Source organism: Protomyctophum bolini (assembly GCF_963924005.1).
Source record: "Protomyctophum bolini genome assembly, chromosome: 6".
NCBI lineage: Eukaryota > Metazoa > Chordata > Actinopteri > Myctophiformes > Myctophidae > Protomyctophum > Protomyctophum bolini.
This window is the reverse complement of record NC_137867.1, coordinates 48,968,605-49,040,693: the sequence shown is the minus strand read 5'-3', so window position 1 is coordinate 49,040,693 and position 72,089 is coordinate 48,968,605. Positions and strand designations below refer to the sequence as shown.

The 72,089-nt window shown below is 41.9% G+C and overlaps 2 protein-coding genes and 2 long non-coding RNA genes across 8 annotated transcripts in view; 2 read left to right on the top strand and 2 right to left on the bottom strand.

The window, feature by feature from the left end:
* LOC308317249 overlaps positions 1 to 2,915 on the top strand; it is a 3,508-nt gene extending 593 nt beyond the window's left edge. The window contains exons 2-5 of the long non-coding RNA XR_013964240.1: positions 1 to 142; positions 936 to 1,030; positions 1,470 to 1,556; positions 2,531 to 2,915. The exon at positions 1 to 142 is cut by the window's left edge and continues 14 nt beyond it. This is a non-coding gene — a long non-coding RNA (uncharacterized lncRNA). The remainder of the gene's footprint in view (positions 143 to 935; positions 1,031 to 1,469; positions 1,557 to 2,530) is intronic.
* A 2,396-nt stretch (positions 2,916 to 5,311) lies between these two features.
* On the bottom strand, positions 5,312 to 6,958 carry LOC308317552 (zinc finger protein RFP-like; the record flags this gene model as incomplete). The annotated part of the gene is made up of 1 exon (XM_080766645.1): positions 5,312 to 6,958. The coding sequence occupies one exon, from the start codon at positions 6,956 to 6,958 to the stop codon at positions 5,312 to 5,314; it is 1,647 nt and encodes a 548-aa protein (XP_080622771.1).
* Positions 6,959 to 12,059: 5,101 nt separating this feature from the next.
* srek1 (splicing regulatory glutamine/lysine-rich protein 1) lies at positions 12,060 to 62,025 on the top strand. 5 transcript variants are annotated; one of them, XM_080766255.1, is made up of 11 exons: positions 12,060 to 12,329; positions 14,795 to 14,928; positions 23,862 to 23,980; positions 26,148 to 26,345; positions 29,155 to 29,333; positions 31,545 to 31,781; positions 36,203 to 36,316; positions 37,066 to 37,140; positions 40,189 to 40,309; positions 61,016 to 61,104; positions 61,966 to 62,025. In XM_080766255.1, the coding sequence occupies exons 1-11, from the start codon at positions 12,199 to 12,201 to the stop codon at positions 62,021 to 62,023; spliced, it is 1,455 nt and encodes a 484-aa protein (XP_080622381.1). In that variant the 5' UTR covers positions 12,060 to 12,198; the 3' UTR covers positions 62,024 to 62,025. The 5 variants fall into 5 exon arrangements, with proteins under 5 accessions (XP_080622381.1, XP_080622384.1, XP_080622383.1 ...); XM_080766258.1 differs by lacking the exons at positions 12,060 to 12,329; positions 14,795 to 14,928 and adding exons at positions 20,787 to 22,027; positions 22,119 to 23,088; XM_080766257.1 differs by lacking the exons at positions 12,060 to 12,329; positions 14,795 to 14,928 and adding exons at positions 20,787 to 22,027; positions 22,074 to 23,088.
* Positions 62,026 to 63,802: 1,777 nt separating this feature from the next.
* LOC308316635 lies at positions 63,803 to 67,072 on the bottom strand. Its single transcript, XR_013964184.1, has 2 exons — positions 64,332 to 67,072; positions 63,803 to 64,289 (listed from the first exon to the last, which is right to left on the bottom strand). It is a non-coding gene; the product is annotated as an uncharacterized lncRNA (long non-coding RNA).
* Positions 67,073 to 72,089: the final 5,017 nt, after the last annotated feature.

The following is a 72,089-nucleotide window of genomic DNA, read 5'->3' as shown; positions in this document are numbered from 1 at the left end:
ACACAGCTGGAGGCTGGAGCCTCTAGAGATGGAGATCTGCAGGTCTGTCCATGGATGGGAGGACGGAGATCTGGGTAGACGCTGGAGGACTTCGGACCTGGGCCTTCTCAGTGAGGAACTCAACGGTACGAACCGCTTTAGGGTTAGTGCTTTTTTAGGCTTCGTAAAAAGCCAATAATCGTCCGTTGCCGATAATTGGTCGATCCCTATTCTTAAACGTTACTGTAAATGCATGTGTATGTTGTGAAATGTGGAACGCCCTACCAACAGTCATTAAGACATGTGAATCCCTTGGCTCCTTTAAAACTGCTCTCAAAGGGCACCTACGGATGGCTGCAATTCGAAACTGGCCTCTGTAAAAGCTGAATTTTTATCTGGATTGTACTATGTTTTTGTATGGACGTGGTGTTGGGTGCCTGCACATATGCACACATGGCATCAACGCATGGTGTTGTGTGCAGGCGCCCTACACTCTGTCTTTGTACTATGGATTGTACTATGTTTTTGTATGGACGTGGTGTTGGGTGCCTGCACATATGCACACATGGCATCAACGCATGGTGTTGTGTGCAGTCGCCCTACACTCTGTCTTTCGTTTTCTTTTATCCCCCTGTTCCCCTCACTGTATATATATTTTTTCCCTTTTCGCTTCCTATATGATGAATTCCTGTTCTGTTCTTTAACTACATAGAAGTGTCTATTTGTTTGTCTCTAAATGTTTTGATGAATTGAACAATGTGGACCCTGTTGTAAACAAGTGTAAGGCTTAATTGGGTCGTCCACTCACAGTTAACAGTCTTTGTATTGAGTTTGTGCTTGAAATGTACTGTAATTCTGCAAACTGTTAATAAAGATTTCAATCAATCAATCAATGACAGGACACGCACACACACAGCAAAGCTAATTTGGGCTGTGTGTCTTTCGTTCTTTGTTAGAATGGAGATCAGCCGATGCCCGAGATCCGAAGCTTTCCCCGGGTTTTTCCGCTGAGGACTTCTGGGTCGCTGGGAGGCTCGGACAGAGATAGAAGGTTCGGTAGACGCCACTGGAACCTGTTTAGGCCTGTCAGAATTTAAGGTTTTATAATGGCCGATTTTAATTGTCGCTCAAATAAATTACAAGTAACAATTTAATTGCGTCATACTAACATTCGAAATAAAACTTTGGCTTTTGTAGGCTTTGTAAACAAAAAGATGCACATTGCATAATTCAATAACTTTATACACTAAAAAAAGAGAAGTAAATTACAAAGTGACACATTTAGAGCTTGTAGATCGGTTGCTTGCAGTATTTCTTTAAAATGTTTGACAATATATGAACATTTTCAACATGGAGACGATTATGACTCTAAAAAAGTATCTCAAATACTTGGCGATTAGGTAATTGTGACAGGCCTAAATCCTTCTAGTTGTGTTTTTTTATATCATGTTCTGTAATCAGGGTTAGGGTTGACTATAGACTTTTTTTAGGAACAAGATCATCATGCCGGTGAAGAGCACGTTTCTAGCCGATGGAGCAACTATTTCTGATCACCTTTGGAGTTACATCACAGCAAGGTAACTATACAACACACACACACACACTATGATCATGACATGACATCAGCTTGTGACTGCAACTTGTTCCTGTTCGCAGATGACTCGGCACTGCTAGTCTCGGACAGGAACAAACTGCAGGTTGAAAAGGCCCTCAGCTCTGAACTCGGTAGAATCTGCACCTGGCTCGCTGATAACAAACTATCTTTACACCTGGGAAAAACTGAATCCATTCTCTTTGGATCTAATAGTAATCTCAGCAAGGCAAATGGCTTCTTGGTTAGAGTTGGTGACAATGTTATCACACGTAAAGATGAAATTACCTACCTAGGTTCCATCCTGGAGGCTAATCTTTCCGGTGATAAAATGGCCACCAACGTAATCAAAAAAGTCAACCAAAGAACAAGATTCCTTTACAGGATCTCCTCACTGGTCAACAAAAACACCTTGAAGACCTTAACAGGAGCCCTCGTACAAGGTTTCTTTGACTATGCATGCACCTCCTGGTACCACAGCACCTCAAAGGCCCTTAAAACTAGGCTCCAGACCTCCCAAAACAAACTGGTCAGGCTCCTACTTGGCCTCACCCCCGAACCTACCTCACTCCTGCCCACTTTGACAGGCTGGAATGGCTTAGGGTCGACGACAGAGTACAGCATCTTGCAATGGGTCTGGTCCACAAGATTCGATACACCACCAAGATACCCATGTGTACCTGTCTAGATACTTCCTTTATGTTAACGAAGTCCTGTTCTGTTCTTTGACTATATAGAAGTGTCTTATTTGTACGTCTATACATGTTTTGATGAATTGAACATGGTGGACCCTCTTGTAAACAAGTGTAATGCTTAATTGGGTCGTCCACTTACAGTTAACAGTCTTTGTATTGAGTTTGTGCTTGACATGTACTGTAATTCTGCAAACTGTTAATAAATATTTCAATCAATATTGTTTTATGAACAAAGTAGTAATGAGCATTTATTTCTTTTCTTTAGGACATTGCTGGTCTCCTGTGTGGCTCCATCTGGAGGTCACCAGGGTTCTGAGTCACTCAGATCCTGACTGGAAGTGGTGATATGTAGATGTGATCAATCAGGGCTCTAAACAATAAAATAATAAACTAATATAAATAACTAGATAATAATATAAATAAATGCATAAAACGAACGATAAAAAAATAGATTATAGTAAAATAAAAGTAAATTAAAATAGTAAAATAAAAGTAAATTAAAATGAGTAATACATAAAATAAAATTAGTAATAGCATAGTAATGGATAAAATAAATATAATTAGTAATATAGACAATAATACATAAAATAAATTAAATTATCAATATAGTAATGCATAAAATTAGTAATAACAGTAATACATAAAATAAATAAATGCATAAAAAATAAAATTAGTAATAACAGTAATACATAAAACAAATACAATTTGTAATGCATGAAGTAAAATTAGTAATATGTAATACATCAAATAAATACAATTAGTAATAGTTATACATAAAATTAGTAATAACATAATAATATATAAAATACATAAAATACATTCAATTACTTTGTGTTGTTGTTATAGAATGACTTAAAAAAAACAAACAAAAAATATCAATCACATCTACATATCACAACCAGGCTATATTGCCAGCAGGCAGGTGGACTGTAGACTCACTACAGCTGTCACAATGTGGTATACTTTGTTTTGACCCAACTGGCCTCCAAGAAGAGGCGAGCATGGAGCCGGACATCTGATGATACACGAGAGAAGACGCCATAGTCAAAAAAAATTGTAATAAAAGTAATATGTTTCATGTTGATTGTAATTTATGCATGATGCCATATATCTGTAAATATTCATTATTTTCTTGTTAATAAATTATTGCATTTATACCAGGGTGTCCGTTATGTGTCCATTACCCTTAGATCGTGCTGCCGCGGATTTATTTATTTCCCAAATGGTCTAAAAATGAGTTATTTAGCGTACTTTTACCAATGAATTAGCCTATACACAGACAACGACTGATTAGCCTATTTTGGACAATATGGGTCTTTTCTGGAGTCGGTGTGTTTAGTCTCACTATAGTCTGTGTAGATTACCCGGCGGTGTCGCTGCCCCTCCCGGGAGTCGCGGCTCATGGCTCTTCACAGAAGGCACAGAGACAGCAGTCACTCCGCTGAACGTGTCAGTGTTGCTGCAGTGGTGTGAACTGTGAACCGTGCGGGCACTGGTGGTGGTGCTGAGTTCTGACAGCCGAGTCACAGCTTCTTCTGAATTACTTTATCTTTGCCTTGGAAAATACATTTTGCGTTTTGCTGTTTCCCAAAACAAACCAGCGCGCGCTACTGTTTGCTATACAAAGCGACTGGAAGCGGACGAGGTTTACAGACATACCAATAGTAGCCAATCATATGCTGATTAGGCCAGTTGCTGTATAGCCTACCTACCCGATCACCAGGGAGCAACAACACACACACACACACACACACACACTACACACACAATAGCCTTCTATATAATGCTGCGCACAAAAAAATACCCAGCATAATTTTTGGGAAGGCTAAGCCTTCCCTAGCCTTACACACCCGCCGCCTATGGGCACTGTACTGTAGGCATATAATACCTGGCTAGGTGAAAACAAAAGAAACCTGATTAGCATTTGAGTACTTTTAACACCTCTGAACAGCCGGCGGAGAGGTTCACATTTTCGGAATTTTGCGACAGAGTCACAGAGGGTCAATAATTATATAATGTCCACGAAAATCTTCATGGGGGCTAAAAGGGGCTATTTAATTTTTCATGGGGGCTACAGCCCCATAGGCCCCACATACTCGACGTCGTTGGTCCAGTTATTACATTAAAACCTAACAGTGACAACTAACTGATTATTCATTCATTCTGACTGTCTGGACCTGGTTATTGATGTGTGCAATATGTATTTCTGATGATATTACTGTGATTTGGTAGGTCATTTAATGTATTTCTGGTGATATTACTGTGATTTGGTAGGTCATTTAATGTATTTCTGGTGTATTACTGTGATTTAAAGGTGATTTGTTAACTGCACAGAGCTGAGATGCCAACAAGACAGAAAGTCTGCCTCTGCAAAGTGAACTGTTCTCAAACATGACACTAAAGTTTACAATAGACCCTAATGGTAAAAGTGATTAAAACAAAAGCTAAGGCAACACAGGTGCGTTCCATGTCTTATGGGCTAATTGGTGTCTGGATGTGTCATTTATAGATAGATGTGTCAAGTGACATGATTTACAGTTTATTCAAGTCTATTAAAGCAGGATCACTATTGTTGAAATGAGCCACGGTCGTGGTTCGGGCATCTAGTTATATCTAGCATGTTATATCTAACATGAATAGAGTCTGCACACTGGATAATGCTCCACGAATATTTATTGTAAAACCACCAGATAATAGTTATTGTTTCAAACACAGAACTCTTCTGTAGCAAATCAAAGACATGCAAAAACAATGTGGCACAATTCCTCGTTGGATGAACTCAATAATATACATTGATCAATGTGACATATATTATAATAATATTATTACATACTATTTCATTACATATTCTATAGTAATATTATTACATCCTATTCAATTAAATATTCTATAGTAATATTATTTCAACACTGACGATATTAATCCTGCACATTAATGAACAAAAATGTAAAGTTAAGCATTACGACAATAAACATGTTAATGAACCCTTCTATATAAACATTTGTTTCTTAAATGAAATTGTTTTCATGTCAAACTGAGGATTGGTCTAATCTGTAGGATTGACAGGAGAGATGATCAGAGGAGCAGAGTTTCTACCGTCATTATTAAGAAATGAACTGAAGAATGGATATAGTCTCTCAGTGAAGGAGCAGCCAGTGAACGAGTAGAGGTGAACTCTGGTCTCCACATCATAAAAGGAGACCAGACCCTCCTCATAATCCACAAACACTCCCACTTTCTGGAGCTCCTCTCTCACAGGGAGGAGGACAGCAGGGCCAGCATTAGCCCAGTACTCGTTTCCATTCCTCTTCCTCTCCATTATAGACCAGTAACCATTGTTGGGGCTCAGTGTGGTCTGTCCCTTCCTGGTCCCTTCTATGACCACTCCTACCTCCCAGTAAGTCTTCCCTCCAACCTGAAACTCATAATAGAACCTTCCTGAGGAGAAGCTTTGTTTTCCTAAAACACAGGCACGTGTAGAGAATCTCTCTTTGTTGTCTGGCACATTCTTCTTTACTTTTCCACGACTCACTTGTTTTCCATCCTCAGACAGGGTGAGATAGGTAGACGCTGTATCAGGGTCCAGAGTTACATCCACTGCATATGTCTGGATCCTCCTCAGCTCAGCATCAGGCAGCTTCTCCATCTCCTGACTGAGTGTCTTCTCCAGCTGAGCCACAGCTGTCCTCACAGTCCCCACATATGAAGACTGAGGGACATTGACCTTTGTCCAGTCCTTGGTGGGTGGAGGGGTGGTGATGGATGAGAGGTTCTGGAGGAGGTGGAGGTGGTCTTCAGTGTGTGAGAGCTGCTTCAGCTCAGAGTTTCTCTTCTCTAACTCAGTGATTTCCTGTTGCAGATCTTTGATGAAGCCTTCAGCCTGTTTCTCTGTTGTTTTCTGCTTCTCTTCGATCCCATCAATGAGCTCAGCCTGGCTTCTCTCAATATAGCTGATCAGATCAGTGAAGACATGCACACTGTCTGCTATCTCTCTGTCTGCATCTTTCTTACTGAGCTCTACTGAGTGTTGGACCTCCTGAATCTTAACTCGTCTCTCCTGGATCATCTGCTGAACTTCAGTCTCTGTCTTTCCCAGCTCAGCCTTCTTTCCTTCATACGCCTCTTCCAGAGAGACAAACTGATGTGACTTGTGGTCTGACTCAGTGCAGAACTGACAAACACACATGAGGTCAGTCTTACAGAACAGCTCCAGAGGTCTGTCATGTTTCTTACACAGAATGTCTTCCAGGTTCTTCACAGGGTCGATTAGTTTGTGTCGTTTTAACCCTAAGACTCTGTGATGAGGCTCCAGGTGGGTCTGACAGTAGGAGGTCAGACACACCAGGCAGGACTTCAGGGCTTTGAGTTTGGTCTCGGTACAGACGTCACAGGAGACTTCATCTGGTTCAGCGGGTTCTGGGTTTGTGCTGGAAGTTTGTCTCCGCTGCTTTGCCTTCCTGAACTGATCGGCCATCTCAGATAAGACGTTGTTAACGGAGAACTGTGGTCTCTTATTGAAGGATTCGTCACACAGCGGGCACCGACACACATCCGTAGTGTCCCAGTAACGTGTGATGCAGGCGTTGCAGTAGTTGTGTCCACATGGAGTGGTGATCGGATCAGTGAACACGTCCAGACAGATAGAACACAGGAAGTGCTCTTCAGACAGGAGGCTGCTGCTGGCAGACGCCATTTCTTCACGCTGAAAATAAAATAAATTGATGTAATTATAATAATAATGTTTAGCCCTGTTCGTTTGTCTCTCTGTGTGTCTCTGAGAAGCTAAGCCCTCTGGCACCACTGGATCAATGAAACTGTGTATGCATAGTGGACATCAGGTCTCTCTAATCTCTCTCTCTCTCTCTCTCTCTCTCTCTCTCTCACACACACACACACACACACACACACACACACACACACAAACACACACACACACACACACACACGCACAGAGAGAGACTGGACTTTAATTCCCTGTTAATGAATAACTACCAGGGCAGTCAAAGTATGTGCACAGTAGAAAACAATATAACGTCATAAGATGATGAAAGTAGCCTTAAAAACTAAAGGTAGGCCAAGACTGCATGGGCTTTATGGCTCAGGATATAAAATGTACCGTCCTGACTGTCTGTCTCTCTCTTCACTTAGTCGCAATTTACAACACTAGATTATTTTAATAATGGGATGAAATCTTTTTTTTATAGGGATGAAACTAGAGCTGCTATACCCTCCATTGACAGCCCACATTTGATCAAATTGAAATGTCTGCAGCTGTAGCGCAGGCTTGATTCGGCAAAGCGTTTGTTTCATAAAAATTCACCATAAAAATGTTATTATGAACTTTTTGTCGAGGAATTCTGTGCAGGTGATTCTTGGATTAAGTGTTACGTAAATGTATGCAAATCCAACAATAAGCACATTACAAATGAAGCTGTGTATTCAGCATTTATTTCAGAGGTCTGTGGCCTTTGTGGATCCTTGACCTGAAAATGTTGAATTAAGATCAACCACCACTGACGTGAAGTGATGCTGGTCAACTGTTTTTAGACGGGGAATGGAAAATAAGTTCCACCAAAATGTCGCACAGAACTCCTTTTCACAGTAGACAATACAGACATGGCTGTGTATTTAATAACACTAATAAAAGTATAGAACGTATATGACCCCATGTGGATGAGTTACCTACATGTAACACCCTCATGGGTGATACATGTAACAAATGTACCCTTACAGGTTCAGTTAAATAATGAGCATTCGGGATTTTACTGTGTATTCAGTTTATTCACAGCTGTTGTCACCACATGGAATTAACAATAAGATAATACAATAAACAATAACAAGCGCAGGCAATAATAATACTATGATATGATATGATATACATGATTTGATACATCAGGAGTTTAATTGTGACCGCAGAACGTTTCCTTGTAACAGAGCGTTTTCATATTGTGCAGCGATGTAAACAGGTTCTCAATGTAATGAGTCCCGGGATGCAGGGACGGTCTTTTAGAAATGAGCCCCAGGGACATTTTATGAGTCCCACTTCAACTATACGTTAGGAGTCATATTTTGTCATTTTTACAAATATAGCAGCATTTAACTCCCATTTCATTAGATATGGTCATAATGTGGTTATACATTCATGTAGAAAACAGAAGAAATTATTATAACTAAAGCTACTGTGTGTATTATTTTTAACTGTACGTGCTGAGTTACAGTATAGTGCATCCCATGGAATAATGGATGCAGAGGTCGTTTCATTGCGTCCCTTAACTATGAACTGCGTTTTTGGGATGCAAATTGCACCCTATTTTAATCTCTGATTGTACATTTGCTACCGTTACTGTTCCAGGGTGTGGACAGTATAGTGCTGCTGTCTCTCTGGCAGGTGAAGATCACGGCAGCCTCCTTTTCCCTCTCTCTCCCTCTCCTCACCAGCTTGCAGCCAGAGCGTACGTATACAGGTCCATTTGGTTCCATTTGTGTAGGCTATACGCTTTGGGATCGTACAATGTTCTGTGGATGGTTAGATTGGGGCCCTAGAAAGATGACCCCATATTGAGCATTCCTGGAGTTGTGTTAGTAGAGTGGCGCACAGCCTCAGCCCGATGGCCTCAACAGTCTAATATCTCCCTCGTGAGTCATAGAGGCAATTTCCTTTGGCTTTATAGTGGTTAAGATGTTGGCCTTTCCACGCGGGAGACCTATAGGATTCGATGCCCGGCTTCGATTCCCGGGTTTTTACAGTTGCAGACCCGCAAAGGGGTCCGTTTGGACCGATGGCTTTTGAAGCGTCGTTATTGTCCAACGGTTATCTAATAGTCCAATAAACAGGCTGTAAACATAAGTTCTGGGACCTTAAGAAATGGCATATTTTAATGATTAGGATACCGGGATACCTATCCCAAAAAAATTGGGTCCACGTGATATGTCTAGAAGTCTTTCTGTCTCTCTGTGACCTTGACCTTGCTTAAGCACAGTAATGGTAACTAACTGCTTAAAAGGTCTACTGGGACCCGGCGTTGAGAACCATATACAGTAGTAGTCCCAACATATGGTCAAAGTTCACCTTTCTGATTTGAGGTTGATCGCAGAGACGGTCAGACTCAACCTGCCGCGTGGGTCTTCTGGACCAACCAGAGACGGTCAGACTCAACCTGCCGCATGGGTCTTCTGGACCAACCAGAGACGGTCAGACTCAACCTGCCGCGTGGGTCTTCTGGACCAACCAGAGACGGTCAGACTCAACCTGCCGCGTGGGTCTTCTGGACCAACCAGAGACGGTCAGACTCAACCTGCCGCGTGGGTCTTCTGGACCAACCAGCAGTGTCTCTTGACGTCCGCGATGGAGATCCTCTGCTCGGCGCTGTCCAGCAGCAGCCTGGCCAGCAGACTGAGCGGCGAGGGGCGGATCTTGTTCCACGGCGGCAGGTAGGTCCTCTCGGCGAGCCAGTCCAGATACTCCTGACAGCTCTGGGCGGGCCGCTCCCAGGGCAGCTCTCCCGTCAGCATGGCCACCAGGACCACGCCGCAGGCCCACACGTCCACGGGCCGGGCCCTGAACCACCTCCTCGCCCCCCCCCCCCCGCCCGGCCCGGCCAGGAGAACCTCCGGAGCCATGTAGTCGTGCGAGCCGCACCGGCTGCCGAAGAGGCGCTCCGAGGCGCCGTGGCGCCCCTGGCGGCGGAAGGCGGCGGCCAGGCCGAAGTCGGCCAGCTTCAGGTTGTCCTGGGCGTCCAGCAGGATGTTCTCGGGCTTGATGTCCCGGTGCGTGACGCCGGCACCGTGCAGGTACCCCACGGCCGCCACCAGCTGCCCGAAGTAGCGGCGAGCCGCGCCCTCGTCGCCCAGCCCCACGTCGGGCGCCAGTCGGTCGAACAGGTCCCCGCCGCTGCAGTGCTCCAGGAACAGGTATGCGTTGGGCCCCCGGCGCCCGTGGCCCAGGAAGCGCACCACGTTGGGGTGCTGGAGGGCCCGGTGGACGCGGGCCTCGCGCGCCGCGCTCTCGGCGCCCCGGGAGGCGTCCAGCACCTTCATGGCCACGGCGTCCTGGCGCCCTGGCGCCGCCGCCGCGTTGTTGTTCACCAGCAGCTTGACCTCTCCGAAGCCTCCTCGTCCCAGCGTCCGCACCGCCGTCCAGCCTTGTGGGACGTCCTCTCCATGTCCTCCTAGCGTATGGACGTCCTCTCCATGTCCTCCTAGCGTATGGACGTCCTCTCCATGTCCTCCTAGCGTATGGACGTCCTCTCCATGTCCTCCTAGCGTATGGACGTCCTCTCCATGTCCTCCTAGCGTATGGACGTCCGTCCAGCCTTGTGGGACGTCCTCCATGTCTCCTCACTCAGTCACTCTTATCATCAATGAGTAAAGTGTGCATGTGATTCATTTCTGAGGTGACCAGCTGCTTTTTTATGGCCAAAATGCATCAACAATCTTATCAACAAATCAACAAACAAAAAAAAGCCACGGCAACGTGACGTCACCCATTTAGTTACCGTCAATCAATCAATGTAACTTGGCAACTTGCAATTGCGTGACGTCAGTGGCTCATCATCAACAAAAACCATGGCAACCAACGTCACACGCACGCACGCACACACACACGCACACACACACACACACACACACACACACACACACGCAAACACACTCCGTAGGTTGTAGGCTATTACTTTAATGTTATGAGGATAATTATTGTTATTGTTATTATTATCGCAGCTAACGTTAGCTAGCCTACTTTAGCATGCTGTGTTGTTGTAGGCAGACAGAACACTTTAATCATAGAACAACAACTCGTTGAGGTGTTTGTTGTTGTTGTTGTTCTATAATTAAAGTGTTGTTGACAACATCTAATTCATTACACAACAACTGACAAAACATCTATAAGGTTAGATAAACAAACATGTATTTGTTTTATTTTGTTAAAAGTGAGAGGGTTCGTTTATTTGTTTGTTTTGTGTGTAATGGTGTATAATGCTGACCCCTGCTGCTCAAAAGCGGGTATCGCATCAACAAAGAACTGATGATGGGACATTCTGCATAAATAATGAGGGACGTTTTTGGTAATATTATTCACTTTATTATGTACATTTTGAAGACAATACTTTATTTCTACTTTTTTTTTGTAGTTTTTCTTTTTTATCTTTCTTTTTTATTGATTGATTGATTGAATACTTTATTGACAGCAGAATTAAAAGCACCAAGAAGTACAGTTCAATATAATACAACCTATGAAATGGTTGCACTAGGACATCCATACCTCGGGGAGGCGCTATGGAAAAAGAAAAAGAAAACATTTGTACAGGAAAGCAGCAACCAGGGTTGCCATGTCCGTTTATTTTAAGCAACTTTGGGCTTAATTTGCGGGTTTTTGGAGGGCTTGTTTGTTTCTCAAATCCTCACGTAATGTTTAATTAAACCAATGGTTCATGACATGAAACCCTAACCTAATTTTTTCAAATTCTCATAGAGGTCCGACCCTGGCTGCCTGGCATATTATTCAGATTATTATTCAGATTGTTCAGATTATTATATATAGTTTATTATTTTGTCTACTACCTGAACGCCATCTGAAATATTTTATGCCAGCAGGGACCTCCATCCATATACACGATTTGTGTTGTTGAAATGTTCTAAAACAAAAGCCTAGGAAGTGCTCATATTGTTGTTGTTATTATTATCATTATGCTGTAAGTAATATGTATGCTGGCTCGTTTTCATAGACCCGGTTTACTTATTTCTAATTCTCTCACACACAATATCTGGCAACAACAACAACAACAGCAATGGCCAGCTAGCAGCTAGCTGCGCACTGATGAGAGCTAGTAGTGATATTCAATAACAAACACACTGCAAAGCATTATACGCTTATACCTTTATATTAAAAAAAACCCGAATTAATTTATTTACCACCGTTAATTTAAAAACTCCAAAATGAGTGTAACGTCGTCAGGAACGGCCGTGGTCCAGGTAACCAACCTGTCGTCCGCGGTGAGCAGCGAGCAGATGCACACGCTCTTCGGCTTCCTGGGGGACATCGAGGAGCTGCGGCTCTACCCGCCCGAGTAAGTGCTGCCCTGGCCCGGCCACAGGCGGCTAGGAAACACCGGGGCCCGGAGGCCCGGGGCCCGGGGAATACTGAGTCCTGCTGCCGCGGCCTTCATTCACATTAGATTAGAACACTTGGTGTAACCAGTGTTGTTTTCTTTGGAATGAAACTTCATTTCGTTTTCATCACATTTCATTTTAGTCACCTGGAATGTTTGTGTTAGTCTAGTTTTAGTCGCCAAAACCAACACTTGACTGTAACAACATGATGTTATGTTCTTATAATTAATTCCATCGTGTTTTTTTTTTACCGCAATATTTATTTAATGCTGTGCGTTAAGCCCTAACTCTGTTTTTAAAAAAGTGTGCTACAGGTAGTTTTTTTTTTCTGCCGATGAATTGAATACAAAGGACCCCAATGGAAACAAGCCATAGGCTTTTGTGGGGCTATCATTTTGTTTTGGCAGCCTTTTGTTTTGTACGAAACTGTACCTTTTTTTTTTTAAATCTAAAAGCAAGATTGAAGAAATGTGCAATTGTGTTGTGCTAAATTGTGCTGTGCTATAAAATACATTGTGCTTTTCCTCAAGAAGACACAATGTATTGTTTTGATTGAATACTGCTATTTGTCTTCTATTCTTCAGTGTATATCAGTGGTTTTCAACCCTTTTTCATATCAAGATCCATTATGAATTCAGCATTTGAGCCACAGCGCCACCATTTGATGACATTTAGCCTCTCAGACACAAAACTAAAGATGGATAAGATTTTGTCCACATGCAATTCCATGCTGTATTGATGTTGGTAGCCTTCCATTAGGAGAGACAGCAGGCAAATGTTCATCAAAATAACAATCCTTCTACATTCTCTAACTGTGTAGACTTCTTGTAAATTAAGTAATGCGGATGTTTAACAATAATGTAGGTGTAAAATGAACCCAAATTTATGCTCAACGTTTAAAGATACATATAATTAAGGTCCATTTGGTTACCTACTCCATTTGGCTGAGGGCGGATTTATATTTTACTCATGATCAGAGCTTCCGTTGCTCCAGACTGTACGACGGAAGCATTTACATTTTACTCATGATCAGAGCTTCTGTTGCTCCAGACTGTACGACGGAAGCATTTACATTTTACTCATGATCAGAGCTTCCGTCGCTCCAGACTGTACGACGGAAGCATTTACATTTTACTCATGATCAAAGCTTCTGTTGCTCCAGACTGTATGACGGAAGCATTTACATTTTACTCATGATCAGAGCTTCCGTCGCTCCAGACTGTACGACGGAAGCATTTACATTTTACTCATGATCAGAGCTGCCATTGCTCCAGACTGTATGACGGAAGCATTTATATTTTACTCATGATCAGAGCCATCGTTGCTCCAGACTGTATGACGGAAGCATTTATATTGTACTCATGATCAGAGCTTCCGTTGCTCCAGACTGTATGACGGAAGCATTTATATTTTACTCATGATCAGAGCTTCCGTTGCTCCAGACTGTACGACGGAAGCATTTATATTTTACTCATGATCAGAGCTTCCGTTGCTCCAGACTGTATGACGGAAGCATTTATATTGTACTCATGATCAGAGCTTCCGTTGCTCCAGACTGTACGACGGAAGTATTTATATTTTACTCATGATCAGAGCTTCCGTTGCTCCAGACTGTATGACGGAAGCATTTATATTGTACTCATGATCAGAGCTTCCGTTGCTCCAGACTGTATGACGGAAGCATTTATATTGTACTCATGATCAGAGCTTCCGTTGCTCCAGACTGTACGACGGAAGTATTTATATTTTACTCATGATCAGAGCTTCCGTTGCTCCAGACTGTACGACGGAAGCATTTATATTTTACTCATGATCAGAGCTTCCGTCGCTCCAGACTGTATGACGGAAGCATTTATATTTTACTCATGATCCAGACTGTACGACGGAAGCATTTCTATTTTACTCATGATCAGAGCTTCCGTTGCTCCAGACTGTATGACGGAAGCATTTATATTTTACTCATGATCAGAGCTTCCGTCGCTCCAGACTGTACGACGGAAGCATTTATATTTTACTCATGATCAGAGCTTCCGTCGCTCCAGACTGTACGACGGAAGCATTTATATTTTACTCATGATCAGAGCTTCCGTCGCTCCAGACTGTACGACGGAAGCATTTACATTTTACTCATGATCAGAGCTTCCGTCGCTCCAGACTGTACGACGGAAGCATTTACATTTTACTCATGATCAGAGCTGCCATTGCTCCAGACTGTATGACGGAAGCATTTATATTTTACTTATGATCTGAGCTTCAGTCGCTTCAGACTGTACGACGGAAGCAGTTATATTTCACTCATGATCAGAGCTTCAGTCGCTCCAGACTGTATGACGGAAGCATTTGGATATTGCGAGAGGCAACAGTCTGGCAACAGGAGACTACTATTGATCTTGTTTCTCTCTCCTCTGCTTCTCTTCCCCAGCAACGCGCCCCAGTCGTTCTCGTCCAAAGTGTGTTACATAAAGTACAGAGAGTCGTCCAGTGTGGGCGTGGCTCAGCATCTGACCAACACTGTGTTTATTGACAGAGCTCTCATTGTTGTGCCCTGTGCGGAAGGTGAGTGTTACATACATGACGCTATGCTGTTGATCACACACACACACACACACACACACACACACATGGGCTTTGATGATGTTGTCACCTATATATTCTGTCTGTTTGTTTGTAGTGGTGGAACACTAATAGCAATACCACCATGTGGAATGAATGAATGAATGGATGGATATTTTATTTCTGTGTCCGGGCAATGTCTTGACCCATCCCACATGGGATTATCAGACACGGCAATTAAGATAATTACAGGAAAGAAAAAAAAAACATAACCATTCCAGTGTATATCCGCCACCAACTCATAAACGATAACGCATACTGTTGTGGCTTTCTATATTGTCAATGACTTCCATGAGAGGTGGTGGAGTTAGTTGCTTACTTGCTTTCAGCAGACATGTTGAGGGTCCAATGGAGTTAAGTGGTTTTGTCCAAAGCACTTTGTACTACTTTCCATTTGTTTTCGAAACAACACACACGCTTTATAAAGATATCTATTTAATCTATAATTCAGTTCATCTATATTAAGTCTCCCTTCGCCTCCTATCCCACGCTTCATAAAGATACCATATAATATAACGGAAATACTCATTAGGGCTGTCACGATTACAACGATTTAATTGTCATACTGATCTTTGCGATTTATGAAGCATTTAATTGTGTCTGTGACGTTGAACGTCGGGACACATGAATCGAGCTCCGCGCACTCTCATCTTTCAGTCTACTGACCACCTCCAGGCTTGCTAATAAGAAATTGCGTCCGGCAGATAATATGACAAATCAGAAGTATACTAGACAATCGCCTACTTGTTGAACAGCTTTCAAGTACAAAATTGGGCCTGCGGTTATGTGTCAATATTCTAAATCTGCATAGTATTGTAGTGGATTTAAAAGTACATAATTTACCTCCCAAGTTGTCAAAACTATGGGAGATTAATCGCCAAACGCATCTGCATCGGCCAATTCTAGTTATCGCTCCGATTTAATCAATCGGTCCGATTGTCTTTACAGATGAACAAGCCCAAAGTAACGGCTTGAACAGATCTACAAGCTCACAATATTACATTTAATTGAATCTGACTTGCCGAAGCCTGCAGTGCAGAATGGACAAAATTATTATTACGGGTATAATAATAAAAAAAAAAAACAGAATGCGATCATATTGACATCAGTAATATCGGCCATAACGGCAATTAATTATAGCGCATATCGATATCGGCCAAAAATGTCTCAAGTAAAGTAACGCTACCCCCGAAATAGTACTACTTAACCGTTTTAGACCTGAGGACGATTCTACAAATAAATAAATAAAAATAACTGAACTTAAGGTAATTTATTCTAATTGTTATTGCAATTTTACGAGCTGCGTTCGCTTCCCGCGTTCACGCGTCTTACTTGTATGATATGGTACTTTATTGTCAGTTTGCACTGAAATTAGTTTTGCGACCCAGCTGTCTACAAATGTTTTGTTTTCTGAAAGAAAAAAAACATGTTTCTACGTCAGTCGTTCTCAAACAGTTCCATGTGAAGGACTCCCAAAAATATATGTAACTGGCCGCCCGACCCCTCATCTGAAAATCTGTCGTTCCAGGGACCTTCCAAAGACTGGAGTCGGTCGAAAGAATATACGTATATTCAAAGATTTGCACCACATTTTCACGATTTATCAAAAATATAGCAGACCTACAAGCTCGTAGCGAGGCACTCGGTGCCGCGCTACGAGCTTGTAGGTCTGCCATTTTTCAATAGCTAAAGTATGACATAATTCTTCAAAGAGGGGTTTCCCAGTGCCCGAAATGGGTTAAATGTACTTAGTTGCCTTTCCACGACTGACTGTCTGTTTTTGGAATGAATGTGTGAACGGTGTGATGAGGCCACCGGTCCCTGCTTTCTGAGGTTGTGCCCCGTGTGCCCCGTTCCTTATTCCACCACATCACGTGTGTTCTGCCAACGCAGCTCCACAAACTGGCTGATATTCCATACACTGCACGATATATCTTGATATCGGAAAGGTCGCTTATAGTTCGTATCCCCGGACCGGCACGTTAAAAATGACCACCGCTGAAGTGCCCTTTGAGCAAGGCATTGAACCCCTACCATGAAATGTTCTATGAGCACTAGGGCCTGGCTGTAAACAAGTTCTTGAGCTTATAGTCCAGTTACCCTGCAGGTAAACATAGTACCTTTCCTTTCCTTTTATGCAATACATCAGTGGTTTTCAGCCTAGTGGTCCTTGAGGGAGGGGGTTCCTCTCTCCCCCCCCCCCCCCCCCCCCCCCCCCCCCATTCAGCTAAATGATGGAGAGTCGGTAACCAAATGGACCCTTATTCGATCTGTAACCAGTTTCATGTTACACTCTCAGAGTCATTATTGTTAGAACCGTTTAAGGGCCATAAACGTCAAGACGTCTAATTGCCAATTAGGTACCGGACGACACGACGTCTTCCCTTGGGAATTCATTTTTTAATCCATGTTTTGAAAATTCCTCTAATCTGGTTTACAGGTGATGACATCATGCACATTACAAGCATAGTAGAATTACAAATTATTTCTTTCTTTATATAATGGGAGAATTGGCACTCAGAGCCTAAACTGGTGACCACCAGGTGGCGCTGAAAGAGTTGTTTTAAACATCTGCATTACTCAATTTACAAGAAAATCTACACAATTAGAGAATGTAGAATAATTGTTATTTTGATCGATGTTTGCCTGGTTATCTCCATCCTATCATACACCACATCAATACGATGACAAAATATTCGACGTTTTGGGTCTGCGAGGCTAAAATCTCATCGTATGGTGGGTGGTCCTGTATGGTGGGTGGTCCCGTATGGTGGGTGGTCCCGTATGGTGGGTGGTCCTGTATGGTGGGTGGTCCCGTATGGTGGGTGGTCCCGTATGGTGGGTGGTCCCGTATGGTGGGTGGTCCCGTATGGTGGGTGGTCCCGTATGGTGGGTGGTCCCGTATGGTGGGTGGTCCCGTATGGTGGGTGGTCCCGTATGGTGGGTGGTCCCGTATGGTGGGTGGTCCTGTATGGTGGGTGGTCCCGTATGGTGGGTGGTCCCGTATGGTGGGTGGTCCCGTATGGTGGGTGGTCCCGTATGGTGGGTGGTCCTGTATGGTGGGTGGTCCTGTATGGTGGGTGGTCCCGTATGGTGGGTGGTCCCGTATGGTGGGTGGTCCCGTATGGTGGGTGGTCCCGTATGGTGGGTGGTCCCGTATGGTGGGTGGTCCCGTATGGTGGGTGGTCCCGTATGGTGGGTGGTCCCGTATGGTGGGCGGTCCCGTATGGTGGGCGGTCCCGTATGGTGGGCGGTCCCGTATGGTGGGCGGTCCCGTATGGTGGGTGGTCCCGTATGGTGGGTGGTCCCGTATGGTGGGTGGTCCCGTATGGTGGGTGGACCCGTATGGTGGGTGGTCCCGTATGGTGGGTGGTCCTGTATGGTGGGTGGTCCTGTATGGTGGGTGGTCCCGTATGGTGGGTGGTCCCGTATGGTGGGTGGTCCCGTATGGTGGGTGGTCCCGTATGGTGGGTGGTCCCGTATGGTGGGCGGTCCCGTATGGTGGGCGGTCCCGTATGGTGGGTGGTCCCGTATGGTGGGTGGTCCCGTATGGTGGGTGGTCCCGTATGGTGGGTGGTCCCGTATGGTGGGTGGTCCCGTATGGTGGGTGGTCCCGTATGGTGGGTGGTCCCGTATGGTGGGTGGTCCCGTGGCTCTAATGCTGAACATAAATAACGGGCCTTCCTTGATATGAAAAAGGTTGAAAACCACTGATTTCACATCCATAGAATTTCAGCGCCAAGTCGTCGTGGGAAGGGAGTCATTTATCGGCTGGCATTTTCTACGTTGCAGCGCTCCGTTTGTAATCGCCTAAGAATCAATAGTTGTGAAAAGGACGTATGAAATGTCTCCACCTTCCGTGGCGTTCACATGGACCACCTAATCTGTAGTGTAAGCGACGGGATGGCATTCAAAGCGTCACTAAATTATATTATGATATGATATGATATGATATGATATGATATGATATGATATGATATAGTACTGTACTTTATTGTCAGTTTGCGCTGAAATTAGTTTTGCGACCCAGCGGCCTTGTATATGCAACACACAGTGCAACCACTGTCATAGAAACATAGGTTTTCAGAAAAAAATTAGGATTTTAATAGAAGCCTTTTTTTTCTTAATCGACCTCAGTCCAAAACGGGTCAAGGCTACAGACAAAAAGTCACAACTGCTGCAACAACTATTTAAACATCTGTTCAAATGTAACCTTCCTTCGGGGGAACTTTGATCGATTATTATTATTATTATCCATTGCATAATATACAAATATACATGACTATTATATACGTGTACATATCTGGATGAGAGACACGGTAAAGCTCGAGAGCTTTATATTTCATTGTAAAAAATGGGGCATTTATAAAGCGCTTTTACACAGGTTGCACATTACATTCACACACCGATGGCGGAGGAACCCGTGCAAGGCACCAACCTGCACACGGGGAGCCATTTGGGGGTTCAGAGTCTTGCTCAAGGACACTTCACACGGGGAGCCATTTGGGGGTTCAGAGTCTTGCTCAAGGACACTTCCACACTAACTGTAACACACGGGGAGCCATTTGGGGGTTCAGAGTCTTGCTCAAGGACACTTCCACACTAACTGTAACACACGGGGAGCCATTTGGGGGTTCAGAGTCTTGCTCAAGGACACTTCCACACTAACTGTAACACACGGGGAGCCATTTGGGGGTTCAGAGTCTTGCTCAAGGACACTTCCACACTAACTGTAACACTGTGGTCGAGTGTGAACTGAGTGTAAACTTGTTTTGGTTTGTTTGGGAGGGAAAGGGAGGTAGCGGAGGCGTGCAGATAAATCAAATCAATAAATCAAATCATACACTGACTCATACAATTGATCACACACACACACACACACATTAGTGCATGGGTCAGTTTGTGTGCCCCATATATGTACTCATTCTCGTGAACGATGTTTATCCATCTGGTGGAAGAGTGGAGATGTTTGTTTACGTTGCCTTGCTGTAGAAGGGGATTTGAATCCATCATTTCATGGCAAAGCGCCGTCTTTGACGACCACCGCTAAGCCTGCAGTTCGTCGTTAAACGATTACACAGCGGAGCGCAAACCAATCGAAACGCAGCCGAGTCGACGAATATCCCTCCCGAGTGCCGTATGGAATATCAGCCTCTCTACTTTCTAGGACTTTTCTACATGCTATGACATATGCTATGACATATGCTATGACCTCTGCGCCGCAATAACTCTGCTAAACAACGGACGCCATCCCAGTTATCCAAACGTCTAGTTGAATTAAGTATCTGTATCCGAGTGGTTTTCCGTAATTGTTTCAGGGAAATGGTAAGAAAATAGCTGTGACGAAAAGGCTAATGACTCCATCTTTTTTTTCTCTTTTTCTCCTTTTTGTTTATTTGTTTGTTGTTTTTCTATTTCATTTTTATTTTTATTTATTTTTTACGGCGACAGTGTTCCTTTTTTTATGTACATGAAAAAGAAAATGAAGAAAAAAAATCTGTTATCTCCTCTGAAAAAAAAGTAAAATCTTAATTATTTTGGTCCAACGGTGACTTGAAAAAACAAAAATAAGGATTTTGGGGTACCTACTGAGTTTAAAAGGATTTTGGGTACCTACTGAGTTTAAAAAGGATTTTGGGTACCTACTGAGTTTAAAAAGGATTTTGGGTACCTACTGAGTTTATTAATTTGGTTCTGTATGTTTTTTCTGTGTGATTATGTGTGCATATCAGATACTAGAGCTGGCCCAGCTGTTACACTTCCACAATAAGGCTTTGTTTTCCAACAAGCCCCACTACTTCTCCTCCCCACGAAAACGATGGGGCCGTTCCCACCGCAGCCATGAGCCTGCGCCCACCAGGGGTGGAAACTATGTGACCCAGGAGAGAACCTTCCAAGATGGACACCTTGTCTCTTTTTATTTTCGTTTTATTTTTACTTTATTATTTTCGTTTTTTGAATCTTTTTCCTTTCATACTTTTCACATGTTGTCCAACTCTCTCTCCTCCTCTCTCTCTCTCTCTCTCTGTCTAGAAAAACTGCAGTATTGCCCTGTCTCTCTCTCTCTCTCTCTCTCTCTCTCTCTCTCTCTCTCTCTCTCTCTCTCTCTCTCTCTCTCTGTAGCATTTTTGTTTTTAATTTGTTATGTTTCTTTTTTGAAATTTTTTGTCCCACCCCCACCCCAACTCTCTGTTCTCTCCTACTTCTCCTGCAGCTTGCAACGTTGTGTTTTTTCGATTGTATTCTAATGCAGGTTTTGCCGAAGGAACTTGGCGTTTCGTTTGGAGACGGGGGTGAAAGTGTGTGTGTGACACACACACACGCGCACACACACACACATACACACACGTGGGGGAGTTCTGTGAAGATCTCTAACAAAACAACCTAACTTCTCTCTTTGTCTCCTACTCTGCTTGCAGAGCTGTGTATAGTGTCTAGTTCTGTTCAGGATTCCATGAATACTAGTGTCTAGTCATGCTATCAGAATCAACTATTGTCGCATCACAGTTTTCGGGTTTCTTTGTGCATAGTTCCCACGAATAGTTCCGTAGCCAGGAAGCCGCCTGTTTCCGCATCGGCAGGAAGTATATTATAGTCCTCAAGTTCTCCACCATTTTTTTTATTATTTCACTTTGAAATGCATTTAGATCACGACAGGCATGGCATTCAAAGTTTTCTTTTCACCAATATACACTCAAAGTTTGTTTTACTAGTAATTCTCTGAGCGTGTAGAAAATGTAACCAAGTGGACCCGTACCAAAAGGTCCATTTGTACCACTCACAGTTACAGACCTTTAAATATGTCCCTTTTTTTCACCCGATTAATCAAAAAGGACACATTTTTCCATTGCCTTTTTTTTGGAGCGTTAAATAAAAAAAAAAAAAAATGAAGCAGTACAGGCATGTATAAATTAATTATAATGGTAATGGGATTAATTTTAAACTTTAATTTACTTCTCCATTTTTTCCTTTTAATCAAAGTTGTGACTCGGGCACAGTTGATCAATGCTTTAAGTAAAACATTGACCCGCACTGGAAACTAGTTTCATTTGTTTGACCGTAAAACATCGACCCGCACTGGAAACTAGTTTCATTTGTTTGACCGTAAAACATCGACCCGCACTGGAAACTAGTTTCATTTGTTTGACCGTAAAACATTGACCCGCACTGGAAACTAGTTTCATTTGTTTGACCGTAAAACATCGACCCGCACTGGAAACTAGTTTCATTGTTTGACCGTAAAACATTGACCCGCACTGGAAACTAGTTTCATTTGTTTGACCGTAAAACATTGACCCGCACTGGAAACTAGTTTCATTTGTTTGACCGTAAAACATTGACCCGCACTGGAAACTAGTTTCATTTGTTTGACCGTAAAACATTGACCCGCACTGGAAACTAGTTTCATTTGTTTGACCGTAAAACATTGACCCGCACTGGAAACTAGTTTCATTGATTGACCGTAAAACATTGACCCGCACTGGAAACTAGTTTCATTTGTTTGACCGTAAAACATTGACCCGCACTGGAAATTAGTTTAATTTGTTTGACCGTAAAACATTGACCCGCACTGGAAACTAGGAACGAACAGCCTGGTTGTCTTTCTTTCTTATTATAAGATTATTGTCAATAATATTTTTAGTGCCTCCAACTTTGACTTGATTCTTTGTTTGAGTGACCCTTTGATGCATATACAGTTAGCCATCATGATGCTAATTCGTACAACAGTAGCTTTGCACCGTCATTATTATTATTATTTGCTCCAGTTAAAACAAAACTGAAAAGAGAAAAAAAAAAAAAAAATCAGAAATGAGATGGGGGGGACAAGAAAAGAAAAAAAAAAAATCCTTAAATCGGTTTTGTTTCTGAGCTTTCTGAGTTCTTGCCAGGTTAACGTTCTTATTTTTTTTCTTCTCCTATACAACGTTATTTTTCCTTAAATCTGTTTGTTCTCTGTATTTGATGTCCTGTGTGCATATTAGCGATGCAGCCATTGGGGTTGTCTTGTGTTGCGATCTGACCCGATTCCGCCCCGGAGGGGAAAAGACAGAAAACCTTGATATGATCGTTCCACTGTTCACAATGTGTTCCCAGACAGTACAGGTGACCCATACACCAACCTGTTGTTGACTACTTATTAATTATTAATTCATTTTTGACCTGAGATCAGATTCTAAAAATGTTCTTCTATCTACATCCTGACTTGTTTTCTGAAAAAGCCTATGTTTCTCTATGTCAGTCGTTCTTCGATTTTTCAAAAAAATAGCAGACCTACAAGCTCGTAGCGCGCCACTTGGTGGCGCTCTATGAGCTTGTAGATCTGCTGTTTTTCGAAAGCTAAAGCATAACATGATGCTATAACACCAAAATGGGTTAATTCTCTCTCTGCTCTCTTTTAAATTAAAAAAAAAGATTGTTCTTGTTGTTTTTCCTTTTCTATTCTATGAATATATGAAAAGAAAAACCCCAAGGACAAAAAAAACAAAAAACTTTTTTAAACGATTATTTTTAATTTGTTTGTGAAAGTTATAGGATTTGTGTGATATTTTTTTCCCAAATTACTATTTAAAAATTCACGGGGAGAAAATTAGCTTTTTACTTTGTTACCAAAGTGAGGATGATGACGACGCTTCACTTGCGTGTCTTCACAGTAAAGAATAAAAAAAAAATTGAATCATGCGTAGAAACTATTTACACACCCGTACTTTGTAGGCTGTATTACGAGGGAAGTGTCTGCTCTCTTTCTCTCTAGAATTAACAGCGGGGCTAATTTTTGCAGACATAGAGGAGTAAACAGAGAGGACAGTTTTTACCGTTATTTCGTTGTGGTAACGCCTGCTTTTCTCGTCCCCCTCCCCCCCCCCCCCCCACAACAGGGAAGATCCCGGAGGAGAGCAAAGCCTTGTCTCTGTTGGCGCCGGCCGCGCCACCGGTCCCTACGCTGATGCCCGGCGCCGGTCTGCTGCCCATTCCTACGGCCACCCCCATGCACACGGTCAGTCTGCTGCCCATTCCTACGGCCACCCCCATGCACACGGTCAGTCTGCTGCCCATTCCTACGGCCACCCCCATGCACACGGTCAGTCTGCTGCCCATTCCTACGGCCACCCCCATGCACACGGTCAGTCTGCTGCCCATTCCTACGGCCACCCCCATGCACACGGTCAGTCTGCTGCCCATAAGACCCGCCAAAATACATTTCTTATCACATTTAGTCGACTAAAACTAGACCAACACTAAGACATTCCAGGTGACTAAGGGCCGATTCATACTCCTATTTTACCCTGTTTCGGCGCTGTAGTGCCGAAATGATTTCGGCTCGTCAGAAATTTTCAGTAGCACCGAAGAGCCGACTTTAGGACGGTACCCCCCCCCCCCCCCCCCCCCCCCCCCCCGAATCTCAAATGAGGTCACATTGTAGGCTCTACAGAGCCAATTAAATAACGTCACATTGTAGGCTCTACAGAGCCAAATGACGTCACATTGTAGGCTCTACAGAGCCAATTAAATGGCGTCACATTGTAGGCTCTACAGAGCCAAATGACGTCACATTGTAGGCTCTACAGAGCCAAATGACGTCACATTGTAGGCTCTACAGAGCCAAATGACGTCACATTGTAGGCTCTACAGAGCCAAATAAATGACGTCACATTGTAGGCTCTACAGAGCCGAACCGACTTTTATTTTATTAAAATAGGAGTATGAATCGGCCCTATGATGTGAACACACGGTCAGTCTGCTGCCCATTCCTATACGGCCACCCCCATGACCCCCAGTCAGCACTACGGTCTTCTCTTTCCACTCCATTCCACTCCCATTCTTCACGATTTGATTATTCAACTCAATTCTCAAGGTCATTACACACTGGCGAATTAGCGACGCGATGCGAATAAGCGATCTGAAAATGCGAAATATTGCATGTTGCAGTTCGCCTGCGAATCTCTGCAAAATATGAGCAAACAAATAAAGAGCGAAAACGGTCTCACATTCGCCGCTGATGTGGAAGCTTGCATGGACTTCAAATATATATTTTTTAAATGCGAATTATTCGCACGAATATATCGCGTCGCTAATTCGCCAGTGTGTAATGACCTTTAGTCCAAAATGATTCTGGATTCAATACTACGATACAATACAGCTGTGCTGAACTGAAGTGATACTGACTTGCAGTCAGTAACCTGAAAATGACTGAAGACATGATGTTTACTGTGATTAGGGTAAGGTTACATTTCATATCACAAACACCATGTAGTGAAAACTGTAACTGTAAGCAGAAAAAATTAATAATAATCCCCACTCCCATGCACACTGTTCAGTTCACCAATCCACGGCTAAATTGGCACAAATGTTGTTTTTGGTCAGCAAATAAAAATTTCTCTTCAATTTAACTTTTTAGTCACATTTTAGTCTCCTGGAATGTTTTAGTGTTCGTCTAGTTTTAGTTGACGAAAAATATCGCATGTTTTTAGTCGACTAAAATCTATAGTTGATTTAGTCGACTAAAAATGTATTCTGTCGGGCCTTGATGCCGTGTTTTTTTTTACACTTGCTGAAAATAGCCGATCTACAAGCTCGCAGCACGACGCGTTGTGAGCTTGTAGATCGGCTATTTCCAGCATTCAAAACCAAGTGTAAAATGACTTCTACTGGATCTGTTGTCCACTAGTCCCCTTTAGTCTATGAAGTGAGTTCAAGTGACTTTATTCCAGTAGAGAGTGTCATAAGGCGTCTTACTGGTCGGTAAATGTAGTCTTAGTTTTACTCATCGTAGCTTAGTTTTCATTTAGTTTCCATTTGGTTTTCGTCAGTGGAAAAAGGTAGTCGACGAAAACAACACTGGTTTAAAACCCATTTTGGTGCTAACCCTAGCTATTGAAAAATAGCAGGCCTACAAACTCATAGAGCTTGTAGGTCTGCTATTTTTTGACAAATCGAAGAACGACTGACATAGAAACATAAGCTTTTTCAGAAAACTGTCATTTTCAAACAGACATTTTTTTAGAATCTGATCTGAGGTCAGAATGGGTTAACTGTATGACGTGTTCCACAGCCTCCAGAATCTGATCTGAGGTCAGAATGGGTGAACTGTATGACGTGTTCCACAGCCTCCAGAATCTGATCTGAGGTCAGAATGGGTTAACTGTATGATGTGTGTTCCACAGCCTCCAGCGTTCTCTGCTCCTTCTCTGGTGAACCGGGCGTCTGCCTCGTCTGCGCTGGACCCGGCTGCAGCGGCTGCGGCCGCGGCTGCGGCGGCTGCGGCCGCGGTGCTCAACCCTCCTCCCCTCATGGGCAACGTGGACCCTTCCAAGATAGACGAGATCCGCAGGACCGTCTACGTCGGCAACCTCAACTCACAGGTGAGCTGCATCCATCCGTCCATCTTCAACCGCTTTTAGTATTTAAGCTGATCGTTTTATTATTAGTTTCGTAAATGCACTTTCCTGTGTGATAGGGGTTGTAATATTCATAATATATTAATATTCATTATACATTTCATTCTTTTACTTTGCTCATTAGTCATTTCTCATCATGTTTCCCTTATTATTATTATTGTTATTAAATATATAGCCAATATCCTTCCATTCCGTCTACTTTTTAGAACAGTGAGAAAGCACTATTGCGTTTGTTGACATTCTAATCGCGATACATAACTCATTTGCATATTTAAATGATTGACGTTCGGAGGATCCCCCTCATTCCCCTGGTAACGCTATGAACTGTGGGTCGATGCTGACTTTGGCAAAGGGCACATAAAGGGGCGGGGCTGAGCCCTCACTGACTCCCTCAAGCCCTCGCAGACTTCACATGAACGTGCATCTGCGGGGCACGGTGTCACAGTTGGTAGTGCTGTCACCTCACAGCTAGAAGGTCCTGGGTTCGATTCCCGCTTGGGGCGCTGTGGGTGCTGGCGGCGTGTTTCCTCCTCCGCGTCATCAGTGCCCATATACCCGAAGGCGTGGTTGGCGAAAGCAGCAGATGTGTGTTTAACATGTAACCCTCCCCCAGACCACCACGGCAGAGCAGCAGATGTGTGTTTAACATGTAACCCTCCCCCAGACCACCACGGCAGAGCAGCAGATGTGTGTTTAACATGTAACCCTCCCCCAGACCACCACGGCAGAGCAGCAGATGTGTGTTTAACGTGTAACCCTCCCCCAGACCACCACGGCAGAGCAGCAGATGTGTGTTGTTAACATGTAACCCTCCCCCAGACCACCACGGCAGAGCAGCAGATGTGTGTTTAACATGTAACCCTCCCCCAGACCACCACGGCAGAGCAGCAGATGTGTGTTTAACATGTAACCCTCCCCCAGACCACCACGGCAGAGCAGCAGATGTGTGTTTAACGTGTAACCCTCCCCCAGACCACCACGGCAGAGCAGCAGATGTGTGTTTAACGTGTAACCCTCCCCCAGACCACCACGGCAGAGCAGCAGATGTGTGTTTAACGTGTAACCCTCCCCCAGACCACCACGGCAGAGCAGCAGATGTGTGTTTAACGTGTAATCCTCCCCCAGACCACCACGGCAGAGCAGCAGATGTGTGTTGTTAACATGTAACCCTCCCCCAGACCACCACAGCGGAGCAGCAGATGTGTGTTTAACGTGTAACCCTCCCCCAGACCACCACGGCAGAGCAGCAGATGTGTGTTGTTAACGTGTAACCCTCCCCCAGACCACCACGGCGGAGCAGCAGATGTGTGTTTAACATGTAACCCTCCCCCAGACCACCACGGCAGAGCAGCAGATGTGTGTTTAACGTGTAACCCTCCCCCAGACCACCACGGCAGAGCAGCAGATGTGTGTTTAACGTGTAATCCTCCCCCAGACCACCACGGCAGAGCAGCAGATGTGTGTTTAACATGTAACCCTCCCCCAGACCACCACGGCAGAGCAGCAGATGTGTGTTTAACGTGTAACCCTCCCCCAGACCACCACGGCAGAGCAGCAGATGTGTGTTGTTAACATGTAACCCTCCCCCAGACCACCACGGCAGAGCAGCAGATGTGTGTTTAACATGTAACCCTCCCCCAGACCACCACGGCAGAGCAGCAGATGTGTGTTTAACATGTAACCCTCCCCCAGACCACCACGGCAGAGCAGCAGATGTGTGTTTAACGTGTAACCCTCCCCCAGACCACCACGGCAGAGCAGCAGATGTGTGTTTAACGTGTAACCCTCCCCCAGACCACCACGGCAGAGCAGCAGATGTGTGTTTAACGTGTAACCCTCCCCCAGACCACCACGGCAGAGCAGCAGATGTGTGTTTAACGTGTAATCCTCCCCCAGACCACCACGGCAGAGCAGCAGATGTGTGTTGTTAACATGTAACCCTCCCCCAGACCACCACAGCGGAGCAGCAGATGTGTGTTTAACGTGTAACCCTCCCCCAGACCACCACGGCAGAGCAGCAGATGTGTGTTGTTAACGTGTAACCCTCCCCCAGACCACCACGGCGGAGCAGCAGATGTGTGTTTAACATGTAACCCTCCCCCAGACCACCACGGCAGAGCAGCAGATGTGTGTTTAACGTGTAACCCTCCCCCAGACCACCACGGCAGAGCAGCAGATGTGTGTTTAACGTGTAATCCTCCCCCAGACCACCACGGCAGAGCAGCAGATGTGTGTTTAACATGTAACCCTCCCCCAGACCACCACGGCGGAGCAGCAGATGTGTGTTGTTAACGTGTAACCCTCCCCCAGACCACCACGGCAGAGCAGCAGATGTGTGTTTAACGTGTAACCCTCCCCCAGACCACCACAGCGGAGCAGCAGATGTGTGTTTAACGTGTAACCCTCCCCCAGACCACCACGGCAGAGCAGCAGATGTGTGTTTAACGTGTAACCCTCCCCCAGACCACCACAGCGGAGCAGCAGATGTGTGTGTTTAACGTGTAACCCTCCCCCAGACCACCACGGCAGAGCAGCAGATGTGTGTTGTTAACGTGTAACCCTCCCCCAGACCACCACAGCGGAGCAGCAGATGTGTGTTTAACATGTAACCCTCCCCCAGACCACCACGGCGGAGCAGCAGATGTGTGTTTAACGTGTAATCCTCCCCCAGACCACCACAGCGGAGCAGCAGATGTGTGTTTAACGTGTAACCCTCCCCCAGACCACCACGGCAGAGCAGCAGATGTGTGTTTAACGTGTAACCCTCCCCCAGACCACCACGGCAGAGCAGCTCCTGGAGTTCTTCAAGCAGGTGGGCGACGTGAAGTTTGTGCGCATGGCGGGCGACGAGACGCAGCCCACGCGCTTCGCCTTCGTGGAGTTCGTGGACCAGGTGTCCGTGGCCAGAGCGCTGACCTACAACGGCGTCATGTTCGGAGACCGACCGCTGAAGTACGTCTCACACCGTCGTCATTACCGTTATTATAGCCCAGCGGTTCCTCAGACTTCTTCGTGTCGAGGACCCCCCCCCCCCTAAATCAACATTTATTAGGCCCACGGACCCCCCCATTTGAAAACATTATGCCAGTTACCCCGATTTTTTTTTTGCGGCTCTACCAGTTGATTCTCAACCCATTTAATTTCAAGGACCCCCCCCCCCCCAGTTTCACACGCATTATGCTACGGACCCCCATTTAACCCATTCTGACCTGAGATCAGAGTCATACGAGGTTTCCACTGGACACACACACACACACTGGTCTGATTAACCCATTCTGACCTGAGATCAGATTCATACGAGGATTCCACTGGACACACACACTGGTCTGATTAACCCATTCTGACCTGAGATCAGATTCATACGAGGATTCCACTGGACACACACACTGGTCTGATTAACCCATTCTGACCTGAGATCAGATTCTAAAAAATGTCAGTCGTTCTTCGATTTTTCAAAAATAGCAGACCTACAAGCTCGTAGCGCGCCACTCGGTGGCGCGCTATGAGCTTGTAGATCTGCTATTTTTCAATAGCTAAAGCATAACATGATGCTGACACCAGAATGGGTTCCCGTTCAGAATGGGTTAATGGCATTTCTATCTCTGGTACCCCCAGCGGCACCGGGTGCAGCGCTACGAGCTTGTAGTTCTGCTATTTTTGAAAAGTCGTGAAAGTATAAAACAAATGGTACAAATTCGTGTAATTCAAAAATCTTACAATATATACATATATACTTTCAAGCAGACATTTTTAACTCAAATCTTTGCTTCTGTCCTTGGAACAACATATGTTCAGATGGGGGGTCCCTGGAACAACATATGTTCAGATGGGGGGTCCCTGGAACAACATATTTTCAGATGGGGGGTCCCTGGAACAACATATTTTCAGATGGGGGGTCCCTGGAACAACATATGTTCAGATGGGGGGTCCCTGGAACAACATATTTTCAGATTGGGGGTCCCTGGAACAACATATTTTCAGATGGGGGGTCCCTGGAACAACATATTTTCAGATGTGGGGTCCCTGGAACAACATATTTTCAGATGGGGGGTCCCGCAGCCAAATACAGATAATTCTTGACATGAAAATGTTTGAGAACAACTGACAGAGAAAGAGGTTTTTTTTTCCTGAAAACTGTCAGGATTTAGAAGACATGTACTCGTTGTACAACATATCGGTGTCGTCATTTACTGTCCTATGCAAACATTAAATAAGTCAATACTTTTCAAACTGTTCTTCGGAAACCTAAAGGACAACTTTAGCTTTTTCCAACCAAGGTTCATGTTTTAGGTTATTAGAGAAAGTAAAAGATGTGTCTTAGTTATTTTTCATTTGCTGCTTTCTTTCATTTTAGGGATTTTGGCTGTTTTTGACATTTGAACATGGGGCTAAATAAATATGTCTTTATTTACAAAATATTATGGCGATTTTTTTTTAAATGTATTCTTTAGTTTACTGTAGTCCTACTAGACCCCAAGAAATGTTACTTGACCACAAAAGATCACGGGATCTACTGAATGTGAAACTGGCATATTGAGCCTATTACACACAGTGTGGCTTCCCTCCAGTAGGACTCCTTCACATTCAGTAGATCCTGTGATCTTCTGTGGCCAGATGTAATTTCTTTGGCTCTAGTAGGACTATAGTAAATAATAAAAGAATAAATCACCATAATATGTTGTAATTAAAGACGTATTTAGCCCCATGTTCGAATGCCTCCGCCCCCCCCTGTCAAAAAGAGATAAAATCCCTAAAACAAAATAAAGCAGCAAATGGAAGAAAAAAATGAACACTCATCTTTTACTTTCTCACAAACCCAAAACATGAACCTTGGTTGGAAAAAATCTAAAGTTGTCCTTTATTGCATAGATTAATGTCGCTTGGATATAAATAATGCAATAAAGGCATTCATTCATTCATTCATTAAAGTCCATAGACTTGGCTGGGTTTCCCATTGGTCAGCTGGGTGTTTTTGGGGGGGCTCTGTTTGTTTCCCATTGGTCAGCTGGGTGTTTTTAGGGGGGCTCTGTTTGTTTCCCATTGGTCAGCTGGGTGTTTTTCGGGGGGGCTCTGTTTGTTTCCCATTGGTCAGCTGGGTGTTTTTGGGGGAACTCTGATTGTTTCCCATTGGTCAACATGGGCGTCCTCTGTGTGTCTGGTCAGGATCAACCATTCCAACAACGCCATCGTGAAGCCTCCTGAGCTGACCCCCCAGGCCGCGGCCAAGGAGCTGGAGACGGTGATGAAGAGGGTGAAGGAGTACACGTCCACCATCGCCGCCGTGCTGGAGCCCGTGGACGTGAAGAAGCGCTCCTCCAGCCGCTCCAGGAGGTCCCATCGCTCGCGCTCCCGTTCCCGCTCCCGTTCCAGACACAGGAGGAGGTCGCGCTCGAAGCACAGGTGTGTGTGTGTGTGTGTGTGTGTGTGTGTGTGTGTGTTGTGTGTGTGTGTGTGTGTGTGTGTTGTGTGTGTTGTGTGTGTGTGTGTGTGTGTGTGTGTTGTGTGTGTTGTGTGTGTGTGTTGTGTGTGTTGTGTGTGTGTGTGTGTGTGTGTGTTGCGTGTGTGTGTGTTGTGTGTGTGTGTGTGTGTGTGTGTGTGTTGTGTGTGTGTGTGTGTGTGTGTGTGTGTGTGTGTGTGTGTGTTGCGTGTGTGTGTGTTGTGTGTGTGTGTGTGTGTGTTGCGTGTGTGGCAAATGTTGATGTATTCATAGTCTTTTGGTCGTCTGAAATGTTTTTAGTTTGAGTCTAGTTTTAGTCGCCGGTTTATTTCGTCAACTACAATGTGTTGTTGCGGGCCTGGATGGCGTCATGGTGGGCCTTGTTATGTTCACTTGGTTGTGCTCTGAAGATAGCCGACCGACAATCGGCTGTTTTCAGAGTGCTACAACCGAGCCAACCCAAACATCACACTATTTCACACTGTTTTCAGAGTGCTACAACCGAGCCAACCCAAACATCACACTATTTCACACTGTTTTCAGAGTGCTACAACCGAGCCAACCCAAACATCACACTATTTCACACTGTTTTCAGAGTGCTACAACCGAGCCAACCCAAACATCACACTATTTCACACTGTTTTCAGAGTGCTACAACCGAGCCAACCCAAACATCACACTATTTCACACTGTTTTCAGAGTGCTACAACCGAGCCAACCCAAACATCACACTATTTCACACTGTTTTCAGAGTGCTACAACCGAGCCAACCCAAACATCACACTATTTCACACTGTTTTCAGAGTGCTACAACCGAGCCAACCCAAACATCACACTATTTCACACTGTTTTCAGAGTGCTACAACCGAGCCAACCCAAACATCACACTATTTCACACTGTTTTCAGAGTGCTACAACCGAGCCAACCCAAACATCACACTATTTCACACTGTTTTCAGAGTGCTACAACCGAGCCAACCCAAACATCACACTATTTCACACTGTTTTCAGAGTGCTACAACCGAGCCAACCCAAACATCACACTATTTCACACTGTTTTCAGAGTGCTACAACCGAGCCAACCCAAACATCACACTATTTCACACTGTTTTCAGAGTGCTACAACCGAGCCAACCCAAACATCACACTATTTCACACTGTTTTCAGAGTGCTACAACCGAGCCAACCCAAACATCACACTATTTCACACTGTTTTCAGAGTGCTACAACCGAGCCAACCCAAACATCACACTATTTCACACTGTTTTCAGAGTGCTACAACCGAGCCAACCCAAACATCACACTATTTCACACTGTTTTCAGAGTGCTACAACCGAGCCAACCCAAACATCACACTATTTCACACTGTTTTCAGAGTGCTACAACCGAGCCAACCCAAACATCACACTATTTCACACTGTTTTCAGAGTGCTACAACCGAGCCAACCCAAACATCACACTATTTCACACTGTTTTCAGAGTGCTACAACCGAGCCAACCCAAACATCACACTATTTCACACTGTTTTCAGAGTGCTACAACCGAGCCAACCCAAACATCACACTATTTCACACTGTTTTCAGAGTGCTACAACCGAGCCAACCCAAACATCACACTATTTCACACTGTTTTCAGAGTGCTACAACCGAGCCAACCCAAACATCACACTATTTCACACTGTTTTCAGAGTGCTACAACCGAGCCAACCCAAACATCACACTATTTCACACTGTTTTCAGAGTGCTACAACCGAGCCAACCCAAACATCACACTATTTCACACTGTTTTCAGAGTGCTACAACCGAGCCAACCCAAACATCACACTATTTCACACTGTTTTCAGAGTGCTACAACCGAGCCAACCCAAACATCACACTATTTCACACTGTTTTCAGAGTGCTACAACCGAGCCAACCCAAACATCACACTATTTCACACTGTTTTCAGAGTGCTACAACCGAGCCAACCCAAACATCACACTATTTCACACTGTTTTCAGAGTGCTACAACCGAGCCAACCCAAACATCACACTATTTCACACTGTTTTCAGAGTGCTACAACCGAGCCAACCCAAACATCACACTATTTCACACTGTTTTCAGAGTGCTACAACCGAGCCAACCCAAACATCACACTATTTCACACTGTTTTCAGAGTGCTACAACCGAGCCAACCCAAACATCACACTATTTCACACTGTTTTCAGAGTGCTACAACCGAGCCAACCCAAACATCACACTATTTCACACTGTTTTCAGAGTGCTACAACCGAGCCAACCCAAACATCACACTATTTCACACTGTTTTCAGAGTGCTACAACCGAGCCAACCCAAACATCACACTATTTCACACTGTTTTCAGAGTGCTACAACCGAGCCAACCCAAACATCACACTATTTCACACTGTTTTCAGAGTGCTACAACCGAGCCAACCCAAACATCACACTATTTCACACTGTTTTCAGAGTGCTACAACCGAGCCAACCCAAACATCACACTATTTCACACTGTTTTCAGAGTGCTACAACCGAGCCAACCCAAACATCACACTATTTCACACTGTTTTCAGAGTGCTACAACCGAGCCAACCCAAACATCACACTATTTCACACTGTTTTCAGAGTGCTACAACCGAGCCAACCCAAACATCACACTATTTCACACTGTTTTCAGAGTGCTACAACCGAGCCAACCCAAACATCACACTATTTCACACTGTTTTCAGAGTGCTACAACCGAGCCAACCCAAACATCACACTATTTCACACTGTTTTCAGAGTGCTACAACCGAGCCAACCCAAACATCACACTATTTCACACTGTTTTCAGAGTGCTACAACCGAGCCAACCCAAACATCACACTATTTCACACTGTTTTCAGAGTGCTACAACCGAGCCAACCCAAACATCACACTATTTCACACTGTTTTCAGAGTGCTACAACCGAGCCAACCCAAACATCACACTATTTCACACTGTTTTCAGAGTGCTACAACCGAGCCAACCCAAACATCACACTATTTCACACTGTTTTCAGAGTGCTACAACCGAGCCAACCCAAACATCACACTATTTCACACTGTTTTCAGAGTGCTACAACCGAGCCAACCCAAACATCACACTATTTCACACTGTTTTCAGAGTGCTACAACCGAGCCAACCCAAACATCACACTATTTCACACTGTTTTCAGAGTGCTACAACCGAGCCAACCCAAACATCACACTATTTCTATAGACTAAAAGGTACCCTTCCTCTCCAAGTAGTTCTGCTTGTCAAAATGTGAACTGCAGACTTGAAAAGAAAAGAATCTCCGTCTTTTGGTGAAAAGTTAAATAGTTTATTTGAAGATGAGCTAAAAGGCAAATAAATAACAGGACCTACGCGTTTCGACCAAAAAGGTCTTCGTCAGGGTCTATCAAATTATTTCTACTGGATCTCTTCTCCACTAGTCCCTCCCTGACATTTAGTTCTACTGGATCTCTTCTCCACTAGTCCCTCCCTGACATTTAGTTCTACTGGATCTCTTCTCCACTAGTCCCTCCCTGACATTTAGTTCTACTGGATCTCTTGTCCACTGGTCCCTCCCTGACATTTAGTTCTACTGGATCTCTTCTCCACTAGTCCCTCCCTGACATTTAGTTCTACTGGATCTCTTCTCCACTATAGTCCCTCCCTGACATTTAGTTCTACTGGATCTCTTCTCCACTAGTCCCTCCCTGACATTTAGTTCTACTGGATCTCTTCTCCACTAGTCCCTCCCTAACATTTAGTTCTACTGGATCTCTTCTCCACTAGTCCCTCCCTGACATTTAGTTCTACTGGATCTCTTCTCCACTAGTCCCTCCCTGACATTTAGTTCTACTGGATCTCTTCTCCACTAGTCCCTCCCTGACATTTCGTTCTACTGGATCTCTTCTCCACTAGATCCCTCCTTAACATTTAGTTCTACTGGATCTCTTCTCCACTAGTCCCTCCCTGACATTTAGTTCTACTGGATCTCTTCTCCACTAGTCCCTCCCTAACATTTAGTTCTACTGGATCTCTTCTCCACTAGTCCCTCCCTGACATTTAGTTCTACTGGATCTCTTCTCCACTAGTCCCTCCCTGACATTTAGTTCTACTGGATCTCTTCTCCACTAGTCCCTCCCTGACATTTAGTTCTACTGGATCTCTTCTCCACTAGTCCCTCCCTGACATTTAGTTCTACTGGATCTCTTCTCCACTAGTCCCTCCCTAACATTTAGTTCTACTGGATCTCTTCTCCACTAGTCCCTCCCTGACATTTAGTTCTACTGGATCTCTTCTCCACTAGTCCCTCCCTGACATTTTAATCTAGTTTTAATGTGTTGATATAAAAACGTCCCTTCCTTCCCTTTCAGGAGCAAACCGGCTCCACGGCCGAGCCAGAGGGTGGCGGACTCCCGCGGCGCCCGAGGCGGCCACAGGAGGCGCTCTCGGTCCAGAGACAAGAAACGCAGCCGCAGTCGCTCCAGGTACAGTATGACAGTAATGTAGCTACAGTATGTGCTGTTTATTATTATTATTATTATATATGACAGTAATGTACTACCTACAGTACAAGCTGCAGCTACTTTGGTCGTTATGCTCCAAAGGCAGCCTACGGTAGGATGGGGTTTAAAGGCAGCCTACGGTAGGATGGGGTTTAAAGGCAGCCTACGGTAGGATGGGGTTTAAAGGCAGCCTACGGTAGGATGGGGTTTAAAGGCAGCCTACGGTAGGATGGGGTTTAAAGGCAGCCTACGGTAGGATGGGGTTTAAAGGCAGCCTACGGTAGGATGGGGTTTAAAGGCAGCCTACGGTAGGATGGGGTTTAAAGGCAGCCTACGGTAGGATGGGGTTTAAAGGCAGCCTACGGTAGGATGGGGTTTAAAGGCAGCCTACGGTAGGATGGGGTTTAAAGGCAGCCTACGGTAGGATGGGGTTTAAAGGCAGCCTACGGTAGGATGGGGTTTAAAGGCAGCCTACGGTAGGATGGGGTTTAAAGGCAGCCTACGGTAGGATGGGGTTTAAAGGCAGCCTACGGTAGGATGGGGTTTAAAGGCAGCCTACGGTAGGATGGGGTTTAAAGGCAGCCTACGGTAGGATGGGGTTTAAAGGCAGCCTACGGTAGGATGGGGTTTAAAGGCAGCCTACGGTAGGATGGGGTTTAAAGGCAGCCTACGGTAGGATGGGCTTTAAAGCCCCGGAAGTGTTAAAAACAAAATGAACCCATTTTTCACAGAGTTCACAACAAGAGGAAGAGCAGAGAACGGTCCAGGAGTCCCAGGAGGAAAGCCAGGTCTCCTTCACCACGAAGGTGAGCGCACACACGCACGCACGCACGCACACACACACACGCATGCACACACCACCTCCACCACGGAGCTGAGCGCACGCACACACACACACCTCCTTCACCACTTCGGCTGTGGGGAGGCGGTGGCTCAGTGGCTGGATGGTAACCGGCAAGGTTCCCGGTTCGATCCCTGTGGGCTCCCCCAGAGTTATAGTGTGGAAGTGTCCTTGAGCAAGACTCTGAACCCCTGATCGCTCCCGATGTGCAGGTTGGTGCCTTGCATGGTTTCCTCTGTCATCGGTGTGTGTGAATGGGTGAATGTAATGCACAGTCTATGTAAAGGTGTGTGAATGGGTGAATGTAATGCACAATCTATGTAAAGGTGTGTGAATGTGTGTGTGAATGGGTGAATGTAATGCACAATCTATGCAAAGGTGTGTGAATGGGTGAATGTTTAATGCACAATCTATGTAAAGGTGTGTGAATGTGTAATGCACAGTCTATGTAAAGGTGTGTGAATGGGTGAATGTAATGCACCATCTATGTAAAGGTGTGTGAATGGGTGAATGTAATGCACCATCTATGTAAAGGTGTGTGAATGGGTGAATGTACCATCTATGTAAAGGTGTGTGAATGGGTGAATGTAATGCACAATCTATGTAAAGGTGTGTGAATGGGTGAATGTACCATCTATGTAAAGGTGTGTGAATGGGTGAATGTACCATCTATGTAAAGGTGTGTGAATGGGTGAATGTAATGCACAATCTATGTAAAGGTGTGTGAATGGGTGAATGTAATGCACAATCTATGTAAAGGTGTGTGAATGGGTGAATGTAATGCACCATCTATGTAAAGATGGGTGAATGTACCATCTATGTAAAGGTGTGTGAATGGGTGAATGTAATGCACCATCTATGTAAAGGTGTGTGAATGGGTGAATGTAATGCACAATCTATGTAAAGGTGTGTGAATGGGTGAATGTAATGCACAATCTATGTAAAGGTGTGTGAATGGGTAAATGTAATGCACAGTCTATTTATAGGTGTGTGAATGGGTGAATGTACCATCTATGTAAAGGTGTGTGAATGGGTGAATGTACCATCTATGTAAAGGTGTGTGAATGGGTGAATGTAATGCACAATCTATGTAAAGGTGTGTGAATGGGTGAATGTGATGCACATTCTATGTAAAGGTGTGTGAATGGGTGAATGTGATGCACAGTCTATGTAAAGGTGTGTGAATGGGTGAATGTGATGCACAGTCTATGTAAAGGTGTGTGAATGGGTGAATGTAATGTACCATCTATGTAAAGGTGTGTGAATGGGTGAATGTACCATCTATGTAAAGGTGTGTGAATGTGTGTGTGAATGGGTGAATGTAATGCACCATCTATGTAAAGGTGTGTGAATGGGTGAATGTAATGCACCATCTATGTAAAGGTGTGTGAATGGGTGAATGTAATGCACAATCTATGTAAAGGTGTGTGAATGGGTGAATGTAATGCACAGTCTATGTAAAGGTGTGTGAATGGGTGAATGTACCATCTATGTAAAGGTGTGTGAATGGGTGAATGTAATGCACCATCTATGTAAAGGTGTGTGAATGGGTGAATGTAATGCACAATCTATGTAAAGGTGTGTGAATGGGTGAATGTACCATCTATGTAAAGGTGTGTGAATGGGTGAATGTACCATCTATGTAAAGGTGTGTGAATGGGTGAATGTACCATCTATGTAAAGGTGTGTGAATGGGTGAATGTACCATCTATGTAAAGGTGTGTGAATGGGTGAATGTACCATCTATGTAAAGGTGTGTGAATGGGTGAATGTAATGCACAATCTATGTAAAGGTGTGTGAATGGGTGAATGTAATGCACCATCTATGTAAAGGTGTGTGAATGGGTGAATGTAATGCACAGTCTATGTAAAGGTGTGTGAATGGGTGAATGTGTAATGCACAGTCTATGTAAAGGTGTGTGAATGGGTGAATGTAATGCACAGTCTATGTAAAGGTGTGTGAATGGGTGAATGTACCATCTATGTAAAGGTGTGTGAATGGGTGAATGTACCATCTATGTAAAGGTGTGTGAATGGGTGAATGTACCATCTATGTAAAGGTGTGTGAATGGGTGAATGTAATGTACCATCTATGTAAAGGTGTGTGAATGGGTGAATGTACCATCTATGTAAAGGTGTGTGAATGTGTGTGTGAATGGGTGAATGTAATGCACAATCTATGTAAAGGTGTGTGAATGGGTGAATGTGTAATGCACAATCTATGTAAAGGTGTGTGAATGGGTGAATGTACCATCTATGTAAAGGTGTGTGAATGGGTGAATGTAATGCACAGTCTATGTAAAGGTGTGTGAATGGGTGAATGTAATGCAACATCTATGTAAAGGTGTGTGAATGGGTGAATGTGTAATGCACAGTCTATGTAAAGGTGTGTGAATGGGTGAATGTAATGCACAGTCTATGTAAAGGTGTGTGAATGGGTGAATGTACCATCTATGTAAAGGTGTGTGAATGGGTGAATGTACCATCTATGTAAAGGTGTGTGAATGGGTGAATGTACCATCTATGTAAAGGTGTGTGAATGGGTGAATGTAATGTACCATCTATGTAAAGGTGTGTGAATGGGTGAATGTACCATCTATGTAAAGGTGTGTGAATGGGTGAATGTACCATCTATGTAAAGGTGTGTGAATGGGTGAATGTACCATCTATGTAAAGGTGTGTGAATGGGTGAATGTACCATCTATGTAAAGGTGTGTGAATGGGTGAATGTACCATCTATGTAAAGGTGTGTGAATGGGTGAATGTACCATCTATGTAAAGGTGTGTGAATGGGTGAATGTAATGCACAATCTATGTAAAGGTGTGTGAATGTGCATGTATGTAAAGTGCCTTGGATACAGGCGCTATATAAATGCACTTCCTTTGTTCCATCCACGCCACATCTCTCAGCAGGACGCATTGTGAGCTGCTGTGTGTTCTGGAGTGAAATGATCAATATTAATATTAAAGGTCGTCGATGGTAATTAATATTCCGTGTTTTCTTCTTCTCCAGGGCCAACAAGGAGAGGCGGAGGGAACGCAGCAGAGACCGGAAGGAACGCTCCACGTCCAGGAAAAAGAGCCGCCGCGATGAGAAGGTCAACCGCAAGACTAAAGGGTCCATACCCACCAAGGTGCAATAAACACTCTGTATTAATGAGACTAAACCCTCCAAGGTACAATAAACACTCTGTATTAACAAGACTAAACCCTCCAAGGTACAATAAACACTCTGTATTAATGAGACTAAACCCTCCAAGGTACAATAAACACTCTGTATTAACAAGACTAAACCCTCCAAGGTACAATAAACACTCTGTATTAACGAGACTAAACCCTCCAAGGTACAATAAACACTCTGTATTAACGAGACTAAACCCTCCAAGGTACAATAAACACTCTGTATTAACGAGACTAAACCCTCCAAGGTAAAATAAACACTCTGTATTAACAAGACTAAACCCTCCAAGGTACAATAAACACTCTGTATTAACGAGACTAAACCCTCCAAGGTACAATAAACACTCTGTATTAACGAGACTAAACCCTCCAAGGTACAATAAACACTCTGTATTAACGAGACTAAACCCTCCAAGGTAAAATAAACACTCTGTATTAACAAGACTAAACCCTCCAAGGTACAATAAACACTCTGTATTAACGAGACTAAACCCTCCAAGGTACAATAAACACTCTGTATTAACGAGACTAAACCCTCCAAGGTACAATAAACACTCTGTATTAACAAGACTAAACCCTCCAAGGTACAATAAACACTCTGTATTAACAAGACTAAACCCTCCAAGGTACAATAAACACTCTGTATTAACGAGACTAAACCCTCCAAGGTACAATAAACACTCTGTATTAACAAGACTAAACCCTCCAAGGTACAATAAACACTCTGTATTAACAAGACTAAACCCTCCAAGGTACAATAAACACTCTGTATTAACAAGACTAAACCCTCCAAGGTACAATAAACACTCTGTATTAACGAGACTAAACCCTCCAAGGTACAATAAACACTCTATATTAACGAGACTAAACCCTCCAAGGTACAATAAACACTCTGTATTAACAAGACTAAACCCTCCAAGGTACAATAAACACTCTATATTAACGAGACTAAACCCTCCAAGGTACAATAAACACTCTGTATTAACGAGACTAAACCCTCCAAGGTACAATAAACACTCTGTATTAACAAGACTAAACCCACCAAGGTACAATAAACACTCTGTATTAACAAGACTAAACCCTCCAAGGTACAATAAACACTCTGTATTAACGAGACTAAACCCTCCAAGGTACAATAAACACTCTGTATTAACGAGACTAAACCCTCCAAGGTACAATAAACACTCTGTATTAACGAGACTAAACCCTCCAAGGTACAATAAACACTCTGTATTAACAAGACTAAACCCTCCAAGGTACAATAAACACTCTGTATTAACAAGACTAAACCCTCCAAGGTACAATAAACACTCTGTATTAACAAGACTAAACCCTCCAAGGTACAATAAACACTCTGTATTAACAAGACTAAACCCTCCAAGGTACAATAAACACTCTGTATTAACAAGACTAAACCCTCCAAGGTACAATAAACACTCTGTATTAACGAGACTAAACCCTCCAAGGTACAATAAACACTCTGTATTAACGAGACTAAACCCACCAAGGTACAATAAACACTCTGTATTAACGAGACTAAACCCTCCAAGGTACAATAAACACTCTGTATTAACGAGACTAAACCCTCCAAGGTACAATAAACACTCTGTATTAACAAGACTAAACCCTCCAAGGTACAATAAACACTCTGTATTAACAAGACTAAACCCTCCAAGGTACAATAAACACTCTGTATTAACGAGACTAAACCCTCCAAGGTACAATAAACACTCTGTATTAACAAGACTAAACCCTCCAAGGTACAATAAACACTCTGTATTAACAAGACTAAACCCTCCAAGGTACAATAAACACTCTGTATTAACAAGACTAAACCCTCCAAGGTACAATAAACACTCTGTATTAACGAGACTAAACCCTCCAAGGTACAATAAACACTCTGTATTAACGAGACTAAACCCTCCAAGGTACAATAAACACTCTGTATTAACGAGACTAAACCCTCCAAGGTACAATAAACACTCTGTATTAACGAGACTAAACCCTCCAAGGTACAATAAACACTCTGTATTAACGAGACTAAACCCTCCAAGGTACAATAAACACTCTGTATTAACAAGACTAAACCCTCCAAGGTACAATAAACACTCTGTATTAACGAGACTAAACCCTCCAAGGTAAAATAAACACTCTGTATTAACGAGACTAAACCCTCCAAGGTACAATAAACACTCTGTATTAACGAGACTAAACCCTCCAAGGTAAAATAAACACTCTGTATTAACGAGACTAAACCCTCCAAGGTACAATAAACACTCTGTATTAACGAGACTAAACCCTCCAAGGTAAAATAAACACTCTGTATTAACGAGACTAAACCCTCCAAGGTAAAATAAACACTCTGTATTAACGAGACTAAACCCTCCAAGGTACAATAAACACTCTGTATTAACAAGACTAAACCCTCCAAGGTACAATAAACACTCTGTATTAACGAGACTAAACCCTCCAAGGTACAATAAACACTCTGTATTAACGAGACTAAACCCTCCAAGGTAAAATAAACACTCTGTATTAACGAGACTAAACCCTCCAAGGTACAATAAACACTCTGTATTAACGAGACTAAACCCACCAAGGTACAATAAACTAGTGATCGACCGATATGGTTTTTGGCCGATATTTCCGATCACCGATTAGTGGAGAATCAAAAAGCCCGATAGCCGATATTATGACCGATATTAATTTAAGTAAAAAAAATTTTTTTTACAGTAACTAAATTCTAACACAACAATTCCTTTAAATGCATTGGAGAACATTTATTGCTTATAAAAAGTTAGTGCAAGAAGCACCAACATCATTTTCAGTAACAACCCCCCCCCCCCCATCAAATGCAGCTTTAATTTAGTGCAAACATGTACTGTAGCAGAATATGGAACATAGTGCTGTATGAAGTGCAGGCACAGGCTTAAAACATTTATTTAAAAAGAAATCAGGGAAAAATAATCAGTTTATTTATCCAAATTGGTGATCTACAAGCCCACAGCACATTGCAGCATGACATGTTGAGAGCTTGTAGATCTGCTGCCCAAACTCCCCAAAGCCATGTGACCTTGTTGTTTTTACTCCTTTCAAGATCATAATTTTATAGCAATACAAGACAATAGCCTTGTATGTCTCAAAACACTGGCCTACCGTTACATTATTGTCAACTAAATACATATGAATTAGAAATTAAGACAAATATTGACAATGCTACTGATTGGTTCATTCTTCATTGGCTTGCAGTTAGTTATTGCACATAGCCAAAATGCAATAATAATAATAATAATAGGCTGGTCAGGATGGGGGGGAAAAGTTGTCCTTTTAGAAAACATTCAGTTGGCTCGCATGCATGCACGCACACACACACACACACACACACACACACACACACACACGCAGCATGTGGGCACGCGCGCGCGCGCACACACACACACACACACAAAGAACCGTTTACATCTGCTGTAAGTTTGCAGCGTTAGCATAGGAGCTAGCGTTGGCTAATGCAAGATGAAAACAGCAATGTTTATGGTTACAAGGTTAGTATTACTCCTTCTAGCCCTGGTCCTCTCTCTTTTTACTCCGTGTGTGTGTGGAACTGGGAGGGAGGGAGGAGCACAGGCAGAGCGTGCTGTGCTCTGTGTGTGTCTACTCCTCCGTGTTAGACACGCAGCTAAGCTATATACATCTCCTTACAACCGTACTCTACCGGATTTTCAATGAGAGTGGAGTGGTTGTTGTACTTTTTTGCGCATTTATGACAAAATATAATAATCGGCCGTTTTTTTTCGATTATTAACTTTTACCACCATACCGATATTAATAAAAAACATGAATATCGAAGCCGATAATCGGCCGTGGCCGATTATCGGTCGATCACTACAATAAACACTCTGTATTAACGAGACTAAACCCTCCAAGGTACAATAAACACTCTGTATTAACGAGACTAAACCCTCCAAGGTACAATAAACACTCTGTATTAACAAGACTAAACCCTCCAAGGTACAATAAACACTCTGTATTAACGAGACTAAACCCTCCAAGGTACAATAAACACTCTGTATTAACGAGACTAAACCCTCCAAGGTACAATAAACACTCTGTATTAACAAGACTAAACCCTCCAAGGTACAATAAACACTCTGTATTAACAAGACTAAACCCTCCAAGGTACAATAAACACTCTGTATTAACAAGACTAAACCCTCCAAGGTACAATAAACACTCTGTATTAACGAGACTAAACCCACCAAGGTACAATAAACACTCTGTATTAACGAGACTAAACCCTCCAAGGTACAATAAACACTCTGTATTAACGAGACTAAACCCTCCAAGGTACAATAAACACTCTGTATTAACAAGACTAAACCCTCCAAGGTACAATAAACACTCTGTATTAACGAGACTAAACCCTCCAAGGTACAATAAACACTCTGTATTAACGAGACTAAACCCTCCAAGGTACAATAAACACTCTGTATTAACGAGACTAAACCCTCCAAGGTACAATAAACACTCTGTATTAACGAGACTAAACCCTCCAAGGTACAATAAACACTCTGTATTAACGAGACTAAACCCTCCAAGGTACAATAAACACTCTGTATTAACGAGACTAAACCCTCCAAGGTACAATAAACACTCTGTATTAACGAGACTAAACCCTCCAAGGTACAATAAACACTCTGTATTAACGAGACTAAACCCTCCAAGGTAAAATAAACACTCTGTATTAACGAGACTAAACCCTCCAAGGTACAATAAACACTCTGTATTAACGAGACTAAACCCTCCAAGGTAAAATAAACACTCTGTATTAACGAGACTAAACCCTCCAAGGTACAATAAACACTCTGTATTAACGAGACTAAACCCTCCAAGGTAAAATAAACACTCTGTATTAACGAGACTAAACCCTCCAAGGTAAAATAAACACTCTGTATTAACGAGACTAAACCCTCCAAGGTACAATAAACACTCTGTATTAACAAGACTAAACCCTCCAAGGTACAATAAACACTCTGTATTAACGAGACTAAACCCTCCAAGGTACAATAAACACTCTGTATTAACGAGACTAAACCCTCCAAGGTAAAATAAACACTCTGTATTAACGAGACTAAACCCTCCAAGGTACAATAAACACTCTGTATTAACGAGACTAAACCCACCAAGGTACAATAAACTAGTGATCGACCGATATGGTTTTTGGCCGATATTTCCGATCACCGATTAGTGGAGAATCAAAAAGCCCGATAGCCGATATTATGACCGATATTAATTTAAGTAAAAAAAAATTTTTTTACAGTAACTAAATTCTAACACAACAATTCCTTTAAATGCATTGGAGAACATTTATTGCTTATAAAAAGTTAGTGCAAGAAGCACCAACATCATTTTCAGTAACAACCCCCCCCCCCCCATCAAATGCAGCTTTAATTTAGTGCAAACATGTACTGTAGCAGAATATGGAACATAGTGCTGTATGAAGTGCAGGCACAGGCTTAAAACATTTATTTAAAAAGAAATCAGGGAAAAATAATCAGTTTATTTATCCAAATTGGTGATCTACAAGCCCACAGCACATTGCAGCATGACATGTTGAGAGCTTGTAGATCTGCTGCCCAAACTCCCCAAAGCCATGTGACCTTGTTGTTTTTACTCCTTTCAAGATCATAATTTTATAGCAATACAAGACAATAGCCTTGTATGTCTCAAAACACTGGCCTACCGTTACATTATTGTCAACTAAATACATATGAATTAGAAATTAAGACAAATATTGACAATGCTACTGATTGGTTCATTCTTCATTGGCTTGCAGTTAGTTATTGCACATAGCCAAAATGCAATAATAATAATAATAGGCTGGTCAGGATGGGGGGGAAAAGTTGTCCTTTTAGAAAACATTCAGTTGGCTCGCATGCATGCACGCACACACACACACACACACACACACACACACACACGCAGCATGTGGGCACGCGCGCGCGCGCGCGCACACACACACACACAAAGAACCGTTTACATCTGCTGTAAGTTTGCAGCGTTAGCATAGGAGCTAGCGTTGGCTAATGCAAGATGAAAACAGCAATGTTTATGGTTACAAGGTTAGTATTACTCCTTCTAGCCCTGGTCCTCTCTCTTTTTACTCCGTGTGTGTGTGGAACTGGGAGGGAGGGAGGAGCACAGGCAGAGCGTGCTGTGCTCTGTGTGTGTCTACTCCTCCGTGTTAGACACGCAGCTAAGCTATATACATCTCCTTACAACCGTACTCTACCGGATTTTCAATGAGAGTGGAGTGGTTGTTGTACTTTTTTGCGCATTTATGACAAAATATAATAATCGGCCGTTTTTTTTCGATTATTAACTTTTACCACCATACCGATATTAATAAAAAACATGAATATCGAAGCCGATAATCGGCCGTGGCCGATTATCGGTCGATCACTACAATAAACACTCTGTATTAACGAGACTAAACCCTCCAAGGTACAATAAACACTCTGTATTAACGAGACTAAACCCTCCAAGGTACAATAAACACTCTGTATTAACGAGACTAAACCCTCCAAGGTACAATAAACACTCTGTATTAACGAGACTAAACCCTCCAAGGTACAATAAACACTCTGTATTAACGAGACTAAACCCTCCAAGGTACAATAAACACTCTGTATTAACAAGACTAAACCCTCCAAGGTACAATAAACACTCTGTATTAACGAGACTAAACCCTCCAAGGTACAATAAACACTCTGTATTAACAAGACTAAACCCTCCAAGGTACAATAAACACTCTGTATTAATGAGACTAAACCCTCCAAGGTACAATAAACACTCTGTATTAACAAGACTAAACCCTCCAAGGTACAATAAACACTCTGTATTAACAAGACTAAACCCACCAAGGTACAATAAACACTCTGTATTAAGGAGACTAAACCCTCCAAGGTACAATGAACACTCTGTATTAACGAGACTAAACCCTCCAAGGTACAATAAACACTCTGTATTAACAAGACTAAACCCTCCAAGGTACAATAAACACTCTGTATTAACAAGACTAAACCCTCCAAGGTACAATAAACACTCTGTATTAACGAGACTAAACCCTCCAAGGTACAATAAACACTCTGTATTAACGAGACTAAACCCTCCAAGGTACAATAAACACTCTGTATTAACGAGACTAAACCCTCCAAGGTACAATAAACACTCTGTATTAACAAGACTAAACCCTCCAAGGTACAATAAACACTCTGTATTAACAAGACTAAACCCTCCAAGGTACAATAAACACTCTGTATTAACAAGACTAAACCCTCCAAGGTACAATAAACACTCTATATTAACGAGACTAAACCCTCCAAGGTACAATAAACACTCTGTATTAACAAGACTAAACCCTCCAAGGTACAATAAACACTCTGTATTAACGAGACTAAACCCTCCAAGGTACAATAAACACTCTGTATTAACGAGACTAAACCCTCCAAGGTACAATAAACACTCTGTATTAACAAGACTAAACCCTCCAAGGTACAATAAACACTCTGTATTAACGAGACTAAACCCTCCAAGGTACAATAAACACTCTGTATTAACGAGACTAAACCCCCCAAGGTACAATAAACACTCTGTATTAATGAGACTAAACCCTCCAAGGTACAATAAACACTCTGTATTAATGAGACTAAACCCTCCAAGGTACAATAAACACTCTGTATTAACAAGACTAAACCCTCCAAGGTACAATAAACACTCTGTATTAATGAGACTAAACCCTCCAAGGTACAATAAACACTCTGTATTAACGAGACTAAACCCTCCAAGGTACAATAAACACTCTGTATTAACGAGACTAAACCCTCCAAGGTACAATAAACACTCTGTATTAATGAGACTAAACCCTCCAAGGTACAATAAACACTCTGTATTAACAAGACTAAACCCTCCAAGGTACAATAAACACTCTGTATTAACGAGACTAAACCCTCCAAGGTACAATAAACACTCTGTATTAACGAGACTAAACCCTCCAAGGTACAATAAACACTCTGTATTAACGAGACTAAACCCTCCAAGGTACAATAAACACTCTGTATTAACGAGACTAAACCCTCCAAGGTACAATAAACACTCTGTATTAACGAGACTAAACCCTCCAAGGTACAATAAACACTCTGTATTAACGAGACTAAACCCTCCAAGGTACAATAAACACTCTGTATTAACAAGACTAAACCCTCCAAGGTACAATAAACACTCTGTATTAACAAGACTAAACCCTCCAAGGTACAATAAACACTCTGTATTAACGAGACTAAACCCTCCAAGGTACAATAAACACTCTGTATTAACGAGACTAAACCCTCCAAGGTACAATAAACACTCTGTATTAACAAGACTAAACCCTCCAAGGTACAATAAACACTCTGTATTAACAAGACTAAACCCTCCAAGGTACAATAAACACTCTGTATTAACGAGACTAAACCCTCCAAGGTACAATAAACACTCTGTATTAACAAGACTAAACCCTCCAAGGTACAATAAACACTCTGTATTAACAAGACTAAACCCTCCAAGGTACAATAAACACTCTGTATTAACAAGACTAAACCCTCCAAGGTACAATAAACACTCTGTATTAACGAGACTAAACCCTCCAAGGTACAATAAACACTCTGTATTAACGAGACTAAACCCTCCAAGGTACAATAAACACTCTGTATTAACAAGACTAAACCCTCCAAGGTACAATAAACACTCTGTATTAACAAGACTAAACCCTCCAAGGTACAATAAACACTCTGTATTAACAAGACTAAACACTCTGTATTAACGAGACTAAACCCTCCAAGGTACAATAAACACTCTGTATTAACGAGACTAAACCCTCCAAGGTACAATAAACACTCTGTATTAACAAGACTAAACCCTCCAAGGTACAATAAACACTCTGTATTAACAAGACTAAACCCTCCAAGGTACAATAAACACTCTGTATTAACAAGACTAAACCCTCCAAGGTACAATAAACACTCTGTATTAACGAGACTAAACCCTCCAAGGTACAATAAACACTCTGTATTAACAAGACTAAACCCTCCAAGGTACAATAAACACTCTGTATTAACAAGACTAAACCCTCCAAGGTACAATAAACACTCTGTATTAACAAGACTAAACCCTCCAAGGTACAATAAACACTCTGTATTAACGAGACTAAACCCTCCAAGGTACAATAAACACTCTGTATTAACAAGACTAAACCCTCCAAGGTACAATAAACACACTGTATTAACAAGACTAAACCCTCCAAGGTACAATAAACACTCTGTATTAACAAGACTAAACCCTCCAAGGTACAATAAACACTCTGTATTAACAAGACTAAACCCTCCAAGGTACAATAAACACTCTGTATTAACAAGACTAAACCCACCAAGGTACAATAAACACTCTGTATTAACGAGACTAAACCCTCCAAGGTACAATAAACACTCTGTATTAATGAGACTAAACCCTCCAAGGTACAATAAACACTCTGTATTAACGAGACTAAACCCTCCAAGGTACAATAAACACTCTGTATTAACGAGACTAAACCCTCCAAGGTACAATAAAAACTCTGTATTAATGAGACTAAACCCTCCAAGGTACAATAAACACTCTGTATTAACGAGACTAAACCCTCCAAGGTACAATAAACACTCTGTATTAACAAGACTAAACCCTCCAAGGTACAATAAACACTCTGTATTAACGAGACTAAACCCTCCAAGGTACAATAAACACTCTGTATTAACGAGACTAAACCCTCCAAGGTACAATAAACACTCTGTATTAACGAGACTAAACCCTCCAAGGTACAATAAACACTCTGTATTAACGAGACTAAACCCTCCAAGGTACAATAAACACTCTGTATTAACAAGACTAAACCCTCCAAGGTACAATAAACACTCTGTATTAACAAGACTAAACCCTCCAAGGTACAATAAACACTCTGTATTAACGAGACTAAACCCTCCAAGGTACAATAAACACTCTGTATTAACAAGACTAAACCCTCCAAGGTACAATAAACACTCTGTATTAACAAGACTAAACCCTCCAAGGTACAATAAACACTCTGTATTAACAAGACTAAACCCTCCAAGGTACAATAAACACTCTGTATTAACAAGACTAAACCCTCCAAGGTACAATAAACACTCTGTATTAACGAGACTAAACCCTCCAAGGTACAATAAACACTCTGTATTAACGAGACTAAACCCTCCAAGGTACAATAAACACTCTGTATTAACGAGACTAAACCCTCCAAGGTACAATAAACACTCTGTATTAACAAGACTAAACCCTCCAAGGTACAATAAACACTCTGTATTAACAAGACTAAACCCACCAAGGTACAATAAACACTCTGTATTAACGAGACTAAACCCTCCAAGGTACAATAAACACTCTGTATTAACGAGACTAAACCCTCCAAGGTACAATAAACACTCTGTATTAACGAGACTAAACCCTCCAAGGTACAATAAACACTCTGTATTAACAAGACTAAACCCTCCAAGGTACAATAAACACTCTGTATTAACAAGACTAAACCCTCCAAGGTACAATAAACACTCTGTATTAACGAGACTAAACCCTCCAAGGTACAATAAACACTCTGTATTAACAAGACTAAACCCTCCAAGGTACAATAAACACTCTGTATTAACAAGACTAAACCCTCCAAGGTACAATAAACACTCTGTATTAACAAGACTAAACCCTCCAAGGTACAATAAACACTCTGTATTAACAAGACTAAACCCACCAAGGTACAATAAACACTCTGTATTAATGAGACTAAACCCTCCAAGGTACAATAAACACTCTGTATTAACGAGACTAAACCCTCCAAGGTACAATAAACACTCTGTATTAACGAGACTAAACCCTCCAAGGTACAATAAACACTCTGTATTAACAAGACTAAACCCTCCAAGGTACAATAAACACTCTGTATTAACAAGACTAAACCCTCCAAGGTACAATAAACACTCTGTATTAACGAGACTAAACCCTCCAAGGTACAATAAACACTCTGTATTAACAAGACTAAACCCTCCAAGGTACAATAAACACTCTGTATTAACAAGACTAAACCCTCCAAGGTACAATAAACACTCTGTATTAACAAGACTAAACCCTCCAAGGTACAATAAACACTCTGTATTAACGAGACTAAACCCTCCAAGGTACAATAAACACTCTGTATTAACGAGACTAAACCCTCCAAGGTACAATAAACACTCTGTATTAACAAGACTAAACCCTCCAAGGTACAATAAACACTCTGTATTAACGAGACTAAACCCTCCAAGGTACAATAAACACTCTGTATTAACAAGACTAAACCCTCCAAGGTACAATAAACACTCTGTATTAACAAGACTAAACCCACCAAGGTACAATAAACACTCTGTATTAACAAGACTAAACCCTCCAAGGTACAATAAACACTCTGTATTAACGAGACTAAACCCTCCAAGGTACAATAAACACTCTGTATTAACAAGACTAAACCCTCCAAGGTACAATAAACACTCTGTATTAACAAGACTAAACCCTCCAAGGTACAATAAACACTCTGTATTAACGAGACTAAACCCTCCAAGGTACAATAAACACTCTGTATTAACAAGACTAAACCCTCCAAGGTACAATAAACACTCTGTATTAACGAGACTAAACCCTCCAAGGTACAATAAACACTCTGTATTAACGAGACTAAACCCTCCAAGGTACAATAAACACTCTGTATTAACGAGACTAAACCCTCCAAGGTACAATAAACACTCTGTATTAATGAGACTAAACCCTCCAAGGTACAATAAACACTCTGTATTAACGAGACTAAACCCTCCAAGGTACAATAAACACTCTGTATTAACAAGACTAAACCCTCCAAGGTACAATAAACACTCTGTATTAACGAGACTAAACCCTCCAAGGTACAATAAACACTCTGTATTAACGAGACTAAACCCTCCAAGGTACAATAAACACTCTGTATTAATGAGACTAAACCCTCCAAGGTACAATAAACACTCTGTATTAATGAGACTAAACCCTCCAAGGTACAATAAACACTCTGTATTAATGAGACTAAACCCTCCAAGGTACAATAAACACTCTGTATTAACAAGACTAAACCCTCCAAGGTACAATAAACACTCTGTATTAATGAGACTAAACCCTCCAAGGTACAATAAACACTCTGTATTAATGAGACTAAACCCTCCAAGGTACAATAAACACTCTGTATTAATGAGACTAAACCCTCCAAGGTACAATAAACACTCTGTATTAATGAGACTAAACCCTCCAAGGTACAATAAACACTCTGTATTAACAAGACTAAACCCTCCAAGGTACAATAAACACTCTGTATTAACGAGACTAAACCCTCCAAGGTACAATAAACACTCTGTATTAACAAGACTAAACCCTCCAAGGTACAATAAACACTCTGTATTAACAAGACTAAACCCACCAAGCTACAATAAACACTCTGTATTAATGAGACTAAACCCTCCAAGGTACAATGAACACTCTGTATTAACGAGACTAAACCCTCCAAGGTACAATAAACACTCTGTATTAACAAGACTAAACCCTCCAAGGTACAATAAACACTCTGTATTAACAAGACTAAACCCTCCAAGGTACAATAAACACTCTGTATTAACAAGACTAAACCCTCCAAGGTACAATAAACACTCTGTATTAACAAGACTAAACCCTCCAAGGTACAATAAACACTCTGTATTAACGAGACTAAACCCTCCAAGGTACAATAAACACTCTGTATTAACAAGACTAAACCCTCCAAGGTACAATAAACACTCTGTATTAATGAGACTAAACCCTCCAAGGTACAATAAACACTCTGTATTAACGAGACTAAACCCTCCAAGGTACAATAAACACTCTGTATTAACGAGACTAAACCCTCCAAGGTACAATAAACACTCTGTATTAATGAGACTAAACCCTCCAAGGTACAATAAACACTCTGTATTAACGAGACTAAACCCTCCAAGGTACAATAAACACTCTGTATTAACAAGACTAAACCCTCCAAGGTACAATAAACACTCTGTATTAACGAGACTAAACCCTCCAAGGTACAATAAACACTCTGTATTAACGAGACTAAACCCTCCAAGGTACAATAAACACTCTGTATTAACAAGACTAAACCCTCCAAGGTACAATAAACACTCTGTATTAACAAGACTAAACCCACCAAGGTACAATAAACACTCTGTATTAACAAGACTAAACCCTCCAAGGTACAATAAACACTCTGTATTAACGAGACTAAACCCTCCAAGGTACAATAAACACTCTGTATTAACAAGACTAAACCCTCCAAGGTACAATAAACACTCTGTATTAACAAGACTAAACCCTCCAAGGTACAATAAACACTCTGTATTAACAAGACTAAACCCACCAAGGTACAATAAACACTCTGTATTAACAAGACTAAACCCTCCAAGGTACAATAAACACTCTGTATTAACAAGACTAAACCCTCCAAGGTACAATAAACACTCTGTATTAACAAGACTAAACCCACCAAGGTACAATAAACACTCTGTATTAACAAGACTAAACCCTCCAAGGTACAATAAACACTCTGTATTAATGAGACTAAACCCTCCAAGGTACAATAAACACTCTATATTAACAAGACTAAACCCTCCAAGGTACAATAAACACTCTGTATTAATGAGACTAAACCCTCCAAGGTACAATAAACACTCTGTATTAACAAGACTAAACCCTCCAAGGTACAATAAACACTCTGTATTAACAAGACTAAACCCTCCAAGGTACAATAAACACTCTGTATTAACGAGACTAAACCCTCCAAGGTACAATAAACACTCTGTATTAACAAGACTAAACCCTCCAAGGTACAATAAACACTCTGTATTAACAAGACTAAACCCTCCAAGGTACAATAAACACTCTGTATTAACGAGACTAAACCCTCCAAGGTACAATAAACACTCTGTATTAACAAGACTAAACCCTCCAAGGTACAATAAACACTCTGTATTAACAAGACTAAACCCTCCAAGGTACAATAAACACTCTGTATTAACGAGACTAAACCCTCCAAGGTACAATAAACACTCTGTATTAACGAGACTAAACCCTCCAAGGTACAATAAACACTCTGTATTAACGAGACTAAACCCTCCAAGGTACAATAAACACTCTGTATTAACAAGACTAAACCCTCCAAGGTACAATAAACACTCTGTATTAACAAGACTAAACCCTCCAAGGTACAATAAACACTCTGTATTAACGAGACTAAACCCTCCAAGGTACAATAAACACTCTGTATTAACGAGACTAAACCCTCCAAGGTACAATAAACACTCTGTATTAACAAGACTAAACCCTCCAAGGTACAATAAACACTCTGTATTAACAAGACTAAACCCTCCAAGGTACAATAAACACTCTGTATTAACGAGACTAAACCCTCCAAGGTACAATAAACACTCTGTATTAACAAGACTAAACCCTCCAAGGTACAATAAACACTCTGTATTAACAAGACTAAACCCTCCAAGGTACAATAAACACTCTGTATTAACAAGACTAAACCCTCCAAGGTACAATAAACACTCTGTATTAACGAGACTAAACCCTCCAAGGTACAATAAACACTCTGTATTAACGAGACTAAACCCTCCAAGGTACAATAAACACTCTGTATTAACAAGACTAAACCCTCCAAGGTACAATAAACACTCTGTATTAACAAGACTAAACCCTCCAAGGTACAATAAACACTCTGTATTAACAAGACTAAACACTCTGTATTAACGAGACTAAACCCTCCAAGGTACAATAAACACTCTGTATTAACGAGACTAAACCCTCCAAGGTACAATAAACACTCTGTATTAACAAGACTAAACCCTCCAAGGTACAATAAACACTCTGTATTAACAAGACTAAACCCTCCAAGGTACAATAAACACTCTGTATTAACAAGACTAAACCCTCCAAGGTACAATAAACACTCTGTATTAACAAGACTAAACCCACCAAGGTACAATAAACACTCTGTATTAACGAGACTAAACCCTCCAAGGTACAATAAACACTCTGTATTAATGAGACTAAACCCTCCAAGGTACAATAAACACTCTGTATTAACGAGACTAAACCCTCCAAGGTACAATAAACACTCTGTATTAACGAGACTAAACCCTCCAAGGTACAATAAAAACTCTGTATTAATGAGACTAAACCCTCCAAGGTACAATAAACACTCTGTATTAACGAGACTAAACCCTCCAAGGTACAATAAACACTCTGTATTAACAAGACTAAACCCTCCAAGGTACAATAAACACTCTGTATTAACGAGACTAAACCCTCCAAGGTACAATAAACACTCTGTATTAACGAGACTAAACCCTCCAAGGTACAATAAACACTCTGTATTAACGAGACTAAACCCTCCAAGGTACAATAAACACTCTGTATTAACGAGACTAAACCCTCCAAGGTACAATAAACACTCTGTATTAACAAGACTAAACCCTCCAAGGTACAATAAACACTCTGTATTAACAAGACTAAACCCTCCAAGGTACAATAAACACTCTGTATTAACGAGACTAAACCCTCCAAGGTACAATAAACACTCTGTATTAACAAGACTAAACCCTCCAAGGTACAATAAACACTCTGTATTAACAAGACTAAACCCTCCAAGGTACAATAAACACTCTGTATTAACAAGACTAAACCCTCCAAGGTACAATAAACACTCTGTATTAACAAGACTAAACCCTCCAAGGTACAATAAACACTCTGTATTAACGAGACTAAACCCTCCAAGGTACAATAAACACTCTGTATTAACGAGACTAAACCCTCCAAGGTACAATAAACACTCTGTATTAACGAGACTAAACCCTCCAAGGTACAATAAACACTCTGTATTAACAAGACTAAACCCTCCAAGGTACAATAAACACTCTGTATTAACAAGACTAAACCCACCAAGGTACAATAAACACTCTGTATTAACGAGACTAAACCCTCCAAGGTACAATAAACACTCTGTATTAACGAGACTAAACCCTCCAAGGTACAATAAACACTCTGTATTAACGAGACTAAACCCTCCAAGGTACAATAAACACTCTGTATTAACAAGACTAAACCCTCCAAGGTACAATAAACACTCTGTATTAACAAGACTAAACCCTCCAAGGTACAATAAACACTCTGTATTAACGAGACTAAACCCTCCAAGGTACAATAAACACTCTGTATTAACAAGACTAAACCCTCCAAGGTACAATAAACACTCTGTATTAACAAGACTAAACCCTCCAAGGTACAATAAACACTCTGTATTAACAAGACTAAACCCTCCAAGGTACAATAAACACTCTGTATTAACAAGACTAAACCCACCAAGGTACAATAAACACTCTGTATTAATGAGACTAAACCCTCCAAGGTACAATAAACACTCTGTATTAACGAGACTAAACCCTCCAAGGTACAATAAACACTCTGTATTAACGAGACTAAACCCTCCAAGGTACAATAAACACTCTGTATTAACAAGACTAAACCCTCCAAGGTACAATAAACACTCTGTATTAACAAGACTAAACCCTCCAAGGTACAATAAACACTCTGTATTAACGAGACTAAACCCTCCAAGGTACAATAAACACTCTGTATTAACAAGACTAAACCCTCCAAGGTACAATAAACACTCTGTATTAACAAGACTAAACCCTCCAAGGTACAATAAACACTCTGTATTAACAAGACTAAACCCTCCAAGGTACAATAAACACTCTGTATTAACGAGACTAAACCCTCCAAGGTACAATAAACACTCTGTATTAACGAGACTAAACCCTCCAAGGTACAATAAACACTCTGTATTAACAAGACTAAACCCTCCAAGGTACAATAAACACTCTGTATTAACGAGACTAAACCCTCCAAGGTACAATAAACACTCTGTATTAACAAGACTAAACCCTCCAAGGTACAATAAACACTCTGTATTAACAAGACTAAACCCACCAAGGTACAATAAACACTCTGTATTAACAAGACTAAACCCTCCAAGGTACAATAAACACTCTGTATTAACGAGACTAAACCCTCCAAGGTACAATAAACACTCTGTATTAACAAGACTAAACCCTCCAAGGTACAATAAACACTCTGTATTAACAAGACTAAACCCTCCAAGGTACAATAAACACTCTGTATTAACGAGACTAAACCCTCCAAGGTACAATAAACACTCTGTATTAACAAGACTAAACCCTCCAAGGTACAATAAACACTCTGTATTAACGAGACTAAACCCTCCAAGGTACAATAAACACTCTGTATTAACGAGACTAAACCCTCCAAGGTACAATAAACACTCTGTATTAACGAGACTAAACCCTCCAAGGTACAATAAACACTCTGTATTAATGAGACTAAACCCTCCAAGGTACAATAAACACTCTGTATTAACGAGACTAAACCCTCCAAGGTACAATAAACACTCTGTATTAACAAGACTAAACCCTCCAAGGTACAATAAACACTCTGTATTAACGAGACTAAACCCTCCAAGGTACAATAAACACTCTGTATTAACGAGACTAAACCCTCCAAGGTACAATAAACACTCTGTATTAATGAGACTAAACCCTCCAAGGTACAATAAACACTCTGTATTAATGAGACTAAACCCTCCAAGGTACAATAAACACTCTGTATTAATGAGACTAAACCCTCCAAGGTACAATAAACACTCTGTATTAACAAGACTAAACCCTCCAAGGTACAATAAACACTCTGTATTAATGAGACTAAACCCTCCAAGGTACAATAAACACTCTGTATTAATGAGACTAAACCCTCCAAGGTACAATAAACACTCTGTATTAATGAGACTAAACCCTCCAAGGTACAATAAACACTCTGTATTAATGAGACTAAACCCTCCAAGGTACAATAAACACTCTGTATTAACAAGACTAAACCCTCCAAGGTACAATAAACACTCTGTATTAACGAGACTAAACCCTCCAAGGTACAATAAACACTCTGTATTAACAAGACTAAACCCTCCAAGGTACAATAAACACTCTGTATTAACAAGACTAAACCCACCAAGCTACAATAAACACTCTGTATTAATGAGACTAAACCCTCCAAGGTACAATGAACACTCTGTATTAACGAGACTAAACCCTCCAAGGTACAATAAACACTCTGTATTAACAAGACTAAACCCTCCAAGGTACAATAAACACTCTGTATTAACAAGACTAAACCCTCCAAGGTACAATAAACACTCTGTATTAACAAGACTAAACCCTCCAAGGTACAATAAACACTCTGTATTAACAAGACTAAACCCTCCAAGGTACAATAAACACTCTGTATTAACGAGACTAAACCCTCCAAGGTACAATAAACACTCTGTATTAACAAGACTAAACCCTCCAAGGTACAATAAACACTCTGTATTAATGAGACTAAACCCTCCAAGGTACAATAAACACTCTGTATTAACGAGACTAAACCCTCCAAGGTACAATAAACACTCTGTATTAACGAGACTAAACCCTCCAAGGTACAATAAACACTCTGTATTAATGAGACTAAACCCTCCAAGGTACAATAAACACTCTGTATTAACGAGACTAAACCCTCCAAGGTACAATAAACACTCTGTATTAACAAGACTAAACCCTCCAAGGTACAATAAACACTCTGTATTAACGAGACTAAACCCTCCAAGGTACAATAAACACTCTGTATTAACGAGACTAAACCCTCCAAGGTACAATAAACACTCTGTATTAACAAGACTAAACCCTCCAAGGTACAATAAACACTCTGTATTAACAAGACTAAACCCACCAAGGTACAATAAACACTCTGTATTAACAAGACTAAACCCTCCAAGGTACAATAAACACTCTGTATTAACGAGACTAAACCCTCCAAGGTACAATAAACACTCTGTATTAACAAGACTAAACCCTCCAAGGTACAATAAACACTCTGTATTAACAAGACTAAACCCTCCAAGGTACAATAAACACTCTGTATTAACAAGACTAAACCCACCAAGGTACAATAAACACTCTGTATTAACAAGACTAAACCCTCCAAGGTACAATAAACACTCTGTATTAACAAGACTAAACCCTCCAAGGTACAATAAACACTCTGTATTAACAAGACTAAACCCACCAAGGTACAATAAACACTCTGTATTAACAAGACTAAACCCTCCAAGGTACAATAAACACTCTGTATTAATGAGACTAAACCCTCCAAGGTACAATAAACACTCTATATTAACAAGACTAAACCCTCCAAGGTACAATAAACACTCTGTATTAATGAGACTAAACCCTCCAAGGTACAATAAACACTCTGTATTAACAAGACTAAACCCTCCAAGGTACAATAAACACTCTGTATTAACAAGACTAAACCCTCCAAGGTACAATAAACACTCTGTATTAACGAGACTAAACCCTCCAAGGTACAATAAACACTCTGTATTAACAAGACTAAACCCTCCAAGGTACAATAAACACTCTGTATTAACAAGACTAAACCCTCCAAGGTACAATAAACACTCTGTATTAACGAGACTAAACCCTCCAAGGTACAATAAACACTCTGTATTAACAAGACTAAACCCTCCAAGGTACAATAAACACTCTGTATTAACAAGACTAAACCCTCCAAGGTACAATAAACACTCTGTATTAACGAGACTAAACCCTCCAAGGTACAATAAACACTCTGTATTAACGAGACTAAACCCTCCAAGGTACAATAAACACTCTGTATTAACAAGACTAAACCCTCCAAGGTACAATAAACACTCTGTATTAACAAGACTAAACCCTCCAAGGTACAATAAACACTCTGTATTAACAAGACTAAACCCTCCAAGGTACAATAAACACTCTGTATTAACAAGACTAAACCCTCCAAGGTACAATAAACACTCTGTATTAACAAGACTAAACCCTCCAAGGTACAATAAACACTCTGTATTAACAAGACTAAACCCTCCAAGGTACAATAAACACTCTGTATTAACAAGACTAAACCCTCCAAGGTACAATAAACACTCTGTATTAACAAGACTAAACCCTCCAAGGTACAATAAACACTCTGTATTAACGAGACTAAACCCTCCAAGGTACAATAAACACTCTGTATTAACAAGACTAAACCCACCAATGAGACCCTGCAGATCATGTCTGTCTGTCCCGCTGTTACACCACCCGCCCACCACCAGAGGGCGCAGCTGTATCACACACACAAAATAAACATGCACGCAAAATAAAAATGAAAAAAGGTCTGTGTGTGTGTGTGTGTGTGTGTCAGACTGCCACAACAGCTGCGTTCGCTTCCCGTGTTAACGCGTCTTACTGGTAGTAAGTGCTCACTGCGTTCGCAATCACTGCGTTCGCAAACAGTGAAAGCCCCTCAGTGACATCATGATGACATCATGGCTCCTCCTTCATGTCCTCCAGGTGGAACGGCACTACGAGAGTGACCGGGAAGACTCGGCCACGCCCAGTGACGATGTGACATCATCACCGTGCGCCCAGCACAACGGCAGGTACGTGACATCATCGGTGAGCTCGTAGATTTCTGACCTGAGATCAGATTCATACGAGGTTTCCACTGCAGGACACACACTGTGTCTGATGAACCCATTCTGACCTGAGATCAGATTCTAAAAAATGTCAGTCGTTCTTCGACTTTTCAAAAATAGCAGACCTACAAGCTCGTAGCGCGCCACTCGGTGGCGCGCCATGAGCTTGTAGATCTGCTGTTTTTCAATAGCTAAAGCATAACATGACGCTAACACCAAAAATGGGTTCCCGTTCAGAATGGTTTAAGCAATAACCCACGAGAGAGGTCTCAGGTTAGCGGGTTGATGCGCAGCGGAGGGTCTTCTAACCTCCCAGACAGTGTAAAATACCCGGTAAGCTGACGGGCCTCCAGTGGCTTATTGCTTTTCTAAAACGGTTACAAACATAATAGCAATATTAACCTCATAAAACTATTGAATTCACGCTTTGCGCCACCAGAGCGAGCGAGCCAGAGCCACAACACTTCCTTGTTGTGCTCGGCAAGTAGCCTATGTGACGGGAGAATAGCGCTTGGTCTCTTTACGGGGCTGCCTGGAGCCACACGTTCACAGTCCTATGAGCCGGGCGTTGCTTATAGACGCCCGCACGGCATTGGGTTTGTAAAGCAATCAAGCGCTCCCCTTCCCCCGGCTCAGCTACAAGGCTGCAGAATGATACAAAGTGACTGAAGGAGTGGGTTATCGGTGGAATTAAATTTACACCGGTCACGTGACGGCAAACCAGCCAATCAGAGAGAATGAAGTATTGGGGGGGGGGAGGTACTACCCGTTTTAGAAAGTGATATTATTATTAATGTTTTACTTCTCCCTGTATTCCTTCCACAGGTACAAGACGCTCACGGAGGAGGACGAAGAGGCTCTGCGTACCCAAAAAAACAAGTAAAAGTGTTCAAATTAGCTTCTGTTTTCCCTACCATTATTTACACAAACACACACGTTCACTTCTACCTGGGCCTCAGTAAGACAGTGGTTCTCAAATCTTTAACTTCAAGGACCCCCCCCCCCCCCCCCCCACCCATAACTGGGTTATGGGTGACCCATATTACTGACCCTGTAAGTAAGGGTCCAAGCCCCCTCCCTCCAGGCAGTGTTGTTTTCGTCGACTAAAACCAAGAAACCAAAAAAATGTTTCGTCGAGTACCTTTTTTTTTCCACTGGCGAAAAACTGAATAAGAGCTAAAATGAAAACTAAGCTGTGATGACTAAAACTAAGACTAAAATATATTGCACAATTGTCGTGAACAGATTAAAAATTATAGAGTAAAATGTTAGGAAGGGGACTTAGTGGACAAGAGATCCTTTTACACTCGGTTGTAAAGTGGAGAAAAAAAAACTGTCATTACGACCGGCATCAAGGCCCCCGCCCCAAATAAATTTTAGTCGACTAAATCAACTGTAGATTTTTAGCCGACTAAAATCTTATGATATTCAACTCGACTAAAACTAAGACTAGAACATTCCCGGGTGACTAAAATGTGACTGATACTAAATGGAAGCTATTCAAGAAGACTACGACTGAAAAACTAAAATCTAAATTTCCTGCCAAAAACAGGGACCCCGCCTCCAGGGACCCCCCCAAGAGGGTCCCGGATTGAACCCCCCACTTTAACCCATTCTGACCTGAGATCAGATTCTAACGCACCGAAGAACGGTGGTTCCTCCAACGCATTTCGACCTGAGATCAGATTCTAAAAATGTCTTCTAATCCTGACAGTTTAAAAAAATATATATTAATATTCTTGTACAGCATTGTTGTTTTTGTCAGTACATTTTTATTTTAGTTTTAGTCATTAGTCTTCTGAATGATTTTCATTTCGTTTTAGTCACATTTTTAGAGTCCAGTTTTTAGTCGACAAAATGTCATACGATTTCAGTCTACTGAATCTACAGTTGATTCAGTCGACAAAAATGTGCTTTGGCAGTCGTCGTAATGGCAGATTTTTTGCATGCTGAAAATAGCCGATCTACATTAAGCTCACACGTGAGCTTGTAGATCTGCTATTTTCAGCATGCAAACCTATAGAATAAAACTGGATCTCTTGTCCACTAAGTCCCTTCCAAACATTTTAGTCTAGTTTTTAATTTGTTGACGAAATTGTCAATATGTTTAGCCTTAGTTTTAGTCATCGTATATCCGTTGTTTTGTTTTAGTCTGTGAAAAAAGGTCTTAAGTTTTAGTCGAGGAAAACAACACAGCTGTACGGTATCTAATATCGTCTGTAAAAAGCAGAAGGTTTCCTCGTTAACTTCTTCTTTACAAACAAAACATTGAACAAAGACACAGAAAGTGGTGGCACATATTACAATATGATTTGTTAATGAATGAATATAAGGTTATTATGAATAATGACATTTACGTCTCGGAGAGGAAGAGTTGTATTTATCGGGGTTATTATTTAATATTCCCTGTGTTTCGTCACCATGGCTGTGAACCTATTTCATAAAAGAGAAAAGATGGAGAAAAAAAAAAGAAAAAAACGTCATTTATGAGCAGCTTATTATATAGAGGATGTCTTGAATTATTATAATATTTTTTTTGTCATAATTAGAATATGGAAAATGTGTGTATTTTAAATGGTATGTTTTTGTGGTAATAATATTATATTTTTTTTTGGGGGGTGGGGGGGGGGGGGGGGGGGGGGGGGGGGGGGGGGGTGGGGGGGGGGGGGGGGGCTGGCATCTCACTCTTAAGCCATTTTACGCCTGAGAAAAGATTCCACAAAATGTCTTAAGAAAAACGTAATGTATCTGTCAGTGGTTCTGTCAGTGGTTTCTGTCAGTGGTTCACAAGGTTTTCATGTCAAGGGACCCCCAAAAAATGATCTGTAATTGGCCGCCGACCCCCTCTGAAAATGTTGTTCCAGGGACCCCCAACCCCGCGCCCCCCACCCCCAGAAGCAAAGAATTGAGTTAAAAACGTTGGCTCTGAAAGAATATATATATTCAAATATTCGCGCCACATTTTCACGATTTTCCAAAAAATAGCTGACCTACAACAAGCTCATAGCGCAGGCACTGAGTGCCGCGCTATGAGCTTGTAGATCTGCTATTTTTCAGCAGCTAAAGCATAACATCATTCTTAAAACACCAAAAGGGGTTCCCGCCCCCAGAATGGGTTAAGCACGGGCCTTTAAGTGTAAACTACGGGCCTTTAAGTGTAAACTACGGGCCTTTAAGTGTAAACTACGGGCCTTTTAAGTGTAAAATGAGTAAATTGTGGTGCATATTTTGGGCCTCTTTTCCACCCATTTCACAAGGCTGTTCGTTGGACCGGGGGAGACTTGATCGCCCTTAACCCATTCTGACCTGAGATCAGATTCTATAAATGTTCTTCTACATCCTGACAGTTTTCCATTCTGACCTGAGATCAGATTCTATAAATGTTCTTCTACATCCTGACAGTTTTCCATTCTGACCTGAGATCAGATTCTATAAATGTTCTCCTACATCCTGACAGTTTTCCATTCTGACCTGAGATCAGATTCTATAAATGTTCTTCTACATCCTGACAGTTTTCCATTCTGACCTGAGATCAGATTCTATAAATGTTCTTCTACATCCCCACAGTTTTCTGGAAAAAGCTATGTTTCTCTATGTCAGTCGACCTATTTTTCAATAGCTAAATCATAACATAACGCTAAACACCAAAAGTGGTTCCCGCCCCTAGAATGGGTTAATTAATGAACCTTTACACACAACAAAGATTTAACCCAGAATGGGTTAATTAATGAACCTTTACACACAACAAAGATTTAACCCAGAATGGGTTAATTAATGAACCTTTACACACAACAAAGATTTTAAAATGGTTCAAAAGACAATCTACATCAAGACCATTGTGAGGTAGTATTTGAACTATTTTAACCCATTTAGGCCTGAAAAAAAAGTCTTCTGAAAGAATATATATATATATATATTCAAAGATTTGTGCCGCATTTTCACAATTTTTCGAAAAAATAGCAGACCTACAAAGCTTGTAGATCTGCTATTTTTTCAATAGCTAAAGTATAATATAATGCTTAGTTAAAACGCCAAAAGGGGTTATCGTCCAGAATGGGTTAAAAGGTTTTTTTGTTTTAAATAGTAAAAAAAAAAGGCAAATTAGTTTAGGGATAAGGGTGTTAAGGTGCAAGATATAGTCCCATGGATACGTCAAAATGTGCTTCATGCACACACACACACACACACACACACACACACGCACACACACAGTATTTCTACAGGGGTATAAAGAAAGATAATATGTTCAAATTCCGGTTGGTCAGTAAATGTGTTGATAATTAAAAACGGCTTATCGTGGTGGTTTTAAGTCTTGCTTCTAAAACGAGGTTCACACAAATTTGGTTCTAAAAAATGTTTGTTTTGTTGTCCTAAAGCCCTAAATACAATAGTTGACGGTTCGAGAGATCAGAGAACAACTAAATAAACACTCGAAGCACGATTGTACCACATGTGTGTGTAACTTGAAGAATTATTACTTGGGCTCTAGCAGTGATTCTCAACCTGTTTTAACCCATTCTGACCTGAGATCAGATTCATACGAGGTTTCCACTGGACACACACTGGTCTGATTAACCCATTCTGACCTGAGATCAGATTCTAAAAATGTCAGTCGTTCTTCGAATTTTTCAAAAATAGCAGACCTACAAGCTCGTATCGCGCCACTCGGTGGCGCGATATGAGCTTGTAGATCTGCTATTTTTCAATAGGTAAAGCATAACATGATGCTAACACCAAAATGGGTGCCCGGTCAGAATGGGTTAATTTCAAGGACCCTCAGTTTGACATGCATTAGTTCTACAGACCCCCCCCCATTTAATGGCATTTATATCTCTGGGACCCCCAATTTATATTGTAATAAAATCAATGTTATAATTTAACTCTGAGAGCGTTTACAGGTCCATTTGGTTCCATCTGTACACTCTCAGAGTTACAGACCCATAAGGGTCCATTCGGTTCCAAAACTATCATTTAGCTGGGTGGGGACCCCCTGGAAGTCCCTCAAGGACCCCTGGGGGTCCCCGGACCCCAGTATCTTCTCCTGTCAAAAGGCATACAGAGAGTATTGTTGTGTGAGTTTATTTTCAGTGAAATAACAGACTGAATACTTACTGAATGTTTTGTTAATTATTATGTTTTTTTTTTTAGTTTTCTCTCTTTAAAAAAAAATGCATGTTATATTTTGTCTTGCTGAAGTCTTTGGTGGAAACGACAGTCCATAGCTGTGTGTTATGTGGCAAATATATACATATATGTATATATATATATATATATATATATATATATATATATATATATATATATATATATATATGATAGATAAACAACCCTCTGGTATCAGTAATTGAAATCCCCCCCAAAACAGTATTGTAGTTTTGTTAAAAGTTGGAATATATTTCAGTATCTCTAGTTTTGCTTACAGATTTTAGAATGAGCGGGAAAATAAAGTTTTATCGCTTACTTCTCTCAGCCAAAATTCAATTTTCTATGGCCTTTCTTCGAGGTTGCGTATAATTGGCAAAGCTATGAGTTTAAAGGTGTGATGCTGTAAAAACCTATAATGCAGTGTCTCGTAATGTTGTTTTTGGGTAAAAGCAACAGAAAAACAAACAAAAAAGGCATTTTCAACCTCAAGTATAACTGTAATCTTTAATAATAAATGTAAAGAATTTTATTTTTTATATCCATATTATACATGATATTGTAGAATTCTATGTTTGGCTTCAGTGCTTTCTGGGGTTGGTGGCGTTTTGCGATAAAGATGACACTGTAAAAGGTTTGTTAATATTAGTGATTATTGTTTTGTTTTGGAATGTGTAAGGGTGGGTGGGACCGCCGACACATTCATACCTTTTGACAAAAAAAACATGTTATCTCTGCATTCGTAACGTTTCCCATAAACACAATTCACCCAAAATAAAAGAGAATTATGCTTCAGTTAATGCTTCTCTGGGTCTGTTCACTGTACATTCTGTTTACTGTACATCTGTTTACTGTACATAATGTGGTACCAAATGAAATGCAGCAGGAAGTTTGGAAGCACTCGTTTTTGTTAACGCGTCGCGCTGCTGCCTCCTGCATTATGTTGCAAATTCGAAGCGGGTGGAACGCAGGGCCGTTCAGTGACGTACGACGAGCGCTTCCAAACTCCAGCACTTAAAAGAATATTCACCTGCACAGAATGTCTCGACAGAAAGTATCTCATAACAACATGTCTACGGTGGATTTTTATGAAAAACAAGCTCGGCAGATTGAAAGAGGATAATTCAAGCTTGGACTACAGCTGCAATGTTGGTGAGTTTAACGTCGTTTAAGACGAGCAGATCGCAAACCAAACGGGATGAGTGGGGAGTCAATGGAGGGTATTGCAACTCTAGATTCATCCCGTTATAAAAAAAAATCTAGAGTTGCAAATTGCGGCTATAGCATAGCCTACATGGAACAGAGCCTGCATTGATTCATATTCATATTCATATATATATATATTCATATTCATATTCATATTCATATATATATATATTCATATCATTGGTAACAGCTGTGACGTAAACTTGTGTCTGGAGACCCAATCTCCCAACCTACCTGGAAATGGCATTGAAAATGTAATACAATATAAATATACACATAATTATTCCATTCCGCTAACTGTCTTAGGCCGTTATTATTTCTTTGTTCAATTACCCATAGTATTGCTGTTAAGCTATGGGTGGGTCCATTTGGTGTGAGTAGGCATTTAGCAGACGAGTAGTACTTTAATGTACTAGAAGAGGAGAGTAATACTTGAATAGGCCGCGCGATGATAATAATTAAGTGTTAATACTTCTATCGGAGTGATTTTGGGTTGATGTTTCCGACCTCCATCCTGAATGTGATTGATTATGTCGGGAGAATTGGATCTTTTCTTTTGATTTTCAAAAATAGCTAAAGCATAACATGATGCTAACACCCCAAAATGGATTCCCGTTCAGAATGGGTTAAGGCAGATAAGGTTAATGAAATAATGATTAACTAATACATTAGTTAAGTATTGGTTAAGCATTATTTCATCACAATTCATCATTCATTCATGATGACTTACTTCATCATGAATTAACTGTAGTTAGTTAATCGTGATTCATGGCGTTCATGATTTCATTTATAGATCAGGTTTTTTTCGCCCAAATCTATGCCCAGGACGAGTGCTCACAGACGGGTAGGTTTAATGGGCAGACTCGGTCTCTCTGGAGGTAATTCTTCTCAATTCTATGCCCACGAAGAGTGCTCAAAGGTGGGTATAGGGGTCTGTCCGGAGCTCTCCCTGGTGCTTTATGGATCATTTTTGGACTCACCCATTTTTTACCTCCAGAGAGACCGAGTCTGCCCACTAACCCTACCCGTCCGTGAGCGCTCATCCTGGGTATAGATTTGGGCAAAATAAACAACACAACGGAGCGGAATAACTCATGGAATGGAACAGTTTGCCCATAATAATAATAAGGTAAGAAAACAACCCAAACCTCTAAAAAAAAAAAAAAAGTGTTCTTACCCTTTAATTAAGGGGAGTCCTCGAAATCCATCTATCCTATACTATGTTTACGCTGCACTTCCCTACATTGACCAGCAGATGGCTCCATATGTTGTCTGAACTTCTGGGCAGTATCACAGCCAGGCATGTACACACACACACACACACACACACCCTCAAATATCATGGAAACTAGGCTACTTTCATAATAAACAGTCTGTGTGTGTGTGTGTGTGTGTGTGTTGCCAAGCACTGTACTGCAGTGGTTCCCAAAGTGGGGTCCGTGGACCCCCTGGGGTCCTTGAGGGAGTTCCAGGGGGTCCCCCAGCTATTGCACATTTACTCCACTACAATTATTCATAGATAGAGTTTTTATTAACCCATTCCGACCTGAGATCAGATTCATACGAGGTTTCCACGGGACACACACTGGTCTGATTAACCCATTCTGACCTGAGATCAGATTATAAAAAATGTCAGTCGTTCTTCGATTTTTCAAAAAATAGCAGACCTACAAGCTCGTATCGCGCCACTCGGTGGCGCGCTATGAGCTTGTAGATCTGCTATTTTTCAATAGCTAAAGCATAACATGATGCCAACACCAAAATGGGTGCCCGGTCAGAATGGGTTAAAGTGTCCTACATCATAACATGCCCCGGGCCAGCCCCGCACAGGCTTACAGGACACTCACACAATTGTACATACATATATTATAATATTGTAATACTGTAGTTACTTTGTAGATTACCATACTGTACATTCAGTAACCACCACTTCAACCCTATAGATAGATTACGGCCGTTTGAAAATAGCAGATATACAAAGCTCTGTCTGTCTGTCTGTCTGTCTGTCTGTCTGTCTGTCTGTCTGTCTGTCTTGCCTGCCTGCCTGTCTGTCTGTCTGCCTGCCTGCCTGCCCGCCTGCCTGTCTGTCTGTCTGTCTGTCCCTCTCTCACCCTGTGCCTGTTGTGTGTTAAACAAAAATGCCTCGCCCGCCCTGCTCAATCGCCCCTTGCCGGACAACTGCTCTACTCTGACTCAAACGGATTAATTATGTCTCTCTCTCTCTCTCTCTCTCTCTCTCTCTCTCTCTCTCAGGCCGGATGAAAGCTCTCTTGGACACCCACTCAATACGCATACCATTCAGCCCGGACACACAGGAAGTCCTCTGTACTGGAGAGAGAGAGGGAGAGAGACAGAGAGAGAGAGGGAGAGAGACACAGAGAGACAGGGAGAGAGACACAGAGAGAGAGAGAGACAGAGAGAGAGAGGCGCCCTGGAGGAAAGTAACTAAATACATTTACGTCAACTATAAGTATATGTACTTTATGTGTTTGTTGACATGTTTCTCGGGGCCGATAAGGAGACTGACACGCTGTATTCCTCCAGATTCCATGTTAAAAGCGTGTTTTCAGACAGTTTCTCCGTTTAAAACCCATTCTGACCTGAGATCAGATTCATACCAGGTTTCCACTGCAGGACACACACTGTCTGATTAACCCATTCTGACCCGAGATCAGATTCTAAAAAATGTCAGTCGCTCTTCGATTTTTCAAAAATAGCAGATCTACAAGCTCGTGGCGCACCACTCGGTGGCGCGCTACGAGCTTGTAGGTCTGCTATTTTTCAATAGCTAAAGCATAACATGATGCTATAACACCAAAACGGGTTCCCGTTCAGAATGGGTTAAAACCCGCCTGGATATTTCCAGTCAATGTGACCGTTTGGCTCAGTCTGTACTTGGCCGGCTCTTTCCTCACATATATATATAAAAAGCCGATCTACAAGCTCACTGCACCGCCTCACACATGCAGCGTGAGGCGGTGCAGTGAGCTTGTAGATCGGCTATTTTCAGCTACTGTTATAATTCTTCCGCCGTCACTCTGTCTGTCTGTCGGAGAGCTCTCTGTAAGAGTGTTTTGCCCTCGTGACCCGAGTCCGGATAAGCGGTTTAAGAGGGATGGACTATAGTTACCCCCTCGTCTCCAACAACCCTCTGTTGATTGATTGATTGATTGATTGATTGAAGACCCCCTGCTTCAATCAATCAATCACATCGACTCACTGGGCCTTGGAACGTCTCACTGGGCCTTGGAACGTCTCACTGGGCCTTGGAACGACTCACTGGGCCTTGGAACGACTCACTGGGCCTTGGAACGTCTCACTGGGCCTTGGAACGTCTCTCCCCCCCCCCCCCCCCCCCCCCCCCCCCCCCCCAGGAGGAAGTCACTAACGTAGCTCTGGAGGAGAGGGGGAAGTCTGGGAGCTCTCTGGTGGAGCTGTTCATGCCCCCTGCGACCCGACTACGGTTAAGCGGTTGAAGATGGATGGACATTCATCGTTCAAGTAACCTTGATGGATGTTGTCATTTGTATGTACAGTATAGAACGAAAGCACAAGTCAATAGATGATAATATAATAATAATAATTATTATTATTATAATAATAATATCTCGTCCACAATATTTTATACTTTGTCCGTTTGACAAATAGCAGCTCTACACGCTCGCAAAACTCTTCATTTTTTTCTTACTTTCTTTCTTTTTTTTTTACTTAACCCATTCTGACCGGGCACTCGTTTTGGTGTTAGCATCATGTTATGCTTTAGCTATTGAAAAATAGCAGATCTACAAGCTCATAGCGCGCCACCGAGTGGCGCGCTACGAGCTTGTAGGTCTGCTATTTTTGAAAAATCGACAGAACGACTGACATTTTTAGAATCTGATCTCAGGTCAGAATGGGTTAATCAGACCCAGTGTGCGTCCAGTGGAAACCTCGTATGAATCTGATCTCAGGTCAGAATGGGTTAAAAGTAAAATGTTAAATATAGCCTAACAACGGGCCTCTTACTTGTTTGTATATAGTGGAGTATTTTCATGTTATTATACTGATACTTTTTTACTCGTGTTAAAAAACGAACAGAGTACTTTTTTTCCTCACTTTGGAGGGGAGGGGAGGGGAGGGGGGTGGGGGGGGGCGACAGAGTACAGAGGGAGAATGTTGTGAGGGGAGGGGAGGGGGGGGAGAGGGAGAGGGGGGGCTACAAGAGAGAGAGGGGGGGCTAAATCCGAGTCATGTGAAGCTCATGAGCGCTAACTAACCTACAAACAAAAAAAAAAGACTTCCAAACTGGAATCTTTTATTCCTCCTAATTTAACTTTATTTACCTCTTAAACCATTTTGTGCGGGAAGCCATTTTGGTGTTATAGCATCATGTCGTGCTTTAGCTGTTGAAAAATAGCAGATCTACAAGCTCGTAGCGCGCCACCGAGTGGCGCGCTACGAGCTTGTAGGTCTGCTATTTTTGAAAAATCGAAGAGCGACTGACGTAGAAGGACATTTTTAGAATCTGATCTCAGGTCAGAATGGGTTAACCCATTTAGACCTGAGGACGATTCTACAAAATTTGTAGAATTGAAGATTTGAGTTAAAAACGTTCACTCTGA

Excerpts from the sequence above, each read along its gene's own strand:
- srek1 (XM_080766255.1), top strand. The coding sequence starts at position 12,199 with ATGAGTGTAACGTCGTCAGGAACGGCCGTGGTCCAGGTAACCAACCTG. Across the intron at positions 29,334-31,544 it reads TTCGGAGACCGACCGCTGAA|GATCAACCATTCCAACAACG; the intron begins GTACGTCTCACA and ends GTGTCTGGTCAG. Across the intron at positions 40,310-61,015 it reads AAGGGTCCATACCCACCAAG|GTGGAACGGCACTACGAGAG; the intron begins GTGCAATAAACA and ends CATGTCCTCCAG.